The sequence below is a fragment of the Phocoena sinus genome, chromosome 10 (assembly GCF_008692025.1).
Source record: "Phocoena sinus isolate mPhoSin1 chromosome 10, mPhoSin1.pri, whole genome shotgun sequence".
NCBI classification, from domain to species: domain Eukaryota; kingdom Metazoa; phylum Chordata; class Mammalia; order Artiodactyla; family Phocoenidae; genus Phocoena; species Phocoena sinus.
Window position 1 is genome coordinate 65,079,990 of NC_045772.1, and position 72,089 is coordinate 65,152,078.

The 72,089-nt window shown below is 40.8% G+C and overlaps 3 protein-coding genes across 8 annotated transcripts in view; 2 read left to right on the plus strand and 1 right to left on the minus strand.

Moving 5' to 3' along the window:
• Positions 1-17,568: 17,568 nt before the first annotated feature.
• On the plus strand, positions 17,569-35,625 carry LOC116761189 (olfactory receptor 10AD1). The gene is given in 6 exon segments (XM_032646953.1): positions 17,569-17,688; positions 31,766-31,887; positions 34,678-34,791; positions 34,793-35,253; positions 35,256-35,468; positions 35,471-35,625. Coding segments are annotated over 6 exon segments (1,185 nt in total).
• A 14,082-nt stretch (positions 35,626-49,707) lies between these two features.
• On the minus strand, positions 49,708-51,986 carry CCDC184 (coiled-coil domain containing 184). The gene has a single exon (XM_032646234.1). The coding sequence runs from the start codon at positions 51,527-51,529 to the stop codon at positions 50,942-50,944; it is 588 nt and encodes a 195-aa protein (XP_032502125.1). The 5' UTR covers positions 51,530-51,986; the 3' UTR covers positions 49,708-50,941.
• Positions 51,987-69,628: 17,642 nt separating this feature from the next.
• ASB8 (ankyrin repeat and SOCS box containing 8) overlaps positions 69,629-72,089 on the plus strand; it is an 8,125-nt gene continuing 5,664 nt past the window's right edge. Inside the window, exons 1-2 of one of the 6 annotated variants that reach the window (XM_032644605.1) lie at positions 69,721-69,735; positions 70,023-70,082. The gene's annotated coding sequence lies outside the window, so the exon portion shown is untranslated. The other 5 variants (XM_032644602.1, XM_032644608.1, XM_032644601.1 and 2 more) reach the window with 5 other exon arrangements.

The following is a 72,089-nucleotide window of genomic DNA, read 5'->3' on the forward strand; positions in this document are numbered from 1 at the left end:
TTTTTCTTTGGAAATTTTTTAAAAAATAGAATCATACTGATGTATAAGTATGAGTGCTGCTTTCCTTATTAAATGTTATAATTGTGTTCCTATGTTGCTATTTAGAGCCATAAATATTGACTTTCAAGTGTTTTTTTTTAATTAAATAACAGAAAGTTAAATAAAATCAAACTTAAACTACTGTGAATTATTCCTTTTTGCCAGTTATTTAGGTTTTCCAGTTTTTACTATTATAAACATGCTACAATAAATATCCTTTTATATTCCTCTTTGTGTACATGTGCATATAATTCTCTAGGAGAGATTTCAAGAAATGGAATTCCTGGTTGAAAGGTACTTGCATATAATATTTTGGTAGATATTGTCAAATTGCCATCCAAAAAGCCTGGACCAATTTAAATTAACACCAACAGTGTTTTACTGTTTTAATTTGCATTTTCCTATTGGTGCAGTTGAGCATCTTTTCATGTGTTTAATTATTCATTTTTATTTTTTCTTTTGTGAATTATTGTTCTTATACTTCCCTAATGTTTTATTGTGTTGTCTATTGTTTTGTTACTGACTTCTACGAGAAACAAAAATGACAGGTGTCAGATAGGAGGAGCTAGCCTGCAACTAGTACCTAGGCCCAGGCGTTCCCTACTTAATATAAACAACTACAGAGAATAACCAATGTCAGACAAGGTTATTCTGTGATTCCAATGGAGCAGGACAACAATACAACCGTTCTGAAATTATCTGAGCACAGATAAAAACAAGAACACTGTACAAATCACAAAAAGTGACCAAACATCCCCTTCTCCCAGGGAACAGGAGGGCCTGCTGCTGCTTTACCAATTACAGCTTCAGCTCCATTCGGTTTCTCTCACATCCCAGATAAAAATTAAGATATCCAATCATAGAATTGCCCCGATTTCTGAAAGACTCTCCGCAAATGTAACACAAGCCCAAATCACAAAACAATCCCCTCTTAACCCCATCTTACGGAAATGTCTCCCTTGTTGCCCATGGTGTGCAGTCTTCCTTGCTGCAGTAAGTATTAGACTCAACTCTGCTTGCCTACTGTTGTGTTTCCTGGTACTTTTGGCTGGTGGGCACAAACATCTGGATGTTGATTGCTCTAGTGCATGACACAGATATTTTTTTCCTTGTCTGTCTCTTGTCTCTTAACCTTGTTTATGGTATCTTCTGTTATTGATAAGTTTCTAATTTTATGTTGTCAGTTTTTTAAATTAATTTTTATTGGAGCATAGTTGCTTTACAATCTTGTGTTAGTTTCTACTGTACAGCAAAATGAATCAGCTATACATATATCCCCTTTTTTTTTGGATTTCCTTCCCATTTTGGTCACCACGTTGTATTAAGTAGAGTTCCTTGTACTATACAGTATGTTCTATGTTGTCAGTTTTATCAGTCTTCTCCTTGATGACTTCTTAGTTTTGTGACTTGTTTCCCTGCCTTAGATCATAGAAAGAGTATTAGTATCCTATATTTTCTTTTAATACTTCTACTTTATTTTTTTTAATGTTTAGCTCTTTAATCATCTGGACTTTAATTTTTTTTTTGGACTTTAATTTTGTGTACAGATAATGAGGATTGAAGTTCTTTACAAATATAGGTCACTTCAGACTTAATTCACATCCATCACTTTCTCCGGACGGCTTTCCTTGACTCTCTCCCCCTCCATTTTAATGGTCGGGGTTAGGAGTCTTTGCCTTTTGTTCCCATACCACACTATCACGACAATCATCGCTTCTGTCTTAGAATAGTTTGCAGGAGAGCAAGGGCAGCACTTTATTTATTGTTTTACTTCCGTGTCTAATGTGTTGCCAACATAGGAGTTTAATAAATATTTATCGATTGACTGTCATCTTTACTTCGTCTCCTAGAGAACAAGGGCCAGATCTTATTTGATGGGCCTCTACCAGTGTTTGTTGATCTGAGAATGAAAGAAAAGAGAAATTTTTGTCCCTGGGCTATTTATGTTGCCTTGGTAACGGGGCGGGCCTTTCAGGCCTGCAACTGAACTTGTGCATTACAATTGGATAAAAAATTGACTGCTTATCTCATTCTTGTTAACAATTTTCTCCCCACCTACTACACTTAAAACTAAAATTATGCAAGCTGCAGGAAAAATTTCCATGAAGATTCGCCAAAGCCCCTTTTGTGGGGCTTTGGCTCCTCCTTCTTGTCTTAAGGCTGAGGGGACGCACGCAGCGGACTCCCGTCCTCAAAGGACAACGGGCATCGAAAAGAGGGATGATGTGGGGTCCCGGTACTACCAAAAGAGGTGGAGAAAGACTGGGTGCCTGGAGTGGGTGAAAGCCAAAAGCTCCGGTCTTGTTGCTCACCCCTTTCCGGTACTCTGAAGGCTGGGTGGGTCTAACTTGTCAATACTCCAATCGCGGGGTTGGGGGAGATAGGGGGCGGAGGAGAATCTGGTGCTAATGGTCAGAGCATGCGCGCCCCCTCAAAAAGCTGTTCTGAGACCACAAGCGGAGCGGTGGTTTCTGGGAAATGTAGTCTCAGAGCCTCCTGTATCCTGAGGCTGATGTGGAGCCTGAGAAGCCGCTAAGCCTCAAGATGCTGTCGTGGTCATTTGCCTCTGAAGGAAAAAGGCTGTTGTGCTCCTTGTTAATGAGACATATATGAATAAGAAATAGGTAGAAAGATAGCTATAGACAATCTGGAGTAGAATTTGACAGCCTCCTAAATTTCACCCTCCTGAACAGGCCCTACTCTCCTTAAGTCTCTTGCCTTGGAACTGTGGAGTGTTCCAGAATCTGACTGGGACTTTTATTTTGTTCACCCAAGCATTAGGTGTGGAAGTGAGGATGTGTTTAGTTTTTGTTTCTCCATGAGAGTGCCAATTGGAAAGCCCCAAATATGTGAAGATGCTCAGCACAGTGCTTGGCACAAAAAAGCTAGTAGATATTGGTGTTTGTTTGTACCCTAACATGGTAAAGGGCTCTGGGAATAAAAGTATTACCCATTATGGGTTAGGAACTTGGAAGGGAGCAATATATGGTGTGGGTCAGAGGCTACATGGATCTGCCCTTGTCCATTGCTTGACTACTGACAGTAGGTCTTGGTCAGCTCTCTCATTTTACAGAAGAGAAAACAGAGATAAAAGGCCCCGCCCAGGGTTCCACCACTGTATAGCAAAAACATTGAAACTAGTACCCAGGGCTCTGCCTCCAATGATTTAGCTCTAAGTGAGCCAATGAAGTATGGAAATCAGCTTCTTACACCTCCGGGGGTGCATAAAGGCCAGGCAGGCAGTGTTAGGGAAAGGTAATGTTAGAATCTGGGTTTTCTGCCTAGACAAATGGAAGCCTCCTGCTCCTAGGGAATATGTTGTGTAGCTTGGCTCTACAAAGAGAGCTTACCCTTCCTTTGAGCTTCAGGACAGGAGGATTAACTGTTTGAATCCCCAGTGACAAGGAACTTGGGATACATGAAATTGGTAAAGTGGACATATTCAGTTGTATCACACAGTCCGGCCTAAGCTAGATTATCCTTTCCATTTCATGTCTCTTCCTTCTCCTAATGATTCTTATCAATTCTAAACTAACCTCTGAAATGATGGGTTTAGAGGGTTTCATTCTTTCTTTCCTAGATAACTTTAGAAATTGAATTTCTAATTGAGTGATGACCCCCAACATGGAAAATGGAAAGAATAGAGGCCTTGGTCTTAGAAAAGCCTAGATTCAAATCGCAGCTCTATCATTAAATCTGACATAATCAAGTTACTTCTCTGAGTTTTCTCATCTACTAAATGGGGATACGAATACTTCATAAGGCTGTGGTAGATAGTCTTGGAAAAAAAACCTCACAAATGAGATTTTTATCAGAGTAAAGCACTAACACATGGTAGAAGGCACACTGGTTTCAAGGGTTTTGAACTTGGCTTCTCTCTGGTCCCCAAATGTCCATGAATTATAGTTGAAGAACTAGAAAAGCAGGGTACACAAATAAATGCTTTTAGAGGAAATCCTGGAAGAAGATCTTTCTCCCTGAGGGAACAGTGTATAACAGAAATTTGGAATGCTATCACATAGACTGAGATAGTGTTTAATTTCCATATAGTTCCTGTATTCACAGGGCTGCACTTCTGAAGTCTGTATCTCTTTTCACCTGGGAATAAAGGAGGCCTAAGGAGGCCAAAGACCTGTATGCAGAAAACTATAAGATACTGATGAAAGAAATCAAAGGTGACACAAACAGATGGAGAGATATACCATGTTCTTGGATTGGAAGAATAAATATTGTGAAAATGAATATACTACCCAAAGCAATCTACAGATTCAATGCAATCCCTATCAAATTACCAATGGCAATTTTCACACAACTAGAACAGAAAATTTTACAATTTGTATGGAAACACAAAAGACCCCAGATAGCCAAAGCAATCTTGAGAAAGAAAAACAGAGCTGGAGGAATCAGTCTCCTTAACTTCAGACTATATTACAAAGCGACAGTAATCAAGACAGTATGGTATTGGCACAAAAACAGAAATATAGATCAATGGAACAGGATAGAAAGCCCAGAGATAAACACACGCACCTATGGTCAACTAATCTGTGACAAAGGAGGCAAGGATATACAATGGAGGAAAGACAGTATCTTCAATAAGTGGTGCTGGGAAAACTGGACAGCTACATGTAAACGAATGAAATTAGAACACTACCTAACACCATACACAAAAATAAACTCAAAATGGATTAAAGACCTAAATGTAATACCAGACACTATAAAACTCTTAGAGGAAAACATAGGCAGAACACTCTTTGACATAAATCACAGCAGATCCTTTTTGACCCACCTCCTAGAGTAATGAAAACAAAACCAAAAATAAACTAATGAGACCTAATGAAACTTAAAAGCTTTTGCATAGCAAAGGAAACCATAAACAAGACAAAAAGACAACCGTCAGAATGGGAGAAAATATTTGCAAATGAAGCAACGGACAAAGGATTAATCTACAAAATATACAAATAGCCCATACAGCTCAATATTAAAAAAGCAAACAACCCAATCAAAAAATGGGTAGAAGACCAAAATGGTCATTTCTCCAAAGAAGACATACAGATGACCAAGAGGCACATGAAAAGCTGCTCAACATCACTAATTATTAGAGAAATACAAATCAAAACTACAATGAGGTATCACCTCACACTGGTTAGAATGGCCATCATTAAAAAAAATCTACAAACAATAAATGCTGGAGAGGGTGTGGAGAAAAGGGAACCCTCTTGCACTGTTGGTGGGAATGTAAATTGATACAGCCACTATGGAGAATAGTATGGAAATTCCTTCAAAAACTAAAAATAGAACTACCATATGACCCAGCAATGGGCATATACCCAGAGAAAACCATAATTCAAAAAGACACATGCACCCCAATGTTCATAGCAGCACTATTTACAATATCCAGGACATGGAAGCAACCTAAATGTCCATCAACAGAGGCATGGATAAAGAAGATGAGGTACATATATACAATGGAATATTACTCGTCATAAAAAGGAAAGAAATAGTGCCATTTGCAGAGACGTGGATAGACGTAGAGACTGTCATACAGAGTGACATAAGACAGAAAGAGAAAAACAAATATAATATCGCTTGTATGTGGAATTTAGAAAATGGTACAGATGAACTTATTTGCAAAGCAGAAATAGAGATATACAAATAGAGAACAAATGTATGGACACCACGGTGGGAGGGGGGTGGGATGAATTGGGAGATTGGGATTGACATATATACACTGTTGGTACTATGTATAAAATAGATAACTAATGAGAACCCACTGTATAGCTCAGGGAGCTCTACTTAATGCAATGTGGTGACCTAAATGGGAAGGAAATCCAAAAAGGAGAGGATACATTTATATGTATAGCTGATTCACTGTGCTGTACAGTAGAAACTAACACAACATTGTAAAGAAACTATACTCCAAAAAAATTAATTAAAAAAAATAATAATTTAAAAAAAAGAAGCTGGCTTCCCGCTGGCCTGAAGTTGTTCTCTGAGCTAGATAATGCCTTTAGGGCCAGGCATTGGAGCCAGAAGTGTACCTGCAGTGAAACTCAGGAACATTGCCCACATGGAATCAGAAGTTCAGCCTAAGTGGGATCTCTTTTGGCCCCAATATTTTCTGCCATAGCTTCTTTGGATTAGTTCTGACTCAATTCTGGCAGCTATGCCTTGAGTTCAGGTCAGAACCACACCAAGGAACAATTCTGCCCAAGAATATCTAGTCCTGGGTTCGGTACCAGCATCCAAGATGTGGTGAAGAATTTGTGACCATGACATAAGAGAAAACTTGCAGAAAGAGTCCTGGGAGCTCACACAGTAGATGAAATGGGGTATTCATATTAAGGGGGGGTGTGGGACTAGAAGGGCAGAGTTGGAGAAAAAGAATGGAGCTCATTGCCTCTTTGTTTTCTGTAAGGACACATACAAATACAGTATGAAGAATACTTGTAAATGTTTTTGAGAATTTTCTCCCAGAAAGGAAAACAATGAACAGAGAGGAAGGAGTTTATGTTTGGGCCAGTACCCTTCCTTCATGTTACGAAGATTTATATTTCTTTTGGGCCCCTAATCTTTTGAGAGAAGAGGTTAGTGATTCTCTCCTGAGGCCCATTAGCCCCCAGTATTGACTTGTCTCTTTGCTTGAAGTTATTAAATATTGAAGCACAGCAGAGGTCATGATAGGTATGAATGAAACTAGAGGGCAACAAAGTAGAGTAGTGACTGGAAGGTCCTGCTAACTCTCATTACCCTGCCTAGCTCAAGCTTTAGGCCAGAAGTTTTTGGAAATTTCTTTATTCTCCTTAACAACCCCTGAAAACAGGACTTTATTTTCTGTTTTCCCTTCTCTTATTCTATGCAAAAGTCAGGCCACTTTTTTCAAGAAGCCTCAATCCTGAATGCTACAGCAAACAAGGAATGGTGTTCAGGTCACAATCCAGAAATAGGATCAGAGAGTTCTTTTGGTGGAGTTAGCATCACTGAGTTCCCCAGTAGCGAAAACTGTACCATAACCTGAAGAAGAAGAGTCACAACATCTGTATCCCAGATTAGAGGAAGAGGGAAGGCCTAGGTAAGTGAGTGGAAGTTTCAGAAGTTTAAGCCCGATATGGACTCATGGGACAGAGAACTGTTTATGACCTCTATCCTTTGTCCCCACCCAAAACTTTTTAATTTCACTTTCTGAGAAGCATATTCAGATTGGGACCAACCAAACTAACTTTCTAGAATCAATTTTATGGAGAGTGGATCTAGATTTCAAATTAATGATAAAAAAACTACATTTCAGTTTTCATTTTCTTAGGGTCGCTAGTAGTAGTACCTTTGGGGAGATAGACCCTCTTGTAATGAAAAAAATCAAAATATTGCTTTTTTCTAATTACTTTCTTTTATGGATCATCCACCTTCCTAGTTTCCCTCTCTTCCTACTGACAGTAATACTAGACTGGAATATGGCATCCCTAGTTTTCTTACAGTCAGGTCCTCAGTTTTTCTCTGTTAATTGAGAAGATGACAGACTAAGTTAATGATTCCAAAATGATAGTGCTGGGAAATGGGGACTGCAAGGAAATTTCGGTGATGAAATTTGACAAAAAGCTTCAGTAGTGAAGCTAAAGGAGATGATTTTCTGATAGTTTAGAGCGTGTGTTCGCTTATATGTGCATGTATTTCTGGAATATGATTTCAGAAAGGTGCTAAAAGAGGAAGGATGGTCCTATGTGTACCCATCCTGTGATACTAAGCTTCCAGGTTATGCGTATACAAACCTTTTCTGTAGAGGGCCAGATAGCAAATATTCTTTACTTTTCTGGCCACAGTCACTGTCACAACTACTCAGCTCTACTAGTAGCAAAAAAAAAAAAAAAAAAAAAAAAAAAGCCATGGACAAAAAATAAACAAGTGAGTGTGAACGCCGAAATATGAATTTCATATAATTTTATGTCATAAAATATTCTTCTTTTGATTTTTTTCAGCTGCTTAAAGTTGTAAAAGCCATTCTTACCTCATAGGTCATACTAAAAAAGGTGGCAGACTAATTTTCCCTAAGGGGTATAGTTTGCCCACCCATATTCTATGTCCATGAGATTTCTTTGTGCATTTTGGGACATAAAGAGGGGAGTGTAAGCTGTGGGCATTTACAAGGGGAGAGCAAGCTGGGTATTCAGAGTGAATATCCAATTTATATATAGGCCAAAATCAGGTATTATGGCCTCTCTTGGAACCCAGGAATTTTAAATATTACTTTTGATTTTGATTAACATAATACACGCACTAAGTATAAAGAGTTATCAGATAGTACTGAAAGACTTAGTGTAAATATAGTGACTACCCTGCTCCTCTTTGCTTCCCCAAGTCTTCTTCCTCAGAAGCAACAACTTCTGACTCCTTTTCTAGCTGTGTCTTCTGGCTTTTATACATCTCCGTTTACTTATCTCCAAATTTCTAATCTTGTTCATTCATTTATTTTTGACATTGTCCTTTGACATCCTATTTTGGTAGATAGGAATGGTATAGAGAGGATTTAGCTCTGGTGTGCTTCCATCCTCTCTGGCTTTTCCTTCCCCATCCTCCCAGTGGAGTTATAGTATAGTTTTTTATTAATCAGTATTCAGTATTTATATGATTATTGTCTGTCCAGATATGTCTATCATATTATTGTAAGGTACTAGGATTACATTCTTATGTCTTTCCCTAAAGTACATGGGGAGGGGGAAGGGTAAGCTGGGAGGAAGTGAGAGAGTAGCACTGATATATATACACTACCAAATGTAAAATAGATAGCTAGTGGGAAGCAGCCACATAGCGCTGGGAGATCAGGTAGGTGCTTTGTGACCACCTAGAGGCGTGGGATAGGGAGGGTGGGAGGGAGATGCAAGAGGGAGGGGATATATGTATACATATAGCTGATTCACTTTGTTAAGCAGAGACTAACACAACATTGTAAAGAAATTATACTCCAGTAAAGATGTTAAAAAAATAATTGTTTTTTTCGCAGTTTTTACATAATTTTTCTTTTACCGATTGCTATTTCTTCTCATATCTTCCAATAATCTCTCACTATAATTTTCCACAAGAGCAATTTTATCAGCTAATATATCAGTTCCAGAGTGTGTGTGTGTGTGTGAGTCTATGGGGGATTGAGAGAGAGACAGACACACAGACAGATACTTAAGACTCTTCCAAGAGATTCATTCTGCCCTGATTGCTTTTTGGTCCTGCTCTGAAACTATGATCCTGGGACTTCCTTTTACTGCCATCCTAGGAATTCCCTTTGGCTTTCTTCTGATTTGGATTCCCTGTTTCCTGGATCTCATGCTTTTGTGTTTTGGGGGGGAATACACTTACTAGTAGCTTTGTGAAGATTAAAAAATGGAATAATGACAGGGAATGGGGATGACAGCCCTTAATATGTATTTTTTTGAGTGGCACTGCTCTAATCTGGTACATAATTCTCATTTTAGGATATCTCTTAATCCTTGGGGATTTCTTTCACCTCTCACTTCTGCTGGATCTCCTGTCTTCTGCATCCCATATCTTCCGCTTAGTTTACTCCCTTTTTTTGAAGTAAACTGTCCTCTAGTATCTACTGAGAAAAAAGTGCAAAGAAGATAAATGTAAGAACTTGCATGTCAAAAATGTGTTTATTATACCCTCTCATTTAATTGGTAGTTTCACAGGATACAGTATTTTAGTTTGGAAATACTTTTTTCTTTGGTATTTATCCATTGTTTTCTAGATTCTGGAGTAACTTTTGAGAAGTACAAAACCATTTTCAGTTTATGATTCTTTTTAACTTATTATTTCTATCCTATTTTTCCATATTTCTATCTATCTGGAAGCTTATAGAATTTTCTTTGTGCCAGTGTACTATAATTTTACAGTGGTGTACTTCAATGTTTTTTTATTTTCTTTATCACAATGATAAAGAACCCTTCAATCTGAAAATTCATGCAGTGTAAGAAACTGTTAGGTTCTAAGAAAAAAAAATTATCATGGTGATGGTTTTCTCCCACGTGGTAGCCTCTTTGGCTCTTTGCCTTACTTCCTGGGAGATATCTTTAACTTTGTTTTCCAATTCTATTGAAATTTTCATTTCTGTTATCATATTTAATGCTAAGAGCCCTTTCTTTGTTTTCTAAATATTCTTTTTTATACTTGCTTCATGGATGCATTTCATCTCTCTGGGTGTTGACTTTTGGTTTTCTTCTCGCTGCATATTTTCTTTTTCTTCTAGCTGCTCTTTTTTTTTCTATTAGTTTGATTTGGTCTTTATCTTTCATATTGAAAGCTTTCCCCATTTGCCTAGTAATACTTTGTTGCCTGTTCATATTTACAGTGGAAGATGAAAACATGGATGAAATTCCAAGTTCTTTGGTGGAACTTGTCAACTTTGAGGGGTTTTTTATTGTTTAATTTGGTTGGGTCTTTGGTTAAGAAGCCCTGACGTCAATACATTTAGGCCTTTCCTCTTAGGCTGCTCTGATTCCTCAGAGAAGACTCTTCCAGTCTTCTACCTGGAGGCTTAAGACGTGGCTGTCAGCATCTGGAAGTTAAGGTAGGAAAGAGATCTGGGCCTCTTAGCATTTAGGAAGCATATGTTTCTTTAATCCCTCCTATTTTAAGCATAATATTAATGCTTTCAAGTAGACCTAGTGTGTCTGAGACCAAATCACTGCTTCTTCTCTGCAAAGAATAAACTCCCAAGTTTCTGCTAGGGTGAGTGAGAGATGATCTCACAACAGTGTGCAATGCGGAAAGGGATGAAAGGATTGAAAAGTTTTTAAGGAAGCTTTCAACCAGTTCTTCCTATTTTAGCCTTTACCTCATACCTTTCACTCCCAATTCCAGAGGATTTTGCAGTACACATCAGTTTATTCTCAGTTCCATACCCCTGCCTAGCTACTGACCTGGAATTTATCTTTCTTAGCTCTGCAAAATCAGATACCACACATCTATCTACCTTCAGTTTCCAAAATATATTGTTGCTGATGTTTTATCTTTTGTTTACTCTGTAGGTTTGTATCTTTTGAAAAAAAAAAACAAAACCCTCTTTCCTATAGCTTATGCAAGGTTGAGGAGAGAGCAAAATTAAATGTTTGTGTTCAGGTTACAGTTTTCTGGCTCCCGTAAACTTTGACCTCTCTCGTTGGCCCTCAGTTAATTCACTAACAATATGTAGAATGCCAGTTCAACAAAAGCAAATGGCTAGTTTGCCAAATTGTCAATTCACCAAATCATCATTTCAACAAATTTACCTCTTTATTTTAACTATATACTACTATTTAAAGCTTTTTAAAAGTTATTTGTTGCCTAACAGTGTTTTAAATAATGTTTTGTTTTCTTTACCCCATCTCTTGCTACTATAGCTAGATTTTGAGGGACAGATAGAGGAAGAGATTAAAGATCATAAAAATAATAGAGTAATAAGAATGTATTCTGGAATATGAAGACTTCTCGTGATTTTATTTAAGAATATATTTTTCATGAGTATATTTTAATAATTACTTAAGTAGATTCTATTTATTAGGATAAAAGTATTTGTTGAAAAATTCTTATTAATATAATATTAATATTCTATTATTATATAATAATTAATGCCAATAAAGTTCTTCTTTGGGCAGAAATCCTTATTTTTTAATGTATTTTTAAATTCTTGTTTAAGAATTCTTTCTCAGCAGATTATTTCATAATTGATGCTAGATATAATAAGCTATCTTGAAAGCAAAAAGAAAAGTTCAACCAGAAACTTATTAATTTGACTTCCTCCATGATGAAGTTTTTATGAATCCTACTATAGAGAATTTTGTTCCCTATACATGTAAAACAAAATTCAGACTCCTTCCCTGACCTACACTCCCTGCATGAACTGTCCTCTGGACACCTGTGCCACTCCTCTCCACTTTGCTCACCCTGCTCTAGTCACACTAGTCTTTCTTATTTCCCTCTTAACACTCGGCACTTTCTGTTCTTTCTGCCTGTAACCCTCTGTTCCAAAATCTTCATACTTGCTCCTTCATATCATTCTTTTCTCAGGTCATTCCTTGAACACCCAATATAAAGTAGTATAGCATTTATTATTATCTGAATAATATCCTGTTTGTTTACTTATTGATTTGATAGTTAACTTCCCCTTCCCCTAGAATCTACAATCCATAAGAGCAAGGGACTTGTCTGTCTTCTTCGCTGCTACATCTCCTGCATCTAAAAGAGTGTCTGGAGCATAGTAGATTCTCGATAAATATGAGGCTGAATCTCAAATGTTTAAAGTTCTAGAATACAGTGGTCTAGAAGCCCCCTGATACATGGATAAAGGAGGAACCCATATGCCACACACATATAACAGTGTGTGAAGACTTAAGTGTATCTTTCTTCCAGAAAGAATGGAGGAGCAAAATTCCTCAATCAGAAGAGGGACTCAAGCAGGAGACCTGCTGAGATATTGTTTCACTGGATAATGATTTGTGCTGGCTTTTTTTCGTTAAGCAGGAGCTGACTTTAATTTTATATAAAGCAGAGTGAATAGCCCATAAGTAGAAAAGGAATTACAAGAATTTACTGGAAATAATTGAGCAGTGATTTATCATTAAGAGGAAGTCTATGCCAATAGGAAGTCTCTGCCCCTTCTGCTCACTTCTGTCTTTCCTTAAAAAAACTTCTTACCTTCTATTTGGTTTTCACCTCTTTTGCTTGTTGCCTACTCTTTTCCTTTTAACTAGACCCCTTTCCATCACTTACACAATAACTTCTTGGGTTATAAAGAGAGATTTGGTTTCTCTGTTAAACAGTGCAGGAGTCAGGAAATACTACCACATTCCTCAAGTATTAAATCTCAAATTTACTTACCTTTGTGCATTTAAAAAATTTCTATAGACTTTTGCCTTTCTACTATTTGAAGAAAACATCCAGCTAAGGAAAGAAAAAGTGAGGAATTTTTTAATGGGATACTACCAAGGTTATGGGCAGACTTCTTGTGGGGGAATGAATGGTAAATCTTGCAGGACAGTACTAGACTGGCACTTTATCTAATATTGTTCTTCCTTCTGAAATTTCATTGGGCCTATTCATGACTGACCTTATCCTAGACTTAGAAATAAGAAGTGACAGAATGGGAATCGTTAATTAGTTGAGTCAGTGTCTAAAAATTCCTAGTATAGGACTTTTGGTAAATTATGAGTTAGCAGGTATTGCTTAGGCTCAAGCCTTAAACGAAGGCTTTCTCTTTTCTCTGATCCCCAGCTCTAAATTTTGGGACCTATACTTCCAGGTGTGCTTGCAAAGAGAAAATAATAGTGTGGCTCCCCAAGAGGAGCCCTAAGTCCACGTATGCATTTAGCTCTATGTGGAAGAGAAATGTTAATAAGGGTAGCTGGCCTGCCCCCTAGGGACTAAGGTCAGCGGAGGCAAGAAGGCAAGGTGCTTGGGGACTTTAGAGCTTATATAATTTCCATGGTTTCTAAAGCTTCATGCATAACATGAAAACAGGCTGTTTTTTCACTGATGATGCATACTTGCAATAACAGCAACCATTTAATGGACCAGTGGAATATATTGTGGAAGGAAAAGGTGATCAAGATCCCTGCAAACTAAATTATGAAGTAGGGCTGGAGAGTTGGTATATCTCTGAGGTAGGACAGTGAAGGTGTATTGCTTGCCTTGTCAACTGAAAGCGAACTGCTTCTTGTGGTCTTAACTAACAGATATCAAGAAAAAAGCATTTGGTTAAGCATTGAAACCACATCTGGTACAGAAGCTGCAATTGGAGTCACCACCTGATAAGCTTATGATAATCCACTCTCATTCTCCAAGATACATCTGCCTTCTGCACAGGCCACATAGGAGAGTTGAATGGGGACGTAGTGGGACTCACCACTTCTGCATCCCTCAAGTCCTTGATGGTGGTGGTACTAATCTTTGCAATCCCTCCAGCAGTATGGTAGTGCTTTTGGTTTATGATTTTCCTAGATAGAGGCAGTTCTAGTGGCTTCGACTTTGCCTTTCCCACCATAATAGCCCTCACTCCGCAAGTCAGAGAACTAACGTAGGAATTCTGCCAAGCGTGTATTCTTATTTTTTAGTAATCTTTTATTTATTTATTTGTTTATTTTTATATTTATTTTTGGCTGTGTTGGGTCTTCATTTCTGTGTGAGGGCTTTTTCTAGTTGCTGCAAGCGGGGGCCACTCTTCATCGCGGTGCGCGGGCCTCTTCACTATCGCGGCCTCTCGTGTTGTGGAGCACAGGCTCCAAATGCGCAGGCTCAGTAGTTGTGGGTCACGGGCCTAGTTGCTCCACGGCATGTGGGATCTTCCCAGACCAGGGCTCAAAACCGTGTCCCCTGCATTGGCAGGCAGATTCTCAACCACTGTACCACCAGGGAAGCCCTAAGCGTGTATTCTTGAAATGGAGAAATAACCACACAATAGGTTTTGGTGACCCACTGCGCCCTCTCTGAGATGGATCTGACCTAAAACTTCATTGGTCACCTAACTTCTATAAGCCTGTATTCTGCCTGGTGGACCACAGTGACATTTTGGGTTTCCTGGAATTTGTATCAGTTCAGAGTCAGTGTCCAGTAGTCCCTGAAAGGTTTGATTATTTCATTTTCTTCAGTGCACAGTAACTCTGATAGAAGGCCCTAAGTCCCTTTGGGGAAGGCCGGGAGGAAGATTAACAGTATAAATTTCATATATCTCGAGAGGTTTATTATGAGGAACTGGCTTGTATGATTATAAAGGCTGAGAAGTCCCACAGTCTGCCGTCTGCAAGCTGGAGACGCAGCAAAGCTGGTGGTATAGTTCTAGTGCAAGTCCAAGGGCCTGAGAACTGGGGCACCAATGATGTAAGTCCCAGTATAAGGGCAGGAGAAGACCAATGCCAAAACTCAAGCAGTCAGAGAGCACAAATTCTCCTTTCCTCTGCCTTTTTATTCTTTTTAGGCTCTCAACAGATTGAATGATGCCCACCCACACTGGAAAACACAATCTGCTTTACTCAGCATACTTATTCCAATGCTAATCTCTTCTGGAAACACCCTCACTGACACACCTAGAAATAACATTTAACCAAATATCTGGGCATCCTGTGGCCTAGTCAAATTGACACATAAAATTAACCATCATACTTCCATTGCCCCCTATTACCCTACTAGCTCAGGTTGCCGCAGCAAGCCTCTTACAATCAGACATTTCAAGGCAAAATGTAGGCACACATCTTTAGGAACATATAAATATGACAAGATCCCTACAAAATTTGGTGACAGCTCATCAGTTCCACCATTCTGTGAGCATCCAATCAGGGATTTACACACCTGCTTCCCTTTTCTAAATACAGCCCCCCAAACTAACTGGAGGTTTTCTTGGGACCTCCCTCCTCACTTGTCTGGGGTGGTGGTGGAGGAAGCTGCCCTGTCCTCTATGAGAAAGAAGAAGCTGCTTAGGGTGAGAGTAGCTGGAGGAGGAACTAGAGCAAGCAACCCCAGGCCTGGGCATATATACCCTGAGAAAACCATAATTCAAAAAGAGTCATGTACCAAAATGTTCATTGCAGCTCTATTTACAATAGCCCGGACATGGAAGCAACCTAAGTGTCCATCAACAGATGAATGGATAAAGAAGATGTGGCACGTATATACAATGGAATATTACTCTGCCATAAAAAGAAACGAAATTGAGTTATTAGGAGTGAGGTGGATGGACCGAGAGTCTGTCATAAAGAGTTAAGTCAGGGCTTCCCTGGTGGCGCAGTGGTTGAGAGTCTGCCTGCCGATGCAGAGGACACGGGTTCGTGCCCCGGTCTGAGAATATCCCACATGCTGCGGAGCGGCTGGGCCCGTGAGCCATGGCCACTGAGCCTGCGCATCCGGAGCTTGCGCTCTGCAACGGGAGAAGCCGCAACAGTGAGAGGCCCGCGTACCAAAAATAATAATAATAATAAAAGAGTGAAGTCAGAAAGAGAAAAACAAATACCGTATGCTAACACATATATATGGAATCTAAAAAAAAAAAAAAGGTCATGGAGAACCTAGGGGCAAGACGGGAATAATGACACAGACCTACTAGAGAATGGACTTGAGGATACGGGGAGGGGGAAGGGTAAGCTGGGCCAAAGTGAGAGAGTGGCATGGACATATATACACTACCAAACGTAAAATAGATAGCTAGTGGGAAGCAGCCACATAGCACAAGGAGATCACCTCGGTGCTTTGTGACCACCTAGAGGAGTGGGAGAGGGAGGGTGGGAGGGAGGGAGACGCAAGAGGGAAGAGATATGGGAATATGTATATGTATAACTGATTCACTTTGTTATAAAGCAGAAACTAACACAACATTGTAAAGCAATTATACTGCAATAAAGATGTTTAAAAAATAAAAAAAATAAAATGGTGCCCCATTAATCTCGAATAAAATGGATGCTAAATGGAATTTTAATGGGCATGTGCAGCAGTTTTTGTATTCTAATAAAAACCATTATTGATTTTCAAAAGTGGAAAAAATATGCAAGGATCTCTCTCCTCTCCAATTCAGATGCCTTGCTCTAGATCATGTTAAAAAGTTTTTTATTAATTTCTGAATTTTTGTTCTGATTTTGCAAGGCATTGTTGGATATTAAAAAACAGACCCTCTTTCACTTTTAGGAAGTTATCATACAGAAATAGTTGTTTAACTGTGTCAAGGATATGTGTTCAAGGTGTTCATTTACTTGTAACAGTGAAAGTTTAGAAAACGAATTATCCAACAGTAGGAGAATGGTTCAATAAATTATGATTCATCTTTGGAGGCAGTACATGTAACAGTGGTTAAAAGCATGGGCTCTGGAGCTAGAAAGTCTGTCTTCAGAGTTTTGCTTTACTGTTTACTAGACATGTGACTAAACCCCAATTTCCATATCTATAAAATAGAGATACACTAATCCCTACCTAATAGAGTTATTGTGTGACTTTGAATACATTTTTTCTCTCTGCTTGATCTCATTTTTTCACCAGTAAAATAAAAGTAGTAATATCTACCTGGAAAGAAAATAATGACTGTGTAAGTTGCCTAGTTTAACATCTGACATAAATAATAACAACAACAGTAATAATAATATCTCACATTTATTGCACCCTTGTAATATGTGAGTCATTGTTTATGTACATTGATGGATTTAATCTTCACAAGAGATATGTGACATAGGTATTATTTTTACTTCCATTTTGCAGATAAGAAAACTGAAGAGAGGTTAAATTACTTGCCCAAGGTCACAGACTTTAATAAGAGTTAGATACTCAGTGTGGCATAGCTGCTGTTTAACAAATAAATCACAGTATTGTCTGTCGGGATACTTTTAGTTGAACTTAATATAAATTCAACCAAAAGTGACACAACAATGAATACATTGTTAACTCACATAACAAGGACTATAGAGATGGATGATCTGGGGTTGGTTAATTCAGCAACATTATCAGAATCCCAGGTGTTTGCTAAATCTTTCTGCTCTGCCATCTTCACTTAGTGTTGGTTTGCCTTCTTAGTCTGGATGCCCACATGCTTCCAAGATGGCTGACATGGTTCCGGGCATCAGATGCAAAAAAACTACATTCATAGGAGCAAGAAGTGTCTCTGTGTTTGTGTCCCTTTCAAGAATGCGGGTGATCTTCTCAGAAGCTTCCCAGGAGGTTAGCCTCACATAGTTTTTGCCAGAATTTTATCATACACTTATACTTAAAGTAACCCTTGGCAAAGGAAATAGGATAACCATGTTTGGTTTAGGCTAATTAAGATTGACCCCCTGGAGCTGGGAAGGGACCCAGCTACCTCTGAAGCATTTGGTTGTTAGGAAAAGGGGAACAAAATTAGCCCTCTATTAGAGAGAATGAAGGGGGCCGTGTTGTTCACATTCTTATTTAATTCTTTCCCCTTGAGTGTGGACTAGACCTACTGACTTGCTCCTGATGAATACAGTACAGGAAAAATGATGGTGGGTCACTTCCATGATTAGGTTATAAGAGACTCCAGCTTCCATCTGGCTGGGATTTTCTCTCTCTGGATCTTCTTGAGTCTTTACTTTGATGAAGCAATGTAAAAGGCTCACATGGCAAGGAACAGCCTCCCAACAAGTACTAGGGAGGAACTGAGGCCTCAGGCCAAACATACAAACACTCATGACACTAAATAAATATGCAGTGTTCTAGGTAGCTTCCTTTTGCCGTTACAACTCCATTCCTCACTCTGCTCAGTGCTCCCGGAGGATGATGTGTATGGTCTCCATCATAGGCTTCCTTGCCCTCTGGCTTCCATTTAGGTTCTACCATTTGGCTAGAGATGGGAGATAGAACAGAGTAAAGTCTGGGTGTTTATTCTCCCAGCAACCTCTCTGTGAATGTGACCTTATTTGGAAATAGGGTCTTAGCAGATGTAATCAAGTTAAGATGAGGTCATACTGGATGACGGTGGACCCTTATCTAATGACTGGTGTCCTTATAAGAAGAAGGAGATTTGGCCAAGAACACACAGGGAAAATGCCATGTGATGATGAAGTAATGTTTCTACAAGCCAAAGAATGCCAGGGATTGCCAGCAACCACCAGAGCTGTATGGAACAAATTCTCCCTCAGAGCCTCCAGAAGGAACAAACCCTGCCAACACCTTGATTTTGGATTTCTAGCTTCCAGAACTATGAGAGAATAAATTTCTGTTGTTTTAAACTACCCAGTTTGTGGTAATTTGCTATGGCAGCTCTAGGAAACAAATACATTGATCAGTGATTTTTTTTTGATGTTATGTGAGACAATCAAATCTCTGTGCTGAATGGCTCCATTACCATTTTAATGTGTTTTTCCTTATTATGATAGCAATACATGCTATTGAAACTATAGAAACATTTAAAGAAAAATAACAAGTAGGAAATATTATCTATAATACTTCCATTGTTCTCATTTTGGTATATTTCCATTTATTCCTTCCCTAAATGTGATTTTATATAGCCTTTTCATATTACATATAGAATTCCTCATCCTGACTTTTCACTTAAAATTATAGGTAAATAGGTATTCATGGAGTAAACAACTCATAAATATTTTTATGACTGCATAAAATGTCATTATATAGGTGGTCCATATTTTATTTAACAGTTTATCTATTGTTGAATATTGGATTGCTTTTACTTTTTTGTTATTGCAAACAATCTGTGATACAGGGTAAATAAGATGAAAGTCTTGTTTCCAGAGGAATTTAATCTGTCTATGGGTGATTGGGATGGATTAGAGAAATGCACAGTTAACAGGGATGTCCCAAAATCAGAGATCCGCCTTTCCTGACTAATCCAAAAGAGACTGCAAAGGAAAGATTTGTGGTGGGAGTAGAGAGAGTCTTCCAGGAACAGTCTTTAAGTTACTTAGCAGGGACAGTTGGCCCTGGAGTTGCCAGGCTACTCAGGATGTTCAGAACAAGATCTGCAGGGACATCTCCTGGACGTATGCCCTTTGCTCACTCCTTTAATAAATCCCAGCTGCTCCTGATCCTCTTTAGGCTGTCACTCAGGGAGTTCCTGTAGGCATCTTCTTAACTAACCTCCTAAGACTCATTTAGAGTAAAAGCAAAATTCAATCTGGCCTTAACTGGTCTGAAGTAAAGCTGCCTGTTGGGATGTCCACACTTGGAACCTCTGGGAATCCCTAAGTAACAAATGCTAATGAGGCCGTGAGGGTCTCAGTTTGATTCTACCTTCTCTTCCCCTTAAACCTATTCCCACACACACCAAAGGAGGGAAGAGACTGGCTGGGACCCAAGTGCCTCCTCAGAGTGTGTTCAGGACTATTACCAGGTTTCCCCAGGGAGAAAAGTTTGCAAGTTCAAAGTAATTTCTATTGGCCTTACTGGGTTGTGCTGGGAAATGCTCTGTGTTATAATCATTTGGGAAATAACAGACTTTTTACTCAAGATTATTAATTCTGGAAAGAGGTCAATCCATTATTTGTATCTTTCTTTGGTCTCCCTCAGAAAGTGAAGCATGGCAAGCTCATGCCCTGCGCAAAGAACTTTTGTAATGAGATTGGAAAACTTTCAAGAAGCATGAGCCCCTCCCTCCCCTCATCCTAGAACAGGAAAATGTTCAGATCATCCCCTCATCCTTTCATTCAAAACATATATTCAGTCTACTATTTGCCAAGTCAGGTGCTGCATATTATGGGAGATAGATGAATAAAATACAGTCTTTGCTTTAAGATAGGTAAAAATCTGACAGGAGAGAGTAGTTGTTCAAAACAATCACTACAAGAGTTAGAGAATGTTAAGTACCACAAATTAGGCACAAACAAAAATCAGAGATCGTTCAGCCATGCAACACTATACTCAATTTCTTAATAGAGAGATAAGGAGAGGCCTCAGAAAGGATTGGACATTTAACCTGGGTCTAAAAAGTTTCAAGTGTTCTTTCTTTTCTTTCCCCATGGCCACTGCACTGGATAACAACTTCATTATTTCATTTATTCATTAATACACTCATTTGTTCAACATTTTTTTTAAACCTACAAAGTACCAGGGTCAAGGCCAGGTGTGGGGATACAACAGTGAGCAACACAGAAATGGTTCCTGCCTTCATTGTGCTTACACTCTAGTTGAGGAGATAAGTAAACCAACAAATAAGAGTTATGATAGAATCAAACAAAGAGCTAGGTAGAGAATAGCAGGGGGACAGACTTTAGAGAGGAGGGTCACAGAAGGCCTATCTGAGAAAATGATACATAAACTAAGACTTAAGGGATGATGATGAGCATTCTAGAGAGATTGAACAGCATATGCAAAGGGAATGATACAGGAAAGAGCTTGGAAATTTTTTTCTGAAATAAGACTCTTGTGGCTGGAATATAGTGAATAAAAGAAGGAACCAGAATGAGATGAGATTAGAGAGATGGGCAGAAGGAGGATAATACATGGCTTCCAATGCTGTTAGGAGTTTAAATTTTATTCTAAGTACAATAGAAAGTCTTTTTTTAAGTGAGTGAACAATGCAAACTGATTTACATCTTAAGATCAGTCTTGCTGCAGTGAGGAATATTGATAGGCGAAGTGTAAGAGTAAAAGTGAGAAGACCAATTAGGAGACTCTTGGAGCCCAGACAAGAGGTGATGGTATCTTAGATTAGCGTGGCAGAAAGAAAATGTATGGACTCTATGTACTTTGACAAAAGATTCAACAGAATGTCCTGATGGAGTAGATGTGAAGAGTGAGGAAAATGGAGGAATCAAAGGAGACTCCTAGGTTTTTGGAATGGCAACTGCATAGCTTGATTTAATAGACTAGTTTCTATCTCCTTGCAATAGGATAATAATCCCTATCCATCATCATGTGACTATACATTTCTACCCATTGAATCTAACTTGACTAAGTGACTTTCTTTGACCAATAGAATGTAGGCAGAAGTGATAGTATGCTAGTATCCTCGAGGTCATCTCATAGTCACAAAGAACTTTTGTTGTCAGTTGTTTCAAGAAGAAAAGAGAATTAATATCTTTAAAATATCCATACTACCCAAAGCGATCTACAGATTTAATGCAATCCCTATCAAAATACCTATGACATTTTTCACAGAAGTAGAACAAATAATCCTAAAATCCATATGGAAACACAAAAGACCCCAAATTGCCAAAGCAATCTTGGGAAAAAAGAACAAAGCTTGTGGTATAGTCCTCCCAGATTTCAGACTGTACTACAAAGCTATAGTAATCAAAACAGTATTGTACTGGCACCAAAAAAAAAAAAAAAAAAAAAGACACATAGATCAATGGAACAGAACAAAGAGCCCAGAAATAAACTCACACACCTATGGCTAACTAACCCATGACACCAGACACAAGAATGAGGTTAGAACATTTCCTCACACCATATACAAAAATAAATTCAAAATGGTTTAAAGACCTAAATGTAAGACATGAAACCATAAAACTCTTAGAAGAGAACATAGGCAGAACACCCTCCAACATAAATCATAGCAATATGTTTTGGATCTGTCTCCTAAGGCAAAATAGCTAAAAGCAAAAATAAACAAATGGGACCTAACCAAATTTTAAAGTTTTGCATAGCAAAGGAAGCCATTATCAAAATGAAAAGATAACCATTGAATGGGAGAAAATATTTGCAAATGATATGACCAATAAAGTGTTAATATGTATACAGCTCATATTAACTCAATATCATAAAAACAAAGAACCCAATCAAAGAATGGGCAGAAGACCTGAATAGATATTTTTCCATAGAAGACATACAGATGGCTAACATGCACATGAAAAGATGCTCAACATCTCTAATTACTAGAGAAATGCAAATCAAAACCACAATGAGATATCACCCCACATCTTTCAGAATGGTCATCATTAAAAAGTATACAAATAACTGCTGGCAAAGGTGTGGAGAAAAGGAAACCCTTGTACACTGTTGGTGGGAATGTAAATTGGTGCAACCACTATGGAAAATAGTATGGAGGTTTCTCAAAAAAACGAAAAAAGGAACTACTATATGATCCAGAAATTCTACTCCTGAGTATACATCCAGAGAAAAACAAAAACACTAATTTGAAAGGATACATGCACCCCAATGTTCATAGCAGCATTGTTTATAGTAGCCAAAATATGGAAGCAATCTAAATGTCTATCTTTATGTTATTGATTTCTATTATAATTTTGTTATTATCAAGTAACATAATTTGAATGATTTAAGTTCTTTAAAATTCCTTATTTATTGCTCAGAGTAACGTCTATCTTGGTGAATTCTCCTTGTGCATCTGGAAAGGACATGGTATTTATATTGTTAATGCTAGGTTCAGTGTTCTGTAAATGTCACTTTGGTTAACATGAGTGATAGAGTTGTTTAGATCTATTATATTTTGGGATTTCATCTACTTGTAGAATTGATTACTGTGACATCTCTGACCGTAATTTTGTAGTCTTTTTCTCCTAGTTTTATTTACTTTTGCCTCAGGTATTTTGGAGTTTTTTTTACTAAGTTATACTTGACATACAGTATTATGTTTGTTTCAGATGTACAACAAAGTATATATGTTCAGTATTTTTATACATTATGAAATAATCACCACAATCAATCCAGTTACCATCAAGCACCATACAAAGTTGTTACAACATTACTGACTCTATTTCCTATGTGTACATTACATCCCCATGACTTATTTATTTTATAGCTAGAAGATTGAACCTTTTAATCTCCTTCACCTGCACCCACATTTTATCCATCCCTGCACCCATCTTTCTTCTGGCCAGCATCAGTTTGCACACTCCATCTGTGAGTCTCTTTCTGTTTTGTCTTGTTTGCTCATTTCTTTTGATTTTTAAGATTCCACATGTGAATGAAATAGTACAGTTTTTGACTTTCTCTGTCTGCCTTATTTCACTTAGCATAATACCCTAAAGGTCCATCCTTGTGGATTTGATTTGCACTTCCCTGATGATTAGTAATATTGATCATCTTTTCATGTGCATTTGTATGTCTTCTTTGGAAAGATGTCTATTCAGGTCCTCTGCCCAATTTTTAATTTTTTTTTTAGTTGTATGAATCCTTTATGTATTTTGGATATCAACCACTTATCAGATACATAGTTTGCAAACATCTGCTAGTTGCTATCTTCTACATATTGTTGGTGGTTCCCTTCAGTGTGCAAAAACATTTTAGTTTGATAGAGTCCCATTTATTTATTTTAGCTTTTGTTTCCCTTGCCTGAAGAGACAGATCCAAAAAAATATTGCTAAGAACTATGTCAGAGACTGCCCTGCATATGTTTTCTTCTAGGAGCTTTATGATTTCAGGTCTTACATTTCACTCTTGAATCCATTTTGAGTTCACTTTTGTATATGGTGTAAGAAAATGGTCAAATTTCATTCTTTTGCATGTAGCTGTCCAGTTTTCCCAACACCATCTATTGAAGAGACTGTCCTTTCCCCATTGTATATTTTTGCCTCGTTTGTCAAATATTAATTGACCATATAAGTGTGGATTTATTTCTGGGCTCTCTGTTCTGTTCCATTGATCTATGTGTCTGTTTTTGTGCCAGTACCATACTGTTTTGATTATTATATCGTTGTAGTATAGTTTCAAGTCTGGGCATGTGATACCTCCAGCTTTGTTCTTATTTCTCAAGATTGCTTTGGCTTTTGTGGTTCCATACAAATTTTAGGATTATTTGTTCTAGTTCTGTGAAAAATGCCATTAGTATTTTGATAGGGATTGCATTGAATCTGTAGATTACTTTGAGTAGTATGGACATTTTAATGATATTGATTCTTCCAATCCATGAGCACAGTATATCTTTCCATTTGTGTGTCATCTTCAGTTTCTTTACTCAGTGTCTTATGCTTTTCAGAGTACAGGGCTTTCATCTCCTTGGCTAAATTTATTCCTAAGTATTTTATTCTTTTTGGTGCAATTGTCATTGAAATTGTTTTCTTCACTGCTCTTTCTGATAGTTTATTATTAGTGTATGAAAATGCAACAAATTTCTGTATATTAATTTTGTATCCTGCAACTCCACTGAGTTCACTTATTAGTTCTAATTGTTTTCTGGTGGAGTCTTTAGAATTTTATATATATAGTATCATGTCATCAACAAATAGTGACAGTTTTTTCTCCTTCCTTTCCAGTTGGGTTGAATTTTTGAGTTCTCTTGCCTAGTTGCTCCGGCTAGAACTTCCAATACAATGTTGAATAAAAGTGGTGAGAGTAGGCATCCTTGTCTTGTTCCTAATCTTAGAGAATTGAGTTATGATGTTAGCTGTGTGTTTGTCATATTGGCCTTTATTGTGATGATATATGTTCCCTCTGCACCCACTTTGTTGAGAGTTTTTATCATACATGAATGTGAATTTGTCAAATGCTTTTGCTGTATCTATTGAGATGATCATATGACTTTTATCCTTTGTTTTGTTAATATAATGTATCACATTGATCAATTTACAGATGTAAAATCATCCTTGCATCCCTGAAATGAATCCCACTTGATTGTGGTGTATGGTTTTTTTTAATGTTAACTTCAGTTTTCTAATATTTTGTTGAGAATTTTTGCAAATATGTTCACCAAGGATTTTGGTGTTAACTTTTTTTGCATTGTCCTTGTCTGGTTTTATAATCTGTCCTCATAAAATGAGTTTGAATATGTTTCTTCTTCAATTTTTGGAATAATTTGAAAAGGATAGGTATTAAATTTTCTTTATAGGTTTGGCAAAAATTCACCTGTGAAGTGTTCTGGACCTGGAATTTTAGGATGCAAGTTTTCTTATTACTGATTTAATTTCATTACTAGTAATCAGTCTGTTCAGATTTTCTAATTCTTTATGATTCAGGCTTTAAAGATTATATGGTTCTAGGAATTTATTCACTTCTTCCAGCCTGTCTAATTTGTTGGCATTTAATTGTTCATAGTATACTCTTATAATCCTTTGTATTTCTGTAGTGTCCATTGTAATTTTTCCTCCTTAATTTCTGGTTTTATTTATTTGGGCTCTCTTCTTTTCTTGGTGAGTCTGGCTAAAGGATTTTTTAAATTTTTATTTATTTATTTTTAACATCTTTATTGGAGTATAATTGCTTTACAATGGTGTGTTAGTTTCTGCTGTATAACAAAGTGAATCAGCTATATATACATATATGTCCCCATATCCCCTCCCTCTTGCATCTCCCTCCCACTCTCCCTATCCCACCCCTCTAGGTGGTCACAAAGCACCAAGCTGATTTCCCTGTGCTATGCGGCTGCTTCCCACTAGCTATCTATTTTACATTTGGTAGTATATATAAGCCCATACCACTCTCTCACTTCATCCCAGCTTACACTTCCCCCTCCCCTTGTCCTCAAGTCCATTCTCTATGTCTGCGTCTTTGTTCCTGTCCTGCCCCTAAGTTCTTCAGAACCTTTTTTTTAATATTCCATATATATGTGTTAGCATACAGTAGTTATTTTTCTCTTTCTGACTTACTTCACTCTATATGACAGTCTCTAGGTCCATCCACCTCACTACAAATAACTCAGTTTCGTTTCTTTTTATGGCTGAGTAATATTCCATTTTTTATATGTGCCACATCTTTTCCTTTTAACATCTTTATTGGAGTATAATTGCTTTACAATGGTGTGTTAGTTTCTGCTTTATAACAAAGTGAATCAGTTATACATATACATATGTTCCCATATCTCTTCCCTCTTGCGTCTCCCTCCCTCCCACCCTCCCTATCCCACCCCTCTAGGTGGTCACAAACCACCGAGCTGATCTCCCTGTGCAATGCAGCTGCTTCCAACTAGCAATCTATTTTACGTTTGGTAGTGTATATATGTCCATGCCACTCTCTCATTTTGTCACAGCTTACCCTTACCCCTCCCCATATCCTCAAGTCCATTCTCTACTAGGTCTGTGTCTTAATTCCCATCTTACCACTAGGTTCTTCATGACCTTTTTTTTTTTTTTCTTAGATTCCATATATATGTCTTAGCATACAGTATTTGTTTTTCTCTTCCTGACTTACTTCACTCTGTATGACAGACTCTAGGTCTATCCACCTCACTACAAATAACTCAATTTCGTTTCTGTTTATGGCTGAGTAATATTTCATTGTATATATGTGCCACATCTTCTTTCTCCATTCATCTGTTGACGGACACTTAGGTTGCTTCCATGTCCCGGCTATTGTAAATAGAGCTGCAATGAACATTTTGGCACATGACTCTTTGAATTATGGTTTTCTCAGGGTATATGCCCAGTAGTGGGATTGCTGGATCATATGGTGGTTCTAATTTTACTTTTTAAAGGAACCTCCATACTGTTCTAGATAGTGGCTGTATCAATTTACATTCCCACCAACAGTGCAAGAGGGTTCCATTTCTCCACAACCTCTCCAGCATTTATTGTTTGTAGATTTTTTTGATGATGGCCATTCTGACCGGTGTGAGGTGATAACCTCATTATGCATTTGATTTGCATTTCTCTAACGATTAGTGATGTTAAGCAACCTTTCATGTGTTTGTTGGCAATCTGTATATCTTTTTTTGGAGAAATGTCTATTTATGTCTTCTGCCCATTTTTGGATTGTGTTGTTTGTTTTTTTGATACTGAGCTGCTTGTAAATTTTGGAGATTAATCGTTTGTCAGTTGCTTCATTTGCAAATATTTTCTCCTATTCTGAAGGTTCTCTTTTCGTCTTTTTTATGGTTTCCTTTGCTGTGCAAATGCTTTTAAGTTTCATTAGGTCCCATTTGTTTATATTTTTATTTCCATTTCTCTAGGAGGTGGGTCAAAAAGGATCTTGCTGTGATTTATGTCATAGAGTGTTCTGCCTATGTTTTCCTATGAAAGTTTTATGGTGTCTGGCCTTACATTTAGTTCTTTAATCCACTTTGAGTTCATTTTTGTGTATGGAGTTAGGGAGTGTTCTAATTTCATTCTTTTACATGTAGCTGTCCAATTCTCCCAGCACCAGCGTCTTATTGAAGATGCTGTCTTTTCTCCATTGTATATTCTTGCCTCCTTTATCAAAGATAAGGTGACCATATATGCGTGGGTTTATCTCTGGGCTTTCTATCCTGTTCCATTGATCTATATTTCTGTTTTTATGCCAGTACCATACTTTCTTGATTACTGTAGCTTTGTAGTATAGTCTGAAGACAGGGAGCCTGAGTCCTCCAGCTCTGTTTTCCTTTCTCAAGATTGCTTTGGCTATTCAAGGTCTTTTATGTTTACATACAAATTGTGAAAGTTTTTCTTCTAGTTCTGTGAAAAAATGCCATTGGTTGTTTGATAGGGATTGCATTGAATCTGTAGATTGCTTTGGGTAGTATAGTCATTTTCACAATATTGATTCTTCCAATCCAAGAACATGGTATATCTCTACATCTGTTTGTATCATCTTTAATTACTTTCATCAGTGTCTTATACTTTTCTGCATACAGGTCTTTTGTCTCCTTAGGTAGGTTTTCTCCTAGGTATTGTATTCTTTTTGTTGCACTGGTAAATGGGAGTGTTTCCTTTATTTGTCTTTCAGATTTTTCATCATAAGTGTATAGGAATGCAAGAGATTTCTGTGCATTAATTTTGTATCCTGCTACTTTACCAAATTCATTGATTAGCTCTAGTAGTTTTCTGGTAGCATCTTTAGGATTCTTTATGTAGAGTATCATGTCATCTGCAAACAGTGACAGCTTTACTTCTTCTTTTCCAATTTGTATTCCTTTTATTTCTTTTTCTTCTCTGATTGCTGTGGCTAAAACTTCCAAAACTATGTTGAATAATAGTGGTGAGAGTGAACAGCCTTTTCTTGTTCCTGATCTTAGTGGAAATGGTTTCACTTTTTCACCATTGAGAATGATGTTGGCTGTGGGTTTGTCATATATGGCCTTTATTATGTTGAGGAAAGTTCCTTCTATGCCTAGTTTCTGCAGGGTTTTTATCATAAATGGGTGTTGGATTTTGTTGATAGCTTTTTCTGCATCTATTGAGATGATCATATGGTTTTTCTCCTTCATTTTTTTAATATGGTGTATCACATTGACTGATTTGCCTATATTGAACAATCCTTGCATTCCTGGGATAAACCCCACTTGATCATGGTGTATGATCCTTTTAATGTGCTGTTGGATTCTGTTTGCTAGTATTTTGTTGAGGATTTTTGCATCTATGTTAATCAGTGATATTGGCCTGTAGTTTCTTTCTTTGTGACTTCTTTGTCTGGTTTTGGTATCAGGGTGATGGTGGCATCGTAGAATGAGTTTGGGAATGTTCCTCCCTCTGCTATAATTTGGAAGAGTTTGAGAAGGATAGGTGTTACCTCTTCTCTAAATGTTTGATAGAATTCGCCTGTGAAGCCATCTGGCCTTGGGCTTTTGTTTGTTGGGAGATTTTTAATCACAGTCTCGGTTTCAGTGCTTGTGATTGGTCTGTTTATATTTTCTATTTCTTCCTGGTTCAGCCTTGAAAGGTTGTGCTTTCCCAAGAACTTGTCCATTTCTTCCAGGTTGTCCATTTTATTGGCATATAGTTACTTGTAGTAATTTCTCATGATCCTTTGTATTTCTGCAGTGTCAGTTGTTACTTCTCCTTTTTCATTTCTAACTCTATTGATTTGAGTCTTCTCCCTTTTTTTCTAGATGAGTCTGGCTAATGGTTTATCAATGTTTATCTTCTTAAAAAACCAGCTTTTCGTTTTATTGTTCTTTGCTATTCTTCATTTCTTTTTCCTTTATTTCTTGTCTGATGTTTATGATTTCTTTCCTTCTGCTCAGTTTGGGTTTTTTTTTGTTTGTTTTTCTTTCTCTAATTGCTTGAGATGTAAGGTTAGGTTGTTTGTTTGAGATGTTTCTTGTTTCTTGAGGTAGGATTGTATTGCTATAAACTTCCCTCTTAAAAGTAACTGCTTTTGCTGCATCGCATAGGTTTTGGGTCATCGTGTTTTTATTGTCATTTGTTTCTAGGTATTTTTTGATTTCCTCTTTGATTCGTTCAGTGATCTCTTGGTTATTATGTAATGTATTGTTTAGCCTCCACATGTTTTTATTTTTTTACAGATTTTTTCCTGTAATTGATATCTAGTCTCATAACATTGTGGTCGGAAAACATACTTGATACAATTTCAGTTTTCTTAAATTTGCCAAGGCTTGATTTGTGACCCAAGATATGATCTATCCTGGAGAATGTTCCATGAGCATTTGCGAAGACAATGTATTCTGTTCTTTTCGGATGTAATGTCCTATAGATATCAATTACATCCACCTTGTTTAATGTATCATTTAAAGCTTGTGTTTCCTTGTTTATTTTCATTTTGGATGATCTGTCCGTTGGTGAAAGTGGGGTGTTAAAGTCCCCTACTATGATTGTGTTACTGTCAATTTCCCCTTTTATGGCTGTTAGCATTTGCTTTATGTATTGAGGTGCTCCTATGTTGGGTGCATAAATATTTACAGTTGTTCTATCTTCTTCTTGGATTGAGCCCTTGATCATTATGTAGTGTCCTTCTTTGTCTATTGTAATAGTCTTTATTTTAAAGTCTATTTTGTCTGATATGAGAATTGCTACTCCAGCTTTCTTTTGATTTCCATTTGCATGGAATATCTTTTTCCATCCCCTCTCTTTCAGTCTGTATGTATCCCTAAGTGTGAAGTGGGTCTCTTGTAGACAGCATATATACGGGACTTGTTTTTGTATCCATTCAGCCAGTCTGTTTCTTTTGGTTGGAGCATTTAGTCCATTTACATTTAAGGTAATTATCAATATGTATGTTCCTATTACCATTTTCTTAATTCTTTTGGGTTTGTTATTGTAGGTCTTTTCCTTCTCTTATGTTTCCTTCCCAGAGAAGTTCCTTTAGCATTTGTTGTAAAGCTTGTTTGGTGGTGCTGAATTCTTTTAGCTTTTGCTTCTCTGTAAAGGTTTTAATTTCTCCGTCAAATCTGAATGAGATCCTTTCTGGGTAATCTTGGTAGTAGGTTTTTCCCTTTCATGACTTTAAATATGTCTTGCCACTCCCTTCTGGCTTGCAGAGTTTCTGCTGAAAGTTCAGCTCTTTACTTTATGGGGATTCCCTTGTATGTTATTTGTTGTTTTTCACTTGCTGCTTTTAATATTTTTTCTTTATATTTAATTTTTGAGTTTGATTAATATGTGTCTTGCTATGTTTCTCCTTGAATTTGTCGTCTGTGGGACACTCTGTGCTTCCTGGACTTGATTGACTATTTCCTTTCCCATATTCAGGAAGTTTTCAACTATAATCTCTTCAAATATTTTCTCAGTCCCTTTCTTTTTCTCTTCTTCTTCTGGGACCCCTATATCGAATGTTGGTGCCTTTAATGTTGTCCCAGAGGTCTCTAAGACTGTCCTCAATTCTTTTCATTCTTTTTTCTGCTCTGCAGTAGTTATTTCCACTATTTTATCTTCCAGGTCACTTCTCCATTCTTCTGCCTCAGTTATTCTGCTATTGATTCCTTCTAGAAAATTTGTAATTTCATTTATTGTGTTGTTCATCCTTGTTTGTTTGCTCTTTAGTTCTTCTAGGTCCTTGTTAAACGTTTCTTGTATTTTCTCCATTCTATTTCCAAGATTTTGTATCACCTTTACTATCATTACTCTGAATTCTTTTTCAGGTAGACTACGTATTTCCTCCTCATTTTTTGGTCTGGTGGGTTTTTACCTTTCTTCTTCATCTGCTGTGTTTCTCTGTCTTCTCATTTAGCTTACCTTAATGTGTTTGGGGTCTCCTTTTCACAGCCTGCACGTTCGTAGTTCCTGTTGTTTTTGGTGTCTGCCCCCAGTGGCTTAGATTGGTTCAGTGAGTTGTGTCATCTTCCTGGTGGAGGGGCGAGACTAGTGCCTGTGTTCTGGTGGATGAGGCTGGATCTTGTCTTTCTGGTGGCCAGGACTGCACCCGGTGGTATGTTTTGGTATGTCTGTGAACTTTGTATGATTTTAGGCAGCCTCTCTGCTAATGGGTGGGGTTGTGTTCCTGTCATGCTAGTTGTTTGGCATAGGGTGTCCAGCACTGTAGATTGCTGGTTGTTGAGTGGAGCTGCGTCTTAGCGTTGAGATGGAGATCTCTGGAAGAACTTTTGCCACTTGATATTACATTGAGCTGGGAGGTCCCTGGTGGATCAATGTCCTGAATTCAGCTCTCACACCTCAGAGGCACAGCCCTGACACCTGGCAGGAGCACCAAGACCCTGTCAGCCACATGGCACTATGGCCTCCACGGTCGAAACACCTGCATCCTGCTCTGTTTTCAGGTTGATGGGTCCTCGAAGGTCACACAGAGGACTCCAGAGACTTTTGGATCATTTGACATCGGGTGCTGCAGCCTGTCAGGGCCAAGGAGGCCTCCAGCGCTGCCTGTGACCTGCCCCGAGAGGTGTGGCTCCTGGAGACCCCACAGGCCAATGACTTCTCGTTTTTTTCTAATTTTGTTTACCTTTTAAAAAAATCAGCTCTTAGTTTCATTGATTTTTTTAAAGTCTCTTTTTCACTTATTCCCACTTAGACCTTTATTACTTCCTCTTTCTACCTATTTTGGTGTTTGCTTGTTCTTCTTTTTCTAATTTTTTTAAATGTACGTTTAGATTTTTTTTTTTTCGGTACGTGGGCCTCTCACTGTCGTGGCCTCTCCCGTTGCGGAGCACAAGCTCTGGACGCGCAGGCTCAGCGGCCATGGCTCACGGGCCCAGCCGCTCTGCGGCATGTGGGATCTTCCCGGACCAGGGGACGAACCTGTATCCCCTGCATTGGCAGGCGGACTCTCAACCACTGCGCCACCAGGGAAGCCCCTACATTTAGATTTTTATTTGGGATTTTTTTTCTTTCTTGAGTTAGACCTGTATAGTCACTATAAACTTTTCTCTTAGAACTGCTTTTGCCATGTCCTGTAGATTTTGGAAATCTGTGTTTTTATTTTTATTTGTCTTGAGGCATTTTCTCATTTTCTCTTTGATTTCTTTTTTGACCCATTGATTATTTAGTAGCATGTTATTTAGTCTCCATGTGTTTGCTCTTTTCTCATTTTTCTTCCTGTAATTGATTCCTAGTTTCATATCATTGTGGTTGGAAAAAATACTTGATGTAATTTCTGTCCTTTTAAATTTGTTGATACTTGTTTTGTGGTGTGTATTCTGCTATTTTTCGATGGAATGTCCTGCAGATATCTATTAAGTCCAACTGGTGTAATGTGTCATTTAAGGCCAATGATTCCTTATTGCTATTCTGTTGGGTTGGTCTGTCCATTGATGTAAGTGGGGTGTTAAAGTCCTATACTATTATTGTATTATTGTTAATCTCTCCCTATACATCTGTTAATATTTACTTTATATATAATTTAGGTGCCCCTATATTAGGTGCATATATGTTAACAAATGTTATATCCTCTTCTTCTATTAATCCCTTTATCATTATATAATGCCTTTATTTGTCTTTTATTATACACTTTGGTTTTTTTAACTTTTATATTGGAGCATAGTCGATTAACAATGTTCTGTTAGTTTCAGGTGTACAGCAAAGTGATTCAGTTATACATGTTCTATTTTTTTCAAATTCTTTTCCCATTTAGGTTATTACAGAATATTTAGCAGAGTTCCCTGTGCTATACAGTGGGTCCTTGTTGGTTATCTATTTTAAATATAGTAAGTGTACCTGTCATTCCCAAACAGCACTTTGTTTTAAAGTCTATTTTGTCTGATATGAGTGAGTACTCCTACCCCAGCTTTCTTGTCATTTCCATTCGCATGAAATATCTTTTCCATCCCCTCACTTTCAGTCTGTGTGTTTAGCGCTGAAGTGAGTCTCTTTTAAGAAGCAGGTAGAAAGACCTTTTTTGCTTATCCAATCAGCCATCCTATGTCTTTTGATTGGAGGATTTAGTCCAATTGACACTTAAAGTAATTATTGATAGTTGTATACTTATTGCCATTTTGCACTTGTTTTCCAGGTGTTTTTGTAGTTCTCTGTTCTGTTCTTCTCCTTTTAGTTTCTTCCCTTGTGGTTTGATGATTTGTTTCAATGGTATGTTTGTGTTCCTCTCTCTAGTTTTTGTATATCTGTTGTATATTTTTGATTTGTGAGTACAATGGGGTTCATATATATTGACCTATAACTATGTCTACTTGTTTTAAACTGGTAATCATTTAAGTTCAAGCACATTCCAAAAGATCTACATTTTTTTCTCCCCTCCCCCATGTTTTGTGTTTTATTATGTCATATCTTACATCTTCGTGTTTATCCCTTAACTGTTTATTGCAGTTATAGTTGATTTTATATTTTTTGTCTTTTAATCTTCATACCAGCTTATTTAAGTGGTTGATCCACAGCCTTTACTATATATTTGCCTTTACTAGTGGGGGTTTTCCTTTCCTATAGATTCTTACTTCTTGTTGCAGCCTTTACTTTGCCATTTAGAGAAGACCCTTTAACATTTCTTGTAAGGTTGGTTTAGTATTGATGAACTCTTAGTTTTTGGTTCTCTGAGAAGTTCTTTATATTTCCTTCAATTCTTAATGATAACCTTGCTGGGCAGAGTGTCTTGAGTTGCAGGTTTTTCTCTTTCAGCACTTTAAATATATAATGCCCCTCCCTTCTAGCCTGCAAAGTTTCTACAGAAAAGTCAACTGATAGCCTCAGGGTTCCCTTGTAATATGACCCTTTGTCTTTCTCTTGCTGCCTTTTGTATTCTCTCTTTAACTTTTGCCATTTTAATTATATGTCTTGGTGAGTGTCTGTTTGGGTTTATAGTTTTTAAGGAACCTCCATACTGTTCTTTGTCACGTGGTTCCTAGATCATTCACAATCTTTTTTGTCTCTGAACATAATCCCATTGGTATATAATCATTTGAAGTAGATATCACAGAACTGGATACAGTATTTCAGGTCCAACTTGATTCATACGAAGTACAACAGAATCATACGAAGTACAACAGAATCTCTCTTGATTCATATGAAGTACAACAGAATCTCTCTTGGTTCATAATATGTTTCCATTATTCCTGCCTACAGTAGAACTGGTATTTTCAGTGCCCATGACACTGCCGACTCACATGGAGTTTACTGAAATTCCCGTCTCTTTCACCCTTTTGCCCTTAATCTACTTTTATACAAGTGGATAAAACCTGTACACAGGTATCCTGTCTGTGTTTTGCTGTCCTCCCTCTTCAAGCAGGCCTCAGATTGTGGATATAGGGAATAGGAGCACAGTGATAGAGTTTATCCTCATGGGCTTCGAGCAGAGCTCCCCTTCCACACGGGCATTGCTCTTTGTCCTCTTCCTAGCCCTCTGCCATGCCCATGAATGGCCTCATCATCTTCATCACCTGGACAGATCCCACGCTAAACAGCCCCACGCAGTTCTTTGGCCATCTATCCTTCCTGAATATCTACTTCGTTCCTACCACCATTCCACCTGGTGGAATGCTGATGCGGATCCACCTGGTGGTCAAGAACTGTGTTGTCTCCTTTGCCTCGTGCTTGACCCACATGTATCTGGTTTTTGGTGTGGGTGTGGCTGAGTGCATCCTCTTGGCTTTCATGGTCTATGACCATTATGTTGCTATCTGCCACCCACTTAGCTGTGCCCAGATCATGAGCCAGCAGGTCCGTGTGACGCTGGTGAGTACTGTCTGGTTCTTTGGGCTGATCAATGGCATCTTTCTTGAGCATATGTTATTCCAGAATCCCTTCTGCAGAGATAACCACATAGAAGACTTCTTCTGCGAGGCCCCCGTAGTGATTGCTCTCTCTATGGAGACCCCCAGTTTAGTCTGAGAGTCATCTTTGCCGATGCCATTGTGGTGCTGCTCAGCCCCGTGGTGCTCACTGTCATCTCTTATGCCCGCATCCTGGCCTCCATTCTGGGCAGAGCCTCCTCCTCTGGTCTGGGGAAGACCTTCCCTACTTGTGCCTCCCATCTGACTGTGGTCATCTTTTTCTACACCTCAGCCATGTTCTCCTACATGAACCACACAGCACACATGGTCCTGACAAAGACAAGCCTTTCTCTCTCCTCTACACCATTATCACCCCCATGTGCAACCCCATCATCTACAGTTTTTGAAATAAAGAAATGAAAGGGGCCATGGTGAGGGCCTTTGGGAGGAGCAGCTTTTCCTAGGCAGAGTCTGTCTAGTGGGAAGACTCCTGGAGGGGAAGATCCCTCCTCCAACCCTGACTATTGGGTAACTCTCCAGTGCTGAAAGGCTCCAGGAAAGAGCATTCATAGCTTCCTTTGCAATAGCATCAGACCTGGAAGATCCTATTGATGTCTAATGCTCATCTGTCTGATGTAACTTTAAGCACTGTTTTCTCTTGGGACCCTCCTCAGGAGAATTTGAGACTTTCCTGAGTGATTTTCTTCTAAGTTATCACAACAGGATCTATAAGCACACTTAAGTCCATTTCATTTTCTTTCTGTACATCCTCTTCCTAGCCTGAGTTCTGCATATACATTTAGGTAAACTTTTTTCTCTTTCAACTTATCATTTTAATCTGTTTTTCTTTCTCACACTCCACTCTCACTTCCTGAATCTGCCCTCATCCACCCTGCTCCTATATGAGAAACAGTAGAGGAAGAAGTAAGAAAAAGGGAATTAGGGAGCAGTGTTGACATTAAGAAAAGTCAGTTAGAGAAAAGAAGAAAAAGAAAAACTAAGGATCAGCAGCCCGAGCTTCATCTTGTTTGCCTCCACTAGGCCATGAGGGAGAATTTGTGGTGGCATTAAATAATCAACACTGCATTCAATGTGTGTTTATGCGTGTGTGTGTTGGGGAAGGGTAAGGGGGAGAGGCCAGGTGTCAAACCCCTTCTTCCTAAGTCCTCTAGTTTCCTTAAATACATGACTGTTTGATATTTCCCTTCAGATCCAAGTAATAAGTACTTCTACCAAGCTTCTTAGGCTACCAGTTTCCTTCCCTGTTACCCATACTCCTAGTTAACTCCCCTCTCCCTACTGCCTGTTTTTCTCAACCATCTTTCATTTCATTCCAATTCAGTCCTATACCACTTTACCTCCTCATCGTAAATGGGTCCACTTAATTCCCCATACTTTAAGGAACACCTCTCCACACTACCTCCACCACTGCAGAATGCTTTCTATTTGCAACCCTTCCTCTCTGGCTTAGCTTCTCTTCTTAACAAAAGCCAGTGTCCCTTGAGAGGGCATTATATTCTCAGCTGTTCTCTTTTTTTGAAAATTACATCTTTCTCATGCTCCTTTCATAACAGATAGGAAAGGAAAGGGCATAGGCCTGTGCTTTGTTTTCTGGTGCTAATTCCATAAGATGAACACACCTCACTTGGGATGCCCTCAAATAGATGTACTGCTCTTTCCACATCCTGCACATCACATACTAACTACCCTGCAGTGAATTGAAGCAGTAGCTTCACTCCACAAAGCTCTACTCTTTTCAGCCCAAATTGGTGAATCTGTAGATAATAGAGGACATGTGAGAAGCACTTCTTAGACAGCAAGAAGTAAGAAATGAGATAACACTGTAATCAAGAAGAAACAATAAGCACAGAACCTAAACATTTACATTATCAAAGAAAGACTACACCAAGGCAAAGTTAAGCAGGCAAGAAAGATTTTATTTAAGGCTACTGCAAGAGGTAGGAGACTGAATTCAACTCTGCTGAAACAAGTGGCTGGAGAGTTTTTAAGAGCTGCAGTAGGGAGATCTTAGGCCACCTGTGGGTGGTAATTGCTCTTACCCAAAGGAAAAGTAAGTTTATTTGCTGTATTTTACAATTTGGAGCAAGACACCCAGTAAAGTTGGGCTCCTACCCTCCCTCAGAGACTAGGAAACAGGGGTGCTATCTTCCTTGAGGATTACACTTCAAAGGGATGGCTCTTGAGAAAACATTCCCTGGGTCTTAAAACTGGCAAGGGGCTTTTAGGGAGATTTCTGTACATTTCAAAGGGGCAGAGAAAGAATTTGTAATTGCAAGTTTCTAAAGTAAATGCGCTGAGAAAAAAGAGATCAGGAGACAACAGTCAAGAAGAAGCTTGCCCTAAGTGTAGTCAAGGGAAATGTTAAGGCTTTCCTGGTCACCATGGAGAACAAAGAAGTGCTTATTCTTGCCTCAGGATCTCAGCTCCCTCTCCAAGTTTGAAAATTCCTGTCTCAAGGAGCCTTTAAGAGTAAAAAGAAAAAGTGAAGGAAAGAAAAAAAGAAAAACGCGAAAAGAGAGGAAAGGGTGCTTTTTACAAAGTTTTCTGAGAAATAATATAACATTTTCCCAGCACTGTTTACGCTGATGCTATAAACAAAACACAGTTCCAGCTTTTAAGCTCTAACAGGGCAGATAAGAACAAATAATGGTAATACAATGGGCAAACTTAATAACAAGCCTATACAAAGTACAGTGGGATGACAGATAATAACAGAGTACAATGTACAAAGTACATTGGGATGGCAGATAATAACAGCATTCACAACTATTAAGCACTTAGGTTCTAACAACGTTACATCTAAACCTCACAAAACCCTTGAAGTAATACTACTGCCTCCATTTTGAGAAGCAAAACTGAGGCTCAAGGAGGTTAAGTAATTTGCCCAAAATCACAGCGCATTTCAAATGGCATAGCCGCAATACTAACTGGGCACCACTTCCTGAGCCTGCACTCCTTAAGAGGTAATAGAATAACTATCCCGAAGAATGGGCAGGCTTTATACTGAGGTGATACTAGATCTAAGCCTTAAAGAATAGTGACTTAAAAGGTAGAAAATGGGGCGGGGTGCGGCGTTGGCAGAGACTAGTAATTCCAGGCAAGAGGAACTGCGTGATTCGTCATAAAAATGTTGCGTTCAACGTGGTTGGAGAAGGGCAAGTAAGGTCATGAATGCTGGAAAACCAGGCTGAGTGACCTAGAACTGTCTTCTCAAGGCCACGCACTTTCTGGTCCAAGGTCCGGCTCCCAGGAACCACGGGCGCCAGACGGGAACCGACGCATGGTGGGGCTGTAGCGCTAGAGATACACCGCCCTGGCCCTGTATCCCTTGCAGCCTCTGCCTTGGTCCCTAGGGGCACAAGAAGAGCCCACAGGGACAGCGAAAGCTGCTGTAAATGCATTAACTAGAAGCCATCATGAAATGCGCGTCATCTCCCGATACAAAGTCACTGGTCACCAGACCGCGCGACCAGGCTCTAGGGTTACCACAGCCCGGCCGAAGGGCCGAAAATGTGGGAAGAAAACCCAGGAATTCTACCGAGAGTCCCGACTCAGCCCGACCTCAGCTGTGGCCCGGTCCTGCGCTCCTCCCATCTAAATCCGGCGCCATGTTAACCAGCCCAGTTTGGCGCCGCACCAATAAACTACCCAAGAGGCCTCGGGGCCCTGACCTGATTGCAGCTGGCAGAGGAGGCGGGCGTGGCCCGCGCTAAGAACCTGCGGTCAATCAGCCTTCCTCAGCCTCTCGGATCGCCTCTATGGCAACCAATGAGCGCCTTGTCCTTGGCTACCCTTCCCGGGCAAGAGAGCCCTAACCAGACCAGTCTGGGAGACACCAGCTATTCTGGGAGACTCTGCAGACATCCGCCCCAGCTGGTGATGCGGACCTCGGGCTTGGGATGTCCCCCCAGCCGAGTGCAGTTGTTGAAATGCCGCGCCCCTTTGGCTGTCGGTGGGGTGGGATGGGATGGGGGCGGAACAGGGCTGGAGGCTGGACTGAGCGAAGATCTTTGCCCGTCACGTGCAGTCACCCTAGCTACGAGCCTTGTACGCGGATCTGTATCCTAGTTCTTTCCAGGTGATAGCCCCCCTTTCAGCGAATTGCATAATGTTGGGCTACTCTTCCTTCTTTAGACAACGGCAGTGTCCTCTGAGCTTCCTTGCCTCCCTTTCCAGTTACCGACTCCGGGAAGCCTTCCTTGATCCCTCGCCCCTTCTGGGTTCACTGGACTTTCTTTAACCCTTCATCACCTGTGCGTTTTCCTAACACTGTACTGTTACTTACTTTTCTGTCTTCCCCACTAGTCTGTGGTTCGAGTCCTTAGCACATTGCCTGACTATAGGTGGTGCTATAGCGCTGTTTCCTCAATGAAATCTTAAGCAGAATCCTGTTGTATTAACCAAATAAAAGCAGAGCTGTTCTGGACCTCCAAGGAAGCCCCTGAGGCACCATAATTAGTGACTTCAGCTGAAGTAATCAGTTTAATATATATGGCTTACCCAGGACATGAAAATTAAACATATCTAGAGCCTCTAGGAACACCCTTAAAAATCTCATTTTTGGGTTTCAAATCTGACTACACGTGTTTATTTTTATTTTCCAGTCTAACGATCTAGATAGCTGTTTCTTTCTTCTGTTTAATTCCTTATCTTTTTCACCCAGCTCTCGGCTTTGAGGCTAACCTGTATGGACCACATCAACAGATTCCCTTACTTCCCTGGCTTTCTATTGGGTTCAGCCAGTGAGTAGCATAGGCAGAATATCAGATGGAAGTAGGAGTGTAAGGTTGGGTATTTAATCCTCTGTTTCCCTGTGAGGGTTGTGGACTCACTTGAGTCCCCTTGCTAAGATCTCACTCCCGCCATGTGACCCCCTCTACATAGCTCTCTGTTTCTAAGTTTGAACCACCATCTCCCGTTACTTCTTCAGGCTCAGCCTCTCTAATACTAGATTCTGGGAACTGCCCACTGCCCTTGTGATTTCCCTACACCATGCCCACACCTTTGCAAATAAATCTTTATTAAACTTCCTCAAATTATTGTGATTTGAATGTGCCATCTGTTTCCTGGGTATGCCCTTATACAAGACCATTCTCTTTTACTGAAGTAAAGGAAACAGTTATCTCACATGCAGACATTTGAAGGCTGCATGTTGTATTAGAAAGAGCATGCACTTTGAAGTTGAAGAAACCTGAGTCTCCTGTCATTCAATCATTCATTCATTTGGCAGATACTGCACAGTCCTATCAGTTGCGGTAGAAATTTTAGAGAGTATCTGCTATGCACACAGCCCATTCCCTAAGAACCCTTTTCTCCTCCCATAAGGGTGAACCTGGCAATCAAGTTAGTAAGTGCCATGGGACACCACCCTCCACCATCAGTACAATCAGTGCAGCAAAGCTAAATGGATTAAGTCCTCTTTCACAGGAGTTTGGAATTGGTATGCAGTGGGTATAATCAGTTCAGGGCTGGAACAGGCAGACACCCAACCTATGGAGCAATTGTCTTCTGCCATGTACCTGAAGAAACAAAGAAAGTTAGCAGGGAGAATAGGTTGAAGTCAGAGGAGAGGGAAGCAGAGATAAAACACCATGTCTCTAAAGAAAGAGCCCAAGATAATGACTGCCCTGGTTTTAGTCAGCCTTGGAGGCCCACCTGCATTCTTGCTCTTGGGTTTTATGAGATAACCTTGCATCCTTATAATAAGCTCCTTTTTTGTTCCCCCTCAAAACTAATACAGATGGGTTTCTGTTTCTTGCAACCAAAAAAGTCTTAGCTGAGGCAGTATCTACCACAATGTGGTTATAAGGACTAAATGAGATAAAGTATTTCAAACATCTACATCAGTGCCTCCAAAAATGTTACTTTCTCCCTTCCAACTGTAAATGGCACCCATGTGCTCTGAGCATCAGACTTCCCTGTTCTTTGTACTTCTTATTTGGAGTGACAAGCCCATTTCGCTGTCAGTATTTTTGCAAGATTTTCTTCATTCCTGCTTTTCCTCTTCCAGTTGCCATTCTGTTCATGGTCCAAGCGCTGATATATTTGTGTTTTGCGATGTTTTGTTTTGAAGTTTTTGTTCCTCAATGGATGGAATTAATCATAATCCTCAGTTCACGAGACACCATCATTGGTCCCTGCAAGGAAAGGCTCTCTTGTTTTATGTCTTTATTTATTGCTTTATTCTATCTTTATACCCTGTATCTTCACTCCCTCCAAAACAGGCAGTTTTCTAGTGTGTATATATCTGTTTAAATGTGTCTTCAGAAAATAGTTATCATTTTGTAGGCATTTATTTTTAAATGTACTCCAAAGCTACTGTTACATGTCTCATTCCGTGTCTTACTTTTTTCACTGAGCGCTGTTTTTCATCTCCATCCACATTGCCAGATGCTAATATTTAATTTGTTGCTTCACGTTGTTGCCTGCTATTCCACTGTGTGCACTCTTCACTCACGATGTTGCATCTATCCACTCCTCCATTGATGAACACCCACATTGCCCCCAACTCCATACCACTACAAGTAACCCTGCAAAGAACATCCTCCTATTAGTCCCCTGCTGGACTTGTAAAGAATTTGTTTTATATTTCTTAGGGGAGGAATTGCTGGGCCATAGGGTATGAATCTATTTAATGTAACCAGGTTTTGCCAGATTGCTTTCCAGAAGTGGTGAAACTAGTCTAGCAGCAGCGCAAGTTTCTACATTTCCACATTCCTGACAACATTAGTAATTGTCTAGATTTCTAATTTTTGCTGTTTTTATAGATATAAACTGATCTCATCGTTGGTTTAATTTGCATTTGATTAATAATGGTTTTGATCAAATTTCCATATCCATATTAGTTTTTTTCTATTCTGCACATTGCCTATTGATATTATTTGTACCCTTTTTTTCTATTGGGTTGCTGTCCTTTTCCTGCTTATTTGCAGGAGTTCCATGTATATTTTAGGATTATATTACATCCTTGTCAGTTTTAGACAAATATTTTCTTCATTCTGCCATCTGCCTATTAACTTGGTCCATGGTGCTGTTGATAGAACATAAATCTTTAATTGTTTTGTAATCAAATTCCTCAGTTTTTGCCATATGGTTTATGCTTTTGAAAGTGTCAAAATATGTGGACTACTCTCTTAGTTATACCTACTCTCAGCCTGGCGTCTCTAAATCTGAGTTCACTGGAGAGGTCCCTGTAGTCATTGCATCTACTCCTCTTCATTGGACTCCAAAGGACTTGCACTGACTGAGTTTCATTCTTAACAGAATCACATCTTCCTTGAGCCTTTTCCTCCACAGAATCTCAGGCTATGAAAATCATATCTTTTATCTATTTGAAGTCAATTTTCCCATAATCCTGGACACACATCTCACTTTATCTCCTTGGCTGTCAGGGAGAACCAAATCACCATAGTTACTGTCTTTCAAGATTTTCTTCACTCCCATTCCACTAGTCAATTTCATCTTTGTTGGTCAAAATTAGATCCAGAGTTGCAATCTATTCTCTGCCAACCTCTTCCTTATGAAGGATGAGACTACACTAAATCAACATTCTCTTCACTTCTGGAACTTGGCTTTGTGCCGTTTCATGACTTGCCCTGGGATCTGTAATAGAGTTTATCTGTTTTGGCAGACTCTAGCACATTTTTACAATGATATTACTTATTTTCCTCTCCTTTATCCTCACCTAAATAATTCCTTTCTTGTTTCCACTCTCAAGGTTATAAAATCCCATAAAAGACTCTATCTTCGTGATGTACAGTACTACTCTGACTTTCCTTCTATCATTTTTTTTTGTTTTTATTCCTCCTCCTTACTTCCTTGTGTCTCTTTTCTTGTTTCCTTCTTTCCCTCCCTGCCCTTTTTCTTCCTCCTTTCCTTTCTGAATTTCACAAATACTGAGGGCCAGGGCAGGCTTTCTGTAGATCAGAGCAAAGAAGCTGCTTCTATCCCAGAAGCAAATTCCCCACAAACAGGTGGTGTGTGTCACATGACTGGCAATTCCTTTCCAGTTGCACATCAGAACCCAGTTCTGTTTCTTTGGAACAACGTACTCCACCTTTTTTCACTGCCATGGTCCAGGCATAAGTCCCATCATACCAAGTTTCTTTATATATGTGACATTTTATTTTCCTCATTGTGTAAAAACTCAAGTTCTATTTTATATTACCTGTACTTTGTGCACTGGTGTAGAGGCCATAACTACTTATTTTTTTCCCCAACCCTTTTCTACTTACTTTTTCCAGAGAATTATGGGATGCCGCTTCGGCTACTGCTTTTCTTCTGGTGTCATATCTGATATCCTCTGTGGTATAAAATTTTGTGAGCATTCTTTTTAACTGTTGTCCTCTCCATTTTATCTTGTCATCCCACCCTCCCACTGACTCCCAACACACCACACACACACACACACACACACACACACCATTCCCATTTTCAAATTGAAGTTCTCTTAATTCAGTTAACATTGCTCACAGAAAACATTCCCTTCAATCTTTTTTTTTTTTTTTTTTTTGCTGTACGCAGGCCTCTCACTGCTGTGGCCTCTCCCGCTGCGGAGCACAGGCTTCGGACGTGCAGGACGTGCAGGGACAGCGGCCGTGCAGCATGCGGGATCCTCCTGGATCGGGGCACGAACCCGCGTCCCCCGCATCGGCAGGCGGACTCTCAACCACTGCGCCACCAGCGAAGCCCTCCCTTCAACCTTTTGAGAAGCGCTGCGTTCCAGTTCAAGAACATATCATCCCCTCATCATTAGACTAAGAGCAACATAAGGACAGGGACCCTGACTTCTTGGAGTCTTCCCCAGAGCCTACCACCTTCCATGAGACATGGTAAGCAGTTGGTAAATACTTCCTGGTAGATTGATTCAGTCATGGTTCTCTTCTTGGATGTCTTTCCCATCATCCTTATAAGAATTATTCACCTACTCTAAAAGGAATTTTCAATTTCCCTTTTTATTCCCAAAGCAGAATCCAAGCCACCATAAGCTTCCCTTAGTATATTGTAATTACTTATAACAGAGTAAGATGCAGAACCATTTAATGAGAAAAAAACAAAACAAAACAAAAAATCCCTGATTTTTATTTCAGACGAACAGGATTCTAGTCCTAATGCTGTCATTGACTATGCAAGCTTGCACATGTCATTCCATCTTTTACTTTATTTATAAGCAATGACATAATGTTTATTCACTGTTAACCCTCTTAAAAGGAGACCATACATTTTTTTTAAAGTACTTGAGGTAGAAATAAGGTAAATTTCCCTGACCCAGGGGTCTAAATGTGAGATAAACTATTTAATAAGAAAAAGACTTTGCTTTCTTCAATATTCTGAAGAAATATTAGTCCTGGTCGTTGTCTGAACATCTTTCTTGACCTCTCACTGGCAAGATCAAAAAAGTCCCCGTTTTAAAAGTTTCAGCACAGGTGATGTGGTCTGTGAGAAATTCCCAGAGATAATAGTCACCCTCTCTTTCAAGAAATGCTGCTTCACTAACACTCAAAATGGCCCAGAGAATATAAATGCATGAAAAATACAGGCATCAACAACTCTGAGTCAAAAAGTGATTCAGAAGTGTCAGACTCAGTATGAAGAAATTACAATAATACTATAATGACTTTCAGTTATGTTTGTGTGCATTGTAGTGATATAAAAAAGTTCAGTTTCTAAGTAAGTCTACATAAGCTCTTTAAATAAGAATGAACTTTTAGGGACTTCCCTGGTGGCGCAGTGGTTGAGAGTCCGCCTGCCAATGCAGGGGACACGGGTTCGTGCCCTGGTCTGGGAAGATCCCATATGCCGCAGAGCGGCTGGGCCCGTGAGCCATGGCCGCTGAGCCTGCGCGTCCGGAGCCTGTGCTCCGCAACGGGAGAGGCCACAACAGTGAGAGGCCCGCGTACTGCAAAAAAAAAAAAAAAAAGAATGAAGTTTTAAAATATGTGATAAGAAAGCATGGTGATAGTTGAATTGGCAGTATTTTTTCTTTCTTAATGGTACCTAAAATAATGACGTGCCACACAATTGATAGTGCCTTAAAGTCAATAAAATAAGATAAATATTTCAGAGACTATAAAAATGAGAAAGCAGTTCCAGCTCAAGATATTCATAATCTGGAAGGGGGAATAACAAGCATAAAGAATAGTAGAAGTGAGGGAAAATATACTAATTGTCCCCCAAAGAGTTACAAACAAAAAGATTTAGATATTTAAGGGAGGAAGACATCACATTTGGAAAGGTTCCATGGAGGTAGTAGCCTTTGAGAAGGGCCTCGAAAAACTGATAAGATTCCAACTGGCAGAGATGGAACATAGTAAGAATAATAGAGAGCAAGAAATCAGCTGCAGGAAAATGGGCATTTCTAGAGAATGGTGAATAGCATATTTTGATTCAAGGGTTTGTTAACCTTTTCTGGCTTTAAGAATTTTATGAAAACTATGAACCCAATTCCTAGAAACAAAAGCAAAAATTTCATAATCAAAAGGTTTTTTGCATACTGTTTCTGGGGATTTCCTACTTACAGATAGCAGAAGAGACAGGAGGGAAAAGCAGCCTTGCAGGACACCCCTTGAGAGGCTGGTGCAGGTGACCAAGGCTGCAGAAGTCCCTTTTCTGAAGGAGAAATTTGGACCTGACTGCATTTGGGAAGAATGGCTAAGAGAAATTGTAGCAAGGGCCAGGGGGACACATCCAGTCCACTCATCCAGAGATTAAAAGAGCTGAGATACACTTGGGAATCGTTTCTAGCTGACTGGATGATATAGGCTTCCAACTGATGGTATGATGGCTAAAAAATGTACCTCTGAAATGAAATGTATGAGTTTAAAAGTATGCCAGGGCCTTAACTGGGGGGAGCTTGGCTACCGCCACTGTATTTTATGCTTAATTTGAGAAGTAATGGGACATGATGCAGATTTCTGAGGAGAATGAATGTTCAGAGCTGTGGTTTAGGAAAATCAATCTTCAGGATTATAGGTGAGTGAGAGGCCAGGGGAGACCATTTAGGGGTTCACTGCAGTTAGTTTTTATATCCTTCAAATACATTCTATTTATTTGGTTCCCCTTCTGTCCTCGCCACCCATCATTTGGCAGAGCCAGGCCTTTAGTAAGCATTTGGTGGTGCTTGCTGAATCGAAAACCACAAATTTACTTTGAGGGTCCCTTTGCAATGCCCCTATTACTCACCAGGTGGCACCATTACAGCATTACTTACAGAGCAGACGTCCTTCTATATGCACAGTGCTTCCAAGCAGAAAGGCTGTGTTTCTTTGAGGGAATTCTCCTTCTGGGGACAATCTAGAGGTGTGGGGTTGGGGAGGGGGGTGGAGGGAATGGTAGCTAAAGATTCAAGAATATTCTTTTTGTATTGTACATCAACTATCCCTCAACTTTTAAAAATATTCCTTTTGTACTTCTATATATCATTTCTTATTGTAGCTGAGAATCTTGGCTGAATTTCTATTTCTAGGCATATAAATGGAGAAAGATGCTTAGGAAAACCTGCCTTTTCAAAGATGCAAGCAGTTTTCTGTCTTGCAAGGAGTATTAGACTCAAATATATCTGCGGAAGAACTGTCCCTTAGTTCTGGGAATACTTCTAGGTGAGCCATTTCATTATACATATCAAGCAAAGACCATACTCTGGTGGATACTGAAGCCACAAAAAACTGCATATTTATGTCGTAGGCCAGTTTGCATCTCTTAGAGAAATAACTATTTCTCTAGAACAGGTTTTAGTTGTACCACGCTAAAGTTGTAGCTTATTTCTGTGAAGTTGTATGTTTTCATTTTGAGATTTAGAGCTAACCCTGAGAGACTTCCCCGTGAGAGACAGGAGCGCCAGAAACAGAAAGGGTTGTGATGACTTATGTGCAGCGCTGCGCTGGGTTCAGACATAAAGTGCAGCATAAAGCCGTGGGGGGAGGGGATGGGAGCCATCACCTCACTGCCACACATCAGCAGTGCTCTGACAAACTCCCAAGTACTGGAAGACTTGGAAATAATGGTAGACAAGATCCTTAGTACATTCTAATGGGTATCAGTATAGTTTGAATTTGTTGAATAAGTGGTAAGTCATCAGGTTTATGCAAAGCTTTCAATTCAGTGTGGGAAATACTCTGGAGGCCCCAGGAGGCAAGGGTGTATCAGTTCAGGCAGGGTCATTTCTTCTTTGTTATTTTTTGCATTTAAAAGTCTCATTATCTTTTAGTTCAGTGATTCTTACCTTTTTACTTAATTCTTACCTTTTAGAATTAAGTTAAAACAATAGATCTTCTCTCTAGAGAATATACGTACACGATTTTGCATTCAATTTCAAGGGGCTATGGCCCCCTGAAATTCATAGTGACCCCATCCATGAGTCCCAGGTTAGAAATCTCACCTGAAACTCACTCATCAGAAGCATTACAAAGGAGAAATGCCAGAGGAGAGTGGGGAATCTGGAGAAAGGAGGAGGTGGGAGAAAAACCTGTGCTGTATCCCTCTGAAATGCTGATGCAGGTCACTAAAGAAAGCTGAAAAATTGCTTTATCTGGGGAGATTTTTATCTATCTGGACTTGGAAGAGCTGGAGAACTTCTAGGAGCCCTGGGCTAAAGGACTGATGACCATTTAGGATGGTAGGCATAGGAAGAGGAACTGAATTGGCATCAAGGGTTAAAAGCCTAAACCAGACATTTCTACAGGTGCTAAAGAGCTAAGCTGCCTTGAGATTCATGTCACTCTCTGCGGAATCTGAGCTACAGGGAACAGGAAAGAGGCACACGAATGGATCTGTGTCAGGGAATATCTGGGGACATCAGCTTCTTCCTCTCAAGAAGCAAGTCCGGAAGACCATCCTCTCTGTGCCATTATTGAATTATCACCCGCTAGACCCTGAGAAGGCTCACTAACCAAAACCTGACCTGCGATTACTTGTTCCCACTGAGAAGATGAGAAGTGAGTAAAACCAGCATTTCTTCCTGTTCAGGACTCTTAGACTCTTGATTGGGGAAGTAAGGGATTTCCTTCTCTGAAGATGAAACAATAGAGCAATTAACGGAGTGGTTCCCATCTAGGGTTCTTTAAGTCAGAAGATCTGGATTAAGTCCTGGTTCTGCCAAGTACTAGCTGTATGACCTTGACCAAGCCTTGGAAGTCTGTTTTTGGAACTGTTAAGTGAAAATAATAATAGTGCCTGCTTCATAGGGCTGTTGGGAGATAAAATTGGGCACAGTGTCTGGCACACAGTAAGTGCTCAATAAATGATAGCTATCATTGTTGTTATCGGTGCAGAATGCTGGAACTGTAACAGGAAACTATCTTCCAGCCCTCAGGGACACTTCCCCACTAATATACTTTAGCTGCCCTCTCTAGAGCCCTGGCACATATTCCCCAACCACTGCACAACTCAAGGCTTCCTCTGGTATCCTATGTGTACAGAGCTGACTTTAAGTCCCTTTTGACCCATAACTACATGACATTTATGAAGAAAGTCCATGTCAGCTTGGGAATCTCATCATCCCCTTGACTATCTTGAATGATAAGAGTTTTAGATAGGGAAGGATTATATTAAACAAGAGCTTCTAGAACCTTCCCTAAGTAATTGTATTTTCCCAGAGGAGCCAGTCACCACCACCACCGCCTATCCCAAGAGAACTGTAAGAAAAAACTAACATTTGCACAAGACTTCCCAGGAATCTTAGATATTTTTCTCCTTAACAATTTTTGTCCCCATTTTACACAGGCAGAAACTAAGCCTCAAGCAAGGACGCAAGTCTCAAGCACTCATTTACTGTTGGAACTGAGATTCAGTGCCAGTGCTCTTTCCATCTCTCTGCAACAACCACACAGCAAGAACGCACACACATACATAACACACATACATACATATGCAGATATGCAAGTGCAAGTGCACACACACACACAGAACCCCAGCTCATTCTTCTCCCAAATTTTGTTTGGAGCAGCTTGGAAAATCTCCAGTGCCCCAGGGAGCAGACTAGAGCTGATGTCAATCTAAGCTCCCGTGGGGGGGGGGGGGGGGGGGTGGGTGGGGGGGGGGAACACCTTACAGGCATTCTCCACAAGAGGCATGAGGCAGTTTTTGTGGTTTCCTTTGTGATATGTCACTCTACTGCCAGAGATTCCGGGCAATCCCTCCTGAACAATACCCCTTCCCTAACCCTCCCATGGAACAAGTGTCATGCCTACCATTCCAGGACTCAGATTTGGAAATCATCTCCCAGGAGCCAGGTGCTTCACTGAAAAGAAGTCTCCTGCACATCTGGAGTTCTTGCTACCAAAAACCCTTGTTAGTTTGGGAGTCTCAACACGTACCATCTCCAGCTTGAGGTGAAGGTCCAGGTCGGAAATGACCGCAGGTAGAGTTGGCAACGCATGTCCCAATCACGGCAGGGACGGTCAACTCCTTGGAACCAGAGGCAAGAAGAGAGGAGGAAAGGCATGGTCCCTGTAGTTCCCGCTAAGCCTGTGCCCATGCAGTGGGTCCAGAAGCCCCACCCTGACATCGCCCTTGTACCAGTCAGCAAGGAGGGGAGATGACGCCGCTTTATTAAGGTTAACACCAAGGAAAGCACTGAGAAGGGATACACGGAGGAGGAGAAAGGGCACACAAAGTCACCACTTGAGGAGGTGGGAAGGAAGCACATCAGTTAGGAGCCTCAGGGCGGCCACATGCTCCATGCCCTGGTTGTGGGGGTGAAAGAGGAGAGGAGAGGGGAGAGCGCCGTGAGAGCCTGGGCCTCACAGAAGGGTCTGAAGCCCCCTGAACCTAACACCAGAGCCACAAGCCCTGCCCCTCAGGGCTCACACACTACTACACAGGTCGACACACATAACGCACACAAGACATTATGGAGGCAGCACCAAGAGGCAGCGGGCACGGAAGCGTTGACGGGAAAAGGAAACTGAAGTTAAGCAGGTATAGCCAGGAAAGAGAGAGTTTTTGGCTGCAGCCCTCAAGAGCCCCTCAGTGTCCCCTAAATCTGGGCTGTTGCTGAGCATCCCCAAGTCTCTGCCTGTGAACTGGGCTCTTTGTTCTCTAAGCCTCAGTGAATGGATAAAGCAATCCCAGATGAAGTCAGTGACAAGGCAGGATCCACTCTGCATGCAGAATCCTAGAGGTTGAGCTACTATGTCTTCATGCACATTGATAGTCAGCTCCTCCCAGCCCAGAGGCCCTTGGAACCCCATTCACCCAGACTCCTAGGGCTGCAGTTCCCTCCTCAAGCTTCTTTTACCAATCAGCAGCCGCAGAGATCTGTGAGGGGAGAGGCTTCTGCAGAATGCTGAATAGCTTGGATTTCATCAGAAGGGTAAATTTTCTGCTGCCAGAACAGAATACCCCCAACTCCTTAATTTCTAGGTAAATCGTTAGAGATTATTTGCCAGAATCCTAGATAAGTCCTTTTTCAGAATAGAAAAAGCAGAATTTTATTTACACAATTCAGGGGTTCTCCTGTTGGCTGGAGAGGGGGAAAGGGCAGGGTAGGGGGTTGGATGGGAGTCCAGAGATGGGCGCTTGCTCTCCTGCAACCTCACCTTTCCGCAGTTTGCTACGTCTCGCTTGGTCAGGCAGAAAGAATTCCTGATGCTCCCAAAGTCCTTCACCCTATAAATGCTTCCTCCAGGGAGTCTCTTCCGCCTGACCCGCAAGAGTAGCGGTCGGAGTGAAGCATGCTGCACCGCGCGGTTCAGTCCTCTCGCGTCATGCTCTCGGAAACCCAAAGCCAGCCCGGGAAAGTAGTGCCCCCTCGGAGTCCCCTCACAGAGAGGCCTCTCCCTCCAGCTGCAGCAGGGTAATGTCGGGCAGGTCGAGGGGCTCCACAAGTGGCCCGTCCCCCCCAAGGAGGCCAGCACAGGGGCTCTCGGGGCGCTCACAGTGACTAGTGGGTGTGGCGGAGCTGGGCATCTCCTTCTCTTCTGAATCGTCGTCCTCCTCGTCCTCAGGATCGCGACCCAGCAAACCGCTGTCCTCGATCCCAAGCGAAGGGGTCTCCGGCTCTTGAGGGGCGCCCGGGAAGCTCCCCTTGCCGCCGACCACGCCCAGGCCACCTTGGCGGGGCGCGGTGGTCATAATCCGGCACATGGAGACGATGGCTCGCTGGTTGGCGCACACGTCGTCCGAGAGCACCTGGATGTGCGAGGCCTGCTCATCCAGGGCCCCCCGCATGGCCCTCACGTCCTCAAACAGGGCCTGCAGCTGGGCCTTCAGGTGCTCCATCAGCTCCTTCATGCCGCCGTTGTACTCCCCGGAGATCACGTCCCCCACGGCCGGCACTGTGGACACCTCCAGAGGTGCCGGCATGTCGCCGTCGTCCTTGGTCATGATCTCCAGCAGACCGTCCTCCATTGAATGGCAGAAGCGGGCGGTGGCGGCTCCGGGTCCGGTCCAGCCCGGCCTCGAGGTGGGAGGAAGGTACGGGGAGGGGGAGAGGTGCCTGGAGGGGCTGGGAAGAGGAGGCTCCCGAGAGGGGCAGGGAGCCGACGTGAGGAGGTGAGTCTCGGGCGGAGGGTGCGGGCGGGATCGGGGAGGCCGGGAAGAGCCTGCAGGACGAGGATCGCGCTACAGTCCCAGGGCCGGCGTCTCTCCGGCTCGCCACGGGGCGAAAGCGCCCTGCCCTACCTAGCCTCCTGAATTGCACCCGTGTCAGCTCCGCCCTCTGGGCGCCAAGAGCGGCAAGTGCCTGCGGGTTCCCTGGGTCACGGAAGCGCTCGCACAGGGGCTCAGGTCGAGGCAGAGGCCAACAGCGGGTCGAGCTCGGGACTCCCCTCGGCCATTAACGGGCAGCGTCCGCGAGTGTGGTTGGAAGTGACACGGGCGGGTCTCCCAGCCGAGCCGCGGATGCTCCTCTGTTTCCAAGGCGACGCACGGCACTTAAATGACGTGTGTCTCCATGGCAACCAGGAAGTGGAGAAGAAAAGGGAGGATGGTTGGGAAGCTGCAGTGGGACTCTGGAGTCTGAGCTAGCGGGCGGAGCGGGAGGGGAGGGGACGCTGCAGTGGCCTCAGCTGAGGCTGAAAGAGCGTGTGGCTGCAATGTTTAATAGGGAAGCATGAGAGAGCAGTTTGCTGCATAAATCCCCAGGTCGGGGAGACATCGTCCCTCCCCTAGCCTGGGTGGTAGACACTGAGCGCGACTGCCTTGGAAGGATTTTCACCCGCCCGAAATCCTTTCCCTGAGGATGACGTTAGAGCCGCGTCCTACTTCTCTGTCCTCCAGCAGGGAAGCAGAGCGGGTAGCGAGGCCGACCCTATTACCCAGACTAGAGCTGGTGCGCGACGGCGACCTGGAGCCGGCCCCGCCCGGCCTTAGAGGTGCAGAGGCGCGGGAGGGCACTACGGAGGTTTCCGCCACTCCCTTCTGCTTCTGCAGTAAATCAGCCCTCGCTGTAGATAAGATAGTACAGGAGCCGAGAAAAGGTGGGATTCCCTCCCATATGAGACCCAACCGCTTCTACTCAGGGCACTGGGGGTTCTTCCAGCACGGTGAGGCAAAGCGCTTCAGTTTTGAGAAAGAAAGCTCCGTAAGAACAGAGATTTTTGTCTCCTCCGTGTCCTCCAGCACGGAATCCCCAGCACCCAAAATAGAACCTGGCGCGTAGTAAGTAAATGCTCAGTACGTTTGTTGAATGAATAATTTAACAAGAACCACTGCGTCCCCATTCCCTCACCCATTACTCTCCAGCTCACAGGTAGTGGATTTTAGGAGACCTGAATTCAGTTTTGTTTCTTCCATTTATTAGTTCAGAGGCCCTGAATAAATCATTTTCCTGATCTGTTAGGGGATTGGACTGGGCAATATTGGGTAATATTATTTCTAACTCTGAATAACACTGCATCAGCTCACAGTTGAAAGGGCGAACTGTCGAAAATGTGTGGAAGGGATGGGGAGGAAGGATTATGTAAGGGTAATTCCCCCTCAGCAGGCCCACCACCCATGTACAGACATACATGGGGTGTCTCAACCGTTGTGACAATGCCTTTCCCTTTTTGAGGAGCGGAGTGGGAAAGGAGGAGGAGGAAGAAAAGTTGAATTTAATACATTTACAGATGACTTCAGATTGCAAAGCAAGCAATACCTAGGCAGCAGCATATTAACTAATAATGACCTTAGTAAATTGGAGAAGCCAAGTGTTCAGAAACCAAAAATGAAGTTCACAAGAAGAAGTAAATCTGAGGAAGAGAAAAGCTGTATCATTTCAAGATGGGGAAGAGCTAGGTATGGGTGAGTGTTTCGTATACTAGTGGTTCAGTGATAGCAAATGTGTTACCTTGAGGTTTCCCTGCTTGCATACTCTAGTGGTGAGGAGTGGGGCTGGCCCAGAGAAACTTTTCTGGCGCTAAAAAACTCTTTGGCTTATTCCTTGTCTTACTGCTATTAAAATAGAAACAAGTGGGAAAATATCCTAAACAGCAAAATGTTTAATCAAATGTTGATATAATAAAGTATTATGCAGCCATTAGAAATTTGATTTCCCAAAACAAATATATGGAGAAAGTTTTAAAACCTATTGTATTTTCTCTGATTCAATCCTATTTGCTCATTCCATCCTTCCTCTGTTCCACAGACTTGTGACTCTCGCCTCAGTTATCACTCCCACCTTCACCATGTGTCCCACAGGTTATTCCTAAAGCTCAGGAGAAGACAGAAATGCTTTTCCTTGGTTTCCCTAAGCACAGCCAAAGTGCGCTGATATTCACGAAAAGACTTTACCAAAAAGGAGCTGTAGGAAAACTAGAAACAGACAAGACACACCAAAAACAGCTGAGCTTACACAGTATAAGTTTATAGCAAGCATAGTCTCAGGGTTTACGGATTCAACCCTGCTGCTCGTCTTTCCCTGGAGACTTTTGCTATAGTCAGAAAAGACTGGCATGATTTTCAGATTTTTTGCCTGGGTCTGTTACTTCACATCTCTTGACCAGCACTTCGCAAGGATGATTTCACCTTGCCAGCTCCCTCACTCTTCAGATAGGCCCCTGCCTTCTACCTACAAGAACTGACCCTGTCCCCAGCACAGAGCCTCCCATCTTAGCCTTAACCTTACATTAAACATAGCCCCTATACAGTAGGAGCTGGTTTATGCCGTCATACAAGGCCCTTTGCCACTGTTGTTGTGGATACCATTATGTCAAGGCTTTCAGCATAGATTACATTATGCTCCCCAGAGACGCTGGCATGAGGTCTGCTGAGAGTACATGGGGTCTGAGCCTAGAGGGAGGGGAAATCATTGGAGAAGCACGAAAGCATATGGGAAACAGTGCAGAGATCAAGGGGTGAGGCTGATCCAGTCAAGTTCCAAGTCAGACATTGGAGAGCCAAGGGTACGTGGGATCTGGGGGTGTGGACTAGTAGCAAGACTTGAAAATACAAGGAGACAATTGGTGCCTCAGATTCAGAACCAGATAATTTTAGGAATTCTGTGTGAAATTGAGACAAGGGGAAATAGGAGAGGTCTAGTCTCAGAAAAGTAAGGGGGACAGATGCAGAGAGTGGAGCAGAGCCTCAGTCAGCTGTTTGGGTTACAGTGCTGGACCCTCTGGAAGCCAGGGCCCTGGGGTTTGTTAATTGGGTCCATCCCCAAGCTGAATGGATAGGTACTCTGGCCATATCACTAGAGTATTTGGACACAGCAAGAAAAAATAAGCCCTATGCACTCCTCTTCTGCTTCCTGCCTTTTTCTTTTCCTCTGGGAATCACCTTAGCTGTTCTATTCCTTCATCCCAATCTCATCAGCTCATGGGGGGAAGAGACTCACGCTGCACAGATAAAGGTCTCCGTCAGGTACACCTAGTTCCAAACTTCAAATTGTCACTAAAATTGTGATTCTTAATAGTCTCTGCCATTTTCCTCTGTCTCGTGTCTAGTTTATCCCCAGTGTCTATTTTATATAGCTGGTGTACTTTTTGCACTATAAATCCAGCAATTGTAATTAAGATGCTCACTTGACTCAGATCTAGAATGATGGTCAAAATCAAGGAACAGCTGACTGCTGCACCACAGGTCTGCAATTCCAGACAGTACTCCCCAAATGTAAATTTTATGAAGCTGAGCTGCCTTGTGGCCCATCTCAGCATGATATCACATTCAAAAGAAACACATCTAATAACAAAAAAGAACTGAAAAGCAATTGAGATTTTTATTATGTCTCTGGAAAAACTCTAAAGGGGTTTACATTCTTAGCACAGAGCAAAACATCTTAAACTTCTCTTTCCTCCTTCTCTATTCATCTCGCTCATGTGAGCATAGCTGTTGCTACCCTTCTCTCTCCCCTCTCCCCCAACACCGCCAAACTTTCTCTCAAGGCTGGCCCTTGCTTCTTCACTCCCCCACCCCCTTTACTTTTTTTTTTTTTGGCGGTACGCGGGCCTCTCACTGTTGTGGCCTCTCCCATTGCGGAGCACAGGCTCCGGACGCGCAGGCTCAGCGGCCATGGCTCACGGGCCCAGCCGCTCCGCGGCATGTGGGATCTTCCCAGACCGGGGCACGAACCCGTGTCCCCGGCATCGGCCGGCGGACTCTCAACCACTGTGCCACCAAGGAAGCCCCCTCTTTACTTCTTGAGTGTATTCTTTTTCTCTTCTGCAAGAAGAAACTCCTTTTCCTTGTTTCAGCTCCTTTGATTCTGTCCCTCAGTTCCCTGATCAGCACAGGTACCAGGAGCCCCAGCTGTCAGTGACAGGGGTCTCCTTCCAAGAGGGTAAGAAAGACTGAGAGGCTGAGAATAATCACATTATTGTGGATTTTGTCTGTCACATAGACTAAATTTTCTCATCATGAGTGGGTGGGTGGCCTGGTGTTACAGCCAACCTGCTTTGCTCATCTCCACATTTGTACGGAGAAATGAGCGTGGTCATTGGCAAAGATCCGAAATCCATATGAGTCTCTGACTGGAGAGGGGGTCCAACTGTTCACACACTCAGGAGTCTCTACTGTCACAGATATGGTCATGAGGTGAGACACACACGCGCACACACACACACACACACACACACACACACACACACACACACCCCTCACTTAAGCCCAGAGCTGGGCTTTCAGTTGCTTGCTTTGTGCCTTCAACCTAATTTTAGGAATCCTAAAGGCCACCCCTCCCCATTTCTTTTTCACTCATATTAACTTTACTCAGAGCAAGAATACCAGGGGACCTTCCGACTTCTCATGCAGTCTGCACTTCCACTGAAAATAACCTGTCATTTCAATTAAACCTGCTTTACTTCTTTTTACACTACTTCCCCTTTCTTCATTGCCCACTGCAACAGCTTTTCTTGTTTCAACACTTGCAAAGGGTTTTCCCCTTTTCAGTGCATGTTTAGTCATTTATCCTGTACCACTCTGGACTAGTTCCAGTCCAAGTGTCGCTGGGCAGTTGGCCATAGACACAGACATTCCAAGCTCTGGAGCCACCCATGACCTCTGGTGCAGGGCCTGGGGCACCCTCCTCATGCATCCTCTCCATATATTTTTCTGCCACCAGAAAGTTGCCAATAGCTCAGGGCCTGGTTTGTCCCCAAGTGAGGATCTTCATCAGGCATGGATAATGCTGCACCACCTGAGAACACCCACAATTTCTGGTGCCATGGGGCAATTTTGCTTGACAAATTGCCTCTCCCAGAGTATCAGTCAAATTTGGAGGAAATTATGTCCAAGTATCTGGGCAGGGTATGGACTGTGGTATGTCTGCCTCAGACTTCTCTTCCATTTAAAAGAATTTTTAGAAATTTAGTTCCTTAATACTGACTTATGCAAATTTCTAGGCCCCTTCTCATCTGTCATATCGTAAGGAAGTCTGTGGACAATATATAAAAAAATTTTTCAGGTCTCACTCTTACTAATGCCTCTACTTATACTCTCTCCACACTTCTCAAAGGCCCTAAAAATACTATCAAAAGTGGTTCCTACCACTTCCCTTTTGCTATGAGGTGGTATTCCAAGGCCAACAAGGCACTGTCAGCTGCACTAGTAGAGCAACCACTGTGAGGGTGCACTATGGTTCTGCTCAACACAACTACACTAGTATTCATGATTATGTCATGAACAGGGTCCCCCGAAAGTAATCCACATCTTCCAAGGACTGCAAAGTTGCTGCATCTTAGGCAGAAGTGAGGAGGAGGGCCCTTTCTCCAACTTTTTCACCAAGACCCTGAAGCCCCTGTTTTAAGAAGTCTTACATGAAAGCAACTCCATCTTCTGTGGTCAACTACACATTCACAGTTTATAGACACAATGCCTGCTTTGTTTGTTTTAAGGCACTAGGATCCCCTTTGCTCTGGAATGCTCTAGTCCCTCTACTTTGCTTTATACGTCTCCACAGCCATTAACATCTGTGATACTGTATTTTTACTTGTTTGTTTATTCAGTTATGTATTTATTTATTGTCTTTCACCTCCAACTAGGTGTAAGATCCATTAGGACAGAGGTTTGGTTTTGTTCACTGCAATATCTCCAGCGCTAGAATAATGCCTGGCACCTGGGAGATGCTCAATAAATACATGTTGAATAGATGAATGAATGAAGCCTGAATCCATACCTAGAAAAAGAAACATCTCCCTTAGGGACACATAGCCTGCAGAGCTCCAAGTCTGCCTTATCTTAGAGAGCAGGTTTTCTTTGGTTTTAGCCATCTATTTTGATGATCTGTGGCTTATGTTCACACAGTTAAATGGCCCTTTTACTGGCTTTCCTTGTACAAAGGAATACTTACTGTAAGACGCATGGAAGTCCCCACCTCCTGCAAGATAACAAAGTGCTTGTAGCTTTGAAATAAGAGTTATCACCTAGCCACCCACTGGAACCCCCAGCAGCATATTCCACCACTATCCCCATCGAAGTGTCAAAGAATGGGGCCTAGTTTTAGTCCAACTTCAAGGTCAGAGGACTGCATGCTCTCCTCTCCCCTCAAATGTTTAAGAATGGGATGATGCCAAACCTGTATCCCCATCCTGTATGTCACAGAGAAGAACTCCTGATTTATACTCTTATTCTACTGGAGACAGGCTCAGAAGAAGTACCTTGCTACTGGTTATAAGATTGGTAGCTGGGCTTCCCTGGTGGCGCAGTGGTTGAGAGTCCGCCTGCCGATGCAGGGGACACGGGTTCGTGCCCCAGTCCGGGAGGATCCCACATGCCGCGGAGCGGCTGGGCCTGTGAGCCATGGCTGCTGAGCCTGCGTGTCTGGAGCCTGTGCTCCGCAACGGGAGAGGCTACAACAGTGAGAGGCCCGCTTACCGCAAAAAAAAAAAAAAAAAAAAAAAAAAATTGGTAGCTAACTGAGAAGGGATACTATGAAAAGAAAGGTTACTGTGCTGTAAAGCTAGGGTTTCTCTTTCCTTTGAGTTCTTGAGCTGATAGACTAGTAATTTAGTGTAATGTTAGCCCAGGGTACTTTATACTATAATACAATTGAGGCCTTTTTGTCCTCTGCTTATGCCTTCCCTACTTCTGTTCTATGAGCAAACCAAAACAAACAAACAAAAACTCTCCACATTGATCAAATATATAACAAAGGAGATATAAAGATCAGTTTTTCCAGGATAGTAAAATCAAATTAAAGACCAAACAGCAAACCTGGATCAGAAAAACAGTATTCCAGGAATTGAGGTTAGTTTTAAACAACATTTGTAGGACAATTTCAATAAGAACTTGCTATTCTCAGCAGGGTTATCTGGTCCTCCAAGAAGCAGAGGGCCATTTCACTGGTAATTGACCAGATAAAATGCATTAAAATGGGACTCAGTTCCCCTCAGAAAGTGATCCTGAGTCACATACCCAATCTCCTATTCATCCTAGCTCATCCATCACCATATTACACACCCTTCCAGTTACTTCATGTATTATTAAAAATCAATTCCCTCTTACCAAGGACATCAGTGGCTTTTGCTGCTCAGCAGAACAGTGAGTACCATCCAAGACACTTGCAGGTGTGAGAGACAATAAACTGCTCACAATTTTACATTACTAGAACATTGAAATCACTGGTGTTTCAATTGTAATGATATCTCTGGGACATAAGGCCTCTCTGCTTCATACTTGTGAATTTTTATTAGTGTTTCGGGGATATTGTTTTCATAATAAAGAGTGATTAAGGAGACAGGTTCAATGCAGATGGAGATGGAGCATGGAGATGATACCAGGGCTATAATTTGAGTCTAAAGTCTAAGGGAAGAAAGGAAATGATCAACAGAGGTGAGAGAGAAGGAAAAGCTAGAAGGAGATTCTCCATAGATTTTAAACTCTGAAACAAACCAGCACAGAGGATAGAGGGCAGCATCATACCCTGATTCCACTATGAGGACAAGAGTCAGGATGAAGCATTTAAGTAAGATTTCTTAAAGGACTTCTTGAGAGTGCTGGATCCCTGAGAGGAAGGAGCTTGCCTTTCCTTTCCAGGAGGACTTGAAAACTGTGAGAGTCTTACTTGTCTGAGTTTAGCTTGGAAGGAAATAGATTTATTTACCCTTGAGACCAGCTCTGTGATATTTTGGCACCCCACTGCCTGCATTTGAAGCACAGACCTAAAGCTGAAAGAGTCCTGAAGCAATTGTGTATTTTTCAAAATAGGAAGATTTACAGTAACCTCTGGTCCCATAGACCCTTCTCTAATCCATTCCCTCCTCCCTTTTCTGTAGGCAATGCCATCTTTCAGGCGCTGGTTATCTCATGCCTGGAGGATTGGGACAGTTCCACTTTCAGCCTTTCCTCTGCCCCTCCCCTCTCTCCTCGCTGTAAATCCCTCTCCTTACAGCATTTAGAAGAATCTATTTAAAATTCACATTTGAGCCTTCTCACAACCCAGCTTAAAATATTCCAAAGGTTTCCCATAGCTTCCAGCTTCATTTTTTCCCACCGCTTTCGGCCTCACTGTTTGCCTTCTAGATGCACATACACCCAGCCTCCTCACCTTATTCATGCTGCTCTCTAAGTTTTCTCACCTTTTTCTCCCTTTCCTTTTCTTTTTTTAAAATATATTTATTTATAAAAGTTTCAATAACTACATAACAAAATAAATATGAATAATGCTTCTTTTCTTTTTTTAAATTTTATTTAATTTATTTTTTTATACAGCAGGTTCTTATTAGTCACCAGTTTTATACACATCAGTGTATACATGTCAATCCCAATCGCCCAGTTCACCACACCACCACCACCACCACCACCCCACGGCTTTCCCCGCCGGTGTCCATATGTTTGTTCTCTACATCTGTGTCTCAATTTCTGCCCTGCAAACCGGTTCATCTGTACCATTTTTCGCAGTTCCACATATATGCATTAATATATGATATTTGTTTTTCTCTTTCTGACTTACTTCACTCTGTATGACAGTCTCTAGATCCATCCACATCTCAACAAACGACCCAATTTCGTTCCTTTTTATGGCTGAGTAATATTCCATTGTATATATGTACCACATCTTCTCTATCCATTCATCTGTTGATGTACACTTAGGTTGTTTCCATGTCCTGGCTATTGTAAATAGTGCTGCAGTGAACATTGGGGTGCATGTGCCTTTTTGAATCATGGTTTTCTCTGGGTATATGCCCAGTAGTGGGATTGCTGGGTCATATGGTAATTCTATTTTTAGTTTTTTAAGGAACCTCCATACTGTTCTCCATAGTGGCTGTATCAATTTACATTCCCACCAACGGTGCAAGAGGGTTCCCTTTTCTCCACACCCTCTCCAGCATTTGTTGTTTGTAGATTTTCTGATGATGCCCATTCTAACTGGTGTGAGGTGATACCTCATTGTAGTTTTGATTTGCATTCCTCTAATAATTAGTGATGTTGAGCAGCGTTTCATGTGCTTCTTGGCCATCTATATGTCTTCTTTGGAGAAATGTCTATTTAGGCCTTCTGCCCATTTTTTTATTGGGTTGTTTGTTTTTTTAATATTGAGCTGCATGAGCTGTTTATATATTTTGGGGATTAATCCTTTGTCCGTTGATTTATTTGCAGATATTTTCTCCCATCTGAGGGTTGTCTTTTCATCTTGTTTATGGTTTCCTTTGCTGTGCAAAAGCTTTTAAGTTTCATTAGGTCCCATTTGTTTATTTTTGTTTTTATTTTCATTACTCTAGGAGGTGGATCAAAAAAGATCTTGCTGTGATTTATGTCAAAGAGTGTACTTCCTATGTTTTCCTCTAAGAATTTTATAGTGTCCGGTCTTACATTTAGGTCTTTAATCCATTTTGAGTTTATTTTTGTGTATGGTGTTAGGGACTGTTCTAATTTCATTCTTTTACATGTAGCTGTCCAGTTTTCCCAGCATCACTTATTGAAGAGACTGTCTTTTCTCCATTGTATATACTTGCCTCCTTTCTCATAGATTAGTTGACCATAGGTGTGTGGGTTTATCTCTGGGCTTTCTATCTTGTTCCATTGATCTTTGTTTCTGTTTTTGTGCCAGTACCATGTTGCCTCCATTACTGTAGCTTTATAGTATAGTCTGAAGTCAGGGAGTCTGATTCCTCTAGCTCCTTTTTTTTCCCTCAAGACTGCTTTGACTATTCAGGGTCTTTTGTGTCTCCATACAAATTTTAAGATTTTTTTGTTCTAGTTGTCTAAAAAATGCCATTGGTAATTTGATAGGGATTGCATTGAATCTGTAGATTGCTTTGTGTAGTATAGTCATTTTCACAATGTTGATTCTTCCAATCCAAGAACATGGTATATCCCTCCATCTGTTGGTATCATCTTTAATTTCTTTCATCAGTGTCTTATAGTTTTCTGCATACAGGTCTTTTGTCACCCTAGGTAGGTTTATTCCTAGGTATTTTATTCTTTTTGTTGCACTGGTAAATGGGAGTGTTTTCATAATTTCTCTTTAACATTTTTCATCATTAGTGTATAGGAATGCAAGAGATTTCTGTGCATTAATTCTGTATCCTGCAACTTTACCAAATTCATTGATTAGCTCTAGTAGTTTTCTGGTGGCATCTTTAGGATTCTCTATGTATAGTATCATGTCATCTGCCAAGAGTGACAGTTTTACTTCTTCTTTTCCAATTTGTATTCCTTTTGTTTCTTTTTCTTCTCTGATTGACGTGGCTAGGACTTCCAAAACTATGTTGAATAAGAGTGGTGAGTGTGGACATCCTTGTCTTGTTCCTGATCTTAGAGGAAAATCTTTCAGTTTTTCACCATTGAGAATGATGTTTGCTGTGGGTTCGTCATATATGGCCTTTATTATGTTGAGGTAAGTTCCCTCTATGCCCAGTTTCTGGAGAGTTTTTATCCTAAATGGGTACTGAATTTTGTCAAAAACTTTTTCTGCATCTATTGAGATGATCATATGGTTTTTATTCTTCAATTTGTTAATATGGTATATCACATTCATTGATTTGTGTATATTGAAGAATCCTTGCATCCCTGGGATAAATCCCACTTGATTATGGTGTGTAATCCTTTCAGTGTGTTGCTGGATTCTGTTTGCTAATATTTTGTTGAGGATTTTTGTGTCTATATTCATCAGTGATATTGGTCTGTAATTTTCTTTTTTTGTAGTATCTTTGTCTGGTTTTGGTATCAGGGTGATGGTGGCCTTATAGAATGAGTTTGGGAGTGTTCCTTCCTCTGCAACATTTTGGAAGAGTTTGAGAAGAATGAGTGTTAGCTCTTCTCTAAATGTTTGATAAAATTCACCTGTGAAGCCATCTGGTCCTGGACTTTTTTTTTTTTTTTTGATGTTGGGGGTAGGAGTTTATTAATTTATTTATTTTTGCTGTGTTGCATCTTCATTTCTGTGCAAGGGCTTTCTCTAGTTGTGGCAAGCGGGTGCCACTCTTCATCGCAGTGCACAGGCCTCTCACTATCACGGCCTCTCTTGTTGTGGAGCACAGGCTCCAGATGCGCAGGCTCAGTAGTTGTGGCTCATGGGCCTATTTGCTCTGCGGCATGTGGGATCCTCCCAGACCAGGGCTCTAACCTGTGTCCCGTGCATTGGCAGGCAGATTCTCAACCACTGCACCACCAGGGAAGCCCTGGTCCTGGACTTCTCTTTGTTGGAAGATTTTTAATCACAGTTCCAATTTTATTACTTGTGATTGGTCTGTTCATATTTTCTATTTCTTCCTGGTTCAGTCTTGGAAGGTTATACCTTTCTAAAAATTTTTCCATTTCTTCCAGGTTGTCCATTTTATGGCATAGAGTTGCTTGTAGTAGTCTCTTAGGATGCTTTGTATTTCTGTGGTGTCTGTTGTAACTTCTCCTTTTTCATTTCTAATTTTATTGATTTGAGTCCTCTCCCTCTTTTTCTTGATGAGTCTGGCTAATGGTTTATCAATTTTGTTTATCTTCTCAAAGAACCAGCTTTTGGTTTTATTGATCTTTGCTATTGTTTTCTTTGTTTCTGTTTCATTTATTTCTGCTCTGATCTTTATGATTTCTTTCCTTCTGTTAACTTTGGGTTTTGTTTGTTCTTCTTTCTCTAGTTCCTTTAGGTGTAAGATTAGATTGTTTATTTGAGATTTTTCTTGTTTCTTGAGGTAGGCTTGTATAGCTATAAACCTCCCTCTTAGAACTGCTTTTGCTGTATCCCGTAGGTTTTGGATCATCATGTTTTCATTGTCATTTGTCTCCAGGTATTTTTTTATTTTCTCTTTGATTTCTTCAGTGATGTCTTGGTTATTGAGTAACGTATTCTTTAGCCTCTGTGTGTTTGTTTTTTATGTTTTTTTCCCTGTAATTCATTTCTAATCTCATAGTGTTGTGGTCAGAAAAGATGCTTGATATGATTTCAGTTTTCTTAAATTTACTGAGGCTTGATTTGTGACCCAACATGTGATCTATCCTGGAGAATGGTCCGTGCGCACTTGAGAAGAAAGTGTAATCTGCTGTTTTTGGATAGAATGTCCTATAAATATCAATTAATTCTATCTGGTCTATTGTGTCTTTTAAAGCTTGTGTTTCCTTATTTATTTTCATTTTGGATGATCTATCCATTGGTGTAAGTGAGTTGTTTAAGTCCCCCACTATTATTGTGTTACTGTCGATTTCCTCTTTTATAGCTGTTAGCAGTTGCCTTATGTATTGAGGTGCTCTTATGTTGGGTGCATATATATTTATAATTGTTATACCTTCTTGGATTGATCCCTTGATCAGTATGTAGTGTCCTTCCTTGTCTCTTGTAACATTCTTTATTTTAAAGTCTATTTTATCTGATATGAGTATTGCTACTCCAGCTTTCTTTTGATTTCCATTTGCATGGAATATCTTTTTCCATCCCCTCACTTTCAGTCTGTGTGTGTCCCTAGGTCTGCAGTGGGTCTCTTGTAGACACCATATATATGGGTCTTGTTTTTGTATCCAGCAAGCCTGTGTCTTTTGGTTGGAGCAGTTAATCCACTCACATTTAAGGTAATTATTGATATGTATGTTCCTATGACCATTTTCTTAATTGTTTTGGGTTTGTTTTTGTAGGTCCTTTGCTTCTCTTGTGTTTCCCACTTAGAGAAGTTCCTTTAGCATTTGCTGTAGAGCTGGTTTGTTGGTGCTGAATTCTCTTAGCTTTTGCTTGTCTGTAAAGCTCTTGATTTCTCCATCTAATCTGAATGTGATCCTTGCCAGGTAGAGTAATCTTCATTGTAGGTTCTTCCCTTTCATCACTGTAAGTATATCATGCCACTGCCTTCTGACTTGTAGAGTTTCTGCTGAGAACTCAGCTGTTAACCTTATGGGAGTTCCCTTGTATGTTATTTGTCATTTTTCCCTTGATGCTTTCAATAATTTTTCTTTGTCTTTAATTTTTGCCAATTTGATTACTATGTGTCTCGGCGTGTTTCTCCTTGGGTTTATCCCCTGTGGGACTTGCTGTGCTTCCTGGACTTGGGTGGCTATTTCCTTTCCCATGTTAGGGAAGTTTTCAACTATAATCTCTTCAAATATTTTCTCTGGTCCTTTCTCTCTCTCTTCTCCCTCTGGGACCCCTATAATGAGAATGTTGTTGCATTTAATGTTGTCCCAGAGGTCTCTTAGGCTGTCTTCATTTCTTTTCATTCTTTTTTCTTTATCCTGTTCTGCAGCAGTGAATTCCACCATCCTGTCTTCCAGGTCACTTATCCGTTCTTCTGCCTCAGTTATTCTGCTATTGATTCCTTCTTGTGTAGTTTTCATTTCAGTTATTGTATTGTTCATCTCTTTTTGTTTGTCCTTTAATTCTTCTAGTTCTTTGTTAAACATTTCTTGTATCTTCTTGATCTTTGCCTCCATTCTTTTTCCGAGGTCCTGGATCATCTTCACTATCATTATTCTGAATTCTTTTTCTGGAAGGTTGCCTATCTCCACTTCATTTAGTTTTTTTTCTGAGTTTTTATCTTGTTCCTTCATCTGGTACATAGCCCTCTGCCTTTTCATCTTGTCTATCTTTCTGTTAATGTAGTTTCACAGGCTGCAGGATTGTAGTTCTTCTTGCTTCTGCTGTCTGCCCTCTCTCTCTTTCCTTTTCTTGGACCTTCATTAACTGTGAAATATAGGACAAATCTATAAAAGTAAATAAACATACATGTACAATTTAATGAATAATCACTCTACCGAGGTCAAGAAACAGAGTACTGCAATCATCTTTCCTCCCCTCCCCAATGTCCCTCACTGCTATGCTGAAGTCACAACTCCCTCCCTCCTGTGGGTAACCACTGCCTTGATTGCCATGATGAAAATTGTCTTGCTTTTCTTTATAGTTTATCATATATTTTTACAGTGCTAAAAATGTAGTGTGATTTTGCCTGTTTTTGAACATTACATGGATAGAATCACAATGAATTCATTCATTTGAACTTTATATGAATGAAACCATACAATTTATCATTTTGTGTCTTGCTTCTTTTTCACAACATTATATTTGTAAAAGTCATCAGTGTTTTGGGGATACCTGTGCATTGTTTATATTTATTTTTCTACTGTATTCCATTGCATGAATATACTGCAATGTATTTATCTGTATTCTACTGCTGTATTCTACTGTTGATGGACATTTCAGTTGTTTAAAAATTTAGGATATTACTATTGTTACTAATGTTCTAGTACATATCTTATGGTGCACATAACGAGTTTTTCTAAAGTTTATACATACAGATGGACTTGCTGAATCATAAGGTATGAGCTTCAGCTCTATTAGAAAGTATCAAATTATTTTCAGAAGTGGTTTTGTAATGATTTACACTCCACCAGCAGGGTAAAAGTTCTCATGACTCCACATTCCCTCCAACATTTGGTATAGTCAGACTTTTAATTATAAATTTCTCTCTGATATAGTAATCCCAAGTGTCTAGACTGTGCCTGGCTTATAGTATGCATGCATTAAATATTCATTGAATAATATTTCTTATTTTCCAAAAGTGGGAGTTTTCTAATTATCTTTTGGTTATTAAAACTTAAATCCATTGTAGTTGAAGAACCTTCCTGTTCAATATCAACCTTTGGAAATTTGTTGAAATTTTTCAAATAGACAAGTTGTTTGCAGTTGTTACGTATATGCATCATGGAAGAATATGTGTTTTGTGTTTGTTGGATGCAAGGTTTAGAGACACCCATTAGTACAAAATTTAAAACAAATTTATAAATTGTTTATTAAAAATTTTTATATCCTAAGTGATTTTTTCTATACATATTACTAAGAAGAGGTTTTTATAATCTTCCACTATATGAATTTATTCTTCTGATAAATTTTTTGTAGTTCTGATAATTTTTGCTTTATATATTCTAGTGCTATGTTGTAAGTATAATTTAAATTTTTGAATTGTCATATTTTCCTGGTGAATTGAACAGTTTTCATTGGGCAGTGTTTTTGTTCTCTAATAACGCTTTTTGCCTTAAAGTCAATTTTGACTGATGTTAATATAGCTACACCAGCTTTCTTTTTTTTGCGGTACACGGGCCTCTCACTGTTGTGGCCTCTCCCGTTGTGGACTGCGGGCTCAGCGGCCATGGTTCACGGGCCCAGCCGCTCTGCAAAACTCCAAAAAGGAGTTGTACAAAAGCCCACCACTGTTAGGTTGCTGCAGCACTCAAGAAGAAAGACACCCAGATTTGTAACCTGGGACAGTTTGATGGCATCTATCCACAGAGACTGGATGCTAATATATGTTGAACAGTGATAGCAGCATTCATTACAAGCAAAACATTATTATCAGATTTCTAGTTCCAGTTTATGCCAAGGTCTGAAAATAGGAACACTAGTTGTACTGTCAATCAACACCATCTCATGAACAGTTCTTCAAAACAGAACTAGAACTAGCAAGGGAGAGAAGAAAAAATAAACATCTTATGAGAGACACAACATATTAAAAAAAAAAAAACAAACTCAGGGAATCACTTGTAATCAAAGCATGAAGATCGTAAATAAGCTGAAATATATAGAGATGGTGTTGGGATGTTGAATGGAAGATTCATGGGATATGATCAAAATACCACTTTACTTTTTGGCTTTTATCATCTTTTAAAAATATTTATTAGGAGGGGATAATTCATGCTCCTGAATGGAAAATTGGGCAGATTCTCTGACTTTTTGGTTTATTCTTTGATAATGGACAGTATTTTAAGTAACAGTCATTTTAAGTCAAAAAAAGAGTCTTGATTTAGTGATTAGAATGTTTCCAGTCCAAGACGGTAACCAAATACTTCAGGCTTCATTCTAAGGTGCTAGTCTAAGCCCTCTCCTCCCCTCCCCCATGAGGGGAGGGCTAGTGGCTGCCTCCTGTGGCTGGTGGCTGCTGCCTTCAGGTTTCTCCTCAGCTTACCACTAGCTAACTGCTGTTTGATCTGCTGTGTAAAAGTGGGAGGAGGCAGGACAGCCAAGGGGATAGGGCGGTTCTGTTTTGATAGGATGGGTCTGTACTACCTGGGTCTGGTACATGGTTACTCTTTCTCTTGTAAGGTGCTTTTAGAGGTTCTTGGGAGATTCCCATCATCAGAGACCTCTCACTTGAGTCCCTTTGGCCTAGACAGACACAGGTGGTTGCCTGCAACAGCCTCTCTGGTTTCTAGGATTCCTGCGTCCATCTCTAACTTCTGGTCACTGGGTCCCTCTACACCTCTAGACAAGTCTTTTGAATAGACCAAAGGCAACCTCATGCTGACTGTCCTCTATGTGGCCCACATTGGGTCCAGGAAAACATTTCACATTTGTCATCCCTACCGAATCTGGGTGTGCTGGTGGATCCCAATGCAGCCACCTCTGTTTTATGGCCACTGCCTTCTTTTATTTATATGCAAGAGTCAGTGCAATCCTCTGTGTTTTACAACTATGGGAGACAATTTCCAAGCTTTCTGGTCCCACAGAGTCCCCTCTTTAGGCTTGAGAAGGATGCAGCACCAGCACTGCCTCTTCCTCTGAGTGGGAAGGGAGCGGGATCTCAACAAAACACATTTCTCCACAAGAAACCTCTTCACAGACCCTCTCTCTCCACACTCTCTTGATCTCACCATGAAGTAGAACTGTTCTTCAACATCAGCTTTGTACAGTAAAATGTTGTTGAAATAGTGATCTTTAACTGCAATTGACTGTTTGCAAATCTGTCTCCCAATCCTTAATAATAAGGAAATGTACTAAGCATCCTTAATTTATAAGATGCTGGGAGGAGGCTCACTGAACTTTTCCAGTTCGCCATTCCCTCGCTGACATACAAGAACTATCTGGGCCCTGCTTTACTCTCAAACTGGTTAAATTCTGTTGCTCAGAGCAAGCTTTGAGGAAGGGGTGCTGGGGAACTCTTGGTTAAACGGGCGGCGGGGTAGATCACGGCTCTTAACAGTCTGCCTGTGTGGCTGCTTTACTCTTCGCATGCACCACTACGTGCAGCTGGCTTCGAAATGTTTATGCTTTGTATGGAAAAATCATCACTCGGAGGTGTCAGCATCTCTCTGGTTGGGAAAGGTTAATGTCAGCATGTACGTATTTGTTCAGCCCTCAACATTTGGGCTAGTACTCCTCATGAGTGCTTGTTTATCTTTGATATATCAATAGTTTCCTTTGAGGGAGGGTGGACAATAACCAGAAGGGTTCCGAGGAGCATCGATGCGTTCCAATGTTATGAAAAATGCTGGAGGTCTCTTTTATTTGCCAAAGACACTTCTTACTAACACTTTATTCTCCTAACGAACCGCATCGGAGTCGCGAGTTTGGGAATAATCTGGGAATTGGCTGTTCAGGTCCGGTATCAGATGGAGACAGTGGGAGGCAGCGGAGGGCTCGGATGAACTCATTGCAGGCCTGCTCCACGCAGGCACAGCCCCACGGAGTTGGTCGAACAGCCAGCGGGGAGTGAGCTCTTTGCCCACGACCGCCACGGACTCAGCGCCCGGCCGGCAGCCGACAGCGCCACATTGCGCCTGCGCAAACCCTGTGGCGGGCCTAGATAGCAAAGCGGTTAACTAAGCCTTGGTTGGACCAAGGCGGCGTCACAAGTCTGCGCAGGCGCGTTCCGCCTTCGGACACTGGTCGCTGCGCAGGCGCCCGTTCTAGTCACCTATCCTGTAAACAGAGGGGCCTCCGGGAGGCAACTTCTGCTTCCGGGTCACGTCTTGACAGCGGCTTTCACCACCCAGGTCAGCCCTGCAGTTCGGTGAGTGTTGACCCGCTGCAGAAATGTCTGCAGCCTGGTTCCCTAATCCGGGGCACCACGCCCAGTAACGCTTCCTCCACTCCCAGCTCGGGGTCCGCCAGCCCTCGAGGCTGGGACCTCGTTCCGGGCCCTGGGGAGATCGGGGCAGGGGTTGGTCCGCCTCAGGGGCTCTCCTGCCAGATTTCGCGACCCCGTTTCAATACCGGCCCCGGGACCTGCTGGAATTGCTGCGGTCTCTGAGGAGCCCGTGCGGAAAGTGACACCACGTGTCTTCGCATTTCGTGCAGTTGTCCGTCGCCCCCCTAGATTTGGCGAGACCAAGCTGCCGCGACTTCTCCCCCAAGCAGGTGCGGTGGGGCGGGGGCCCGCCTGGGCGGGCGGAAGCCTGGCCTCACTAGCACCAGAGCTCTTGAACGTCACCTCTCTCCTACTATGCTTCTAGCTTCGCAAAAAAAAAAAAAAAAAAACCTTGGGGTTGTCTCTGGATCCAAAGTGAAAGAAAACGGGAGAGAGAGGACTTTCAGCACCAGCAGAGGAAAGGGGAGACTTGGGGTCAAACCGTGCATAGGCTGCTGCCCGGAGATACGTCGAGTTTAGATTTCGTTGACCTTCCCTGACAGTGAATGTTGTCTATGTGCCCCGAAGTTTCACTCTTCAGCACGAGCTTCGAGGCGGCAGCAGCAGAGAACCAGTGGTCATATTCTGAGTTAGGAGTTCTTAGCCTGGAACCCAAGGGCGCTCCGAAAATGATAGCAGGGTCTAGTATTTTCAGATTATCATGACCCAGAAATGGTTAACAGAACCACTTCGGTGTAAGCCTTCCACTTTGGACGCTCTGTTTTCTGCCCCCGTTCTTGAAATCGCTGACTCAAATGCAGCTATGCCTTTTCCCCCTTTTTCCTTGCAACAATGAAGTGTAAGATACAGACCCTTTGTCTCTGAGGAGTTTCGTGGCTGTTGGAGAGATTAAAACGTATGCCAAGTCTAAACTATCTAGAAAATTTCAGGGAGGCATATAAACAAGTGTGTAAGCTTACTTATTCTTAATAAAGTAGGGGAGAATACCCAATTTGAATCATTGATACTTATGAATTGAATATTTTTAAATTGCATTCCATTAATTAATACTGTATATATTTTAAACAGATAAATGGCTACTGATTAGCAAAATGGAAACTATTAGAGTTTATAGTATATTGCATAATGTATAAGGGGATAGTCCTTCACAAAAGGCAAAAATTACATAGTATGAAATGACCAAAATAAGTTTTGGATTTTTCCCTTAGTAGTCATCATATGCATAAGATGTTTAATTACTGCAAGTCTTGGATTTTTTTAGGATCCAAAGTAATAAGCTTTACACTGGTTCAACAGATATTTATTGAGAACCTGCCATGTGCGAGGCACTGTTAAAAATAACACTGTATTTACCACCAAGGAGCTTATAGTTTGATAAGAACATGGATTCCTAAACAGTTTTACCTAGAGAGCCGTACAGCATACCATGCTTTCTCTACAGTTTGATATATGCTTTTTCATAGAAATACTCCACCTTCTTTGCTGTAATCTTAAATGTTCCCCAACTGATACATGGCTCTTATACAGCCGAAACTTATCATAGTTGAATTTATGTATATTGCATTATTTTCTTCTTCCAACGCCGAACTCAAGTCTGCTTCACAGTTGTCACAAATGGCCAATTTTTAAATTCATTTTTCACTCTTAAATGTGCTTGTTTTCGTACAACTGCAAGCATATGTCATTGGTGTGAACTTTGAAATTTTTTTCTAATTTTATATAGATGACCCCAGAGTAATTATACTTTGGCGTTCCTTCCTTATTTTAGAATATTACCTCAAAAACTTCCTATTTTTTTCTTTGCTGAAGACATTTTAAACTGTTTCACAGATGCCTTGTCATTTGTATTTGTTCCATCTCTTCTCACAAGTAGCAATCACTCCCATACCCTTTAGTCAGTCAATCAGTATTTATTAAGTACCTACTTTTTGTAAGACTCTGTGGCTGGCCTTATATGGGCCAAAAAAGTAGAAGACAAGGACCTTGCCTTCCAATTGATTACAGTTTAGATGGAAGGACAATATGACCGTAACTATACTGCAAGTCCACATGTAACAAGTAACCTAAAGGGGGTGCTGATAATAAAGACCACATAATTCAGAGGAGGAAAAGAATGTTTTGTGGCATCTTTAGCCTTTAAAAGGATCCCCTTCCTTGCCTAGTCTTTTTTAAACCACACAGAGCTCCATGGGGACCTTGGAGCCTCTTGGGGAAATCTTGTGCCAGGCTAGGTCCGAGAGTAGAACTGAGATTTCAAGGGTCAGAACATTTGCATC

Coding starts and splice junctions, on each gene's coding strand:
- CCDC184 (XM_032646234.1), bottom strand. CDS start 51,529: ATGGAGGACGGTCTGCTGGAGATCATGACCAAGGACGACGGCGACATG.